This window comes from Apium graveolens, chromosome 1 (genome assembly GCF_009905375.1).
Source record: "Apium graveolens cultivar Ventura chromosome 1, ASM990537v1, whole genome shotgun sequence".
Lineage (NCBI taxonomy): Eukaryota > Viridiplantae > Streptophyta > Magnoliopsida > Apiales > Apiaceae > Apium > Apium graveolens.
In genome coordinates, this window is record NC_133647.1 from 177,553,608 (window position 1) to 177,625,696 (window position 72,089).

The 72,089-nt window shown below is 35.8% G+C and overlaps 5 protein-coding genes and 1 long non-coding RNA gene across 12 annotated transcripts; 2 read left to right on the top strand and 4 right to left on the bottom strand.

Moving 5' to 3' along the window:
* Positions 1 to 438: 438 nt before the first annotated feature.
* On the bottom strand, positions 439 to 9,849 carry LOC141671984 (uncharacterized). Of its 3 annotated transcripts, none has more exons than XR_012555320.1 (12): positions 9,458 to 9,849; positions 8,848 to 8,902; positions 6,643 to 7,038; positions 5,153 to 5,514; positions 4,884 to 5,063; positions 4,600 to 4,791; positions 4,187 to 4,261; positions 4,054 to 4,105; positions 2,896 to 3,916; positions 2,753 to 2,809; positions 950 to 2,014; positions 439 to 799 (listed from the first exon to the last, which is right to left on the bottom strand). XR_012555320.1 is itself a non-coding variant. In XM_074478460.1 (12 exons), the coding sequence occupies exons 1-12, from the start codon at positions 9,719 to 9,721 to the stop codon at positions 754 to 756; spliced, it is 2,775 nt and encodes a 924-aa protein (XP_074334561.1). In that variant the 5' UTR covers positions 9,722 to 9,849; the 3' UTR covers positions 439 to 753. The 3 variants fall into 3 exon arrangements, 2 of the variants coding, with proteins under 2 accessions (XP_074334561.1, XP_074334569.1); XM_074478460.1 differs by having other exon boundaries at positions 950 to 1,024; XM_074478468.1 differs by having other exon boundaries at positions 439 to 2,014.
* Positions 9,850 to 12,959: 3,110 nt separating this feature from the next.
* LOC141712011 (uncharacterized) lies at positions 12,960 to 13,793 on the top strand. The gene has a single exon (XM_074514770.1). It carries the CDS (start codon positions 12,960 to 12,962, stop codon positions 13,791 to 13,793), a length of 834 nt encoding a protein of 277 aa, XP_074370871.1.
* Positions 13,794 to 20,952: 7,159 nt separating this feature from the next.
* Positions 20,953 to 24,743, top strand: LOC141722307 (uncharacterized). Of its 4 annotated transcripts, none has more exons than XR_012575341.1 (6): positions 20,953 to 21,249; positions 21,372 to 21,487; positions 22,242 to 22,397; positions 22,477 to 22,616; positions 23,113 to 23,234; positions 23,327 to 24,109. It is a non-coding gene; the product is annotated as an uncharacterized LOC141722307 (long non-coding RNA). The 4 variants fall into 4 exon arrangements; XR_012575347.1 differs by having other exon boundaries at positions 22,559 to 22,616; XR_012575335.1 differs by lacking the exon at positions 23,327 to 24,109 and adding an exon at positions 24,559 to 24,743 and having other exon boundaries at positions 22,242 to 22,616.
* A 552-nt stretch (positions 24,744 to 25,295) lies between these two features.
* On the bottom strand, positions 25,296 to 33,296 carry LOC141672001 (ABC transporter B family member 26, chloroplastic). Its single transcript, XM_074478479.1, has 18 exons — positions 32,648 to 33,296; positions 31,997 to 32,124; positions 31,625 to 31,667; positions 31,207 to 31,251; positions 30,650 to 30,772; positions 30,463 to 30,566; positions 30,005 to 30,059; positions 29,849 to 29,919; positions 29,582 to 29,684; positions 28,192 to 28,402; positions 27,670 to 27,743; positions 27,295 to 27,351; positions 27,136 to 27,210; positions 26,576 to 26,650; positions 26,217 to 26,498; positions 26,073 to 26,137; positions 25,937 to 25,997; positions 25,296 to 25,715 (listed from the first exon to the last, which is right to left on the bottom strand). The coding sequence occupies exons 1-18, from the start codon at positions 33,074 to 33,076 to the stop codon at positions 25,635 to 25,637; spliced, it is 2,082 nt and encodes a 693-aa protein (XP_074334580.1). The 5' UTR covers positions 33,077 to 33,296; the 3' UTR covers positions 25,296 to 25,634.
* Positions 33,297 to 33,733: 437 nt separating this feature from the next.
* Positions 33,734 to 37,379, bottom strand: LOC141672008 (protein DETOXIFICATION 30-like). Of its 2 annotated transcripts, none has more exons than XM_074478498.1 (8): positions 36,994 to 37,292; positions 36,061 to 36,598; positions 35,822 to 35,908; positions 34,975 to 35,031; positions 34,546 to 34,784; positions 34,323 to 34,441; positions 34,154 to 34,240; positions 33,734 to 34,050 (listed from the first exon to the last, which is right to left on the bottom strand). In XM_074478498.1, the coding sequence occupies exons 1-8, from the start codon at positions 37,145 to 37,147 to the stop codon at positions 33,976 to 33,978; spliced, it is 1,356 nt and encodes a 451-aa protein (XP_074334599.1). In that variant the 5' UTR covers positions 37,148 to 37,292; the 3' UTR covers positions 33,734 to 33,975. The 2 variants fall into 2 exon arrangements, with proteins under 2 accessions (XP_074334599.1, XP_074334591.1); XM_074478490.1 differs by having other exon boundaries at positions 33,735 to 34,050; positions 36,061 to 36,602; positions 36,994 to 37,379.
* Positions 37,380 to 50,022: 12,643 nt separating this feature from the next.
* LOC141672020 (protein DETOXIFICATION 30-like) lies at positions 50,023 to 55,044 on the bottom strand. The gene is made up of 8 exons (XM_074478508.1): positions 54,666 to 55,044; positions 53,254 to 53,795; positions 52,952 to 53,038; positions 51,146 to 51,202; positions 50,730 to 50,968; positions 50,498 to 50,616; positions 50,329 to 50,415; positions 50,023 to 50,225 (listed from the first exon to the last, which is right to left on the bottom strand). Exons 1-8 carry the CDS (start codon positions 54,993 to 54,995, stop codon positions 50,151 to 50,153), a joined length of 1,536 nt encoding a protein of 511 aa, XP_074334609.1. The 5' UTR covers positions 54,996 to 55,044; the 3' UTR covers positions 50,023 to 50,150.
* Between the last annotated feature and the right edge of the window lie 17,045 nt (positions 55,045 to 72,089).

The window sequence follows — 72,089 nt, forward strand, 5'->3', positions numbered from 1 at the left end:
CCAATTAGGTTTTCAAATATGACATTAAAATAATTTGTCACATACATAATTTCAATATATAGTACACCTATAATTTATTTCAATAACCTTTTGCTATAGTTGCCTACCAAAAATCACCAAAATATTTTTTCATTTAATATTTAAATTTTAATATATTATTTTTCAATTTTTAGATCAATTATTTTAAAGTTATTCATTTTGATAACTTCAGTTATTACGTTCTTTCATAAGTAAAGGAATTATAATTCCAATTTTACAATCCCGCTAAAAGAGTATTGAGACACCCGAGAATTTAAAATACCAAAGACCTTAGAATCTTCCTCACTCCCTTTCCCGGATGTTACTAAATGTGGATGGTTCAAATCTTGTAAAAATAAATTAGGGTTGTGGGTGCATTTAACTATCAGAAGATAAAAGAGAGTATTTAAATTCACATGATAAAAAAAACGATAACTACATTTTAAAACTCATTCAGAGATTAGTCTCTTATAGGCCAACTACCAATTTTGGGGGAAAGGGATGGTACGGGTAACATCACACTTGGATACTTTACAATAAATGTGTGAGCCAGTTCCACCAAGCACCATACATTGGACTACAAAAATTACACACTACAGAATTGGCATATATTATCCTAAACCTGCGAACAGATGCAATAAAATAGGCATCATCAGATACTCACATCTGAAATCTACGAGCACCATTAGGATCCCAAGGACTGCAATCTGTACCAGCTCCAATTCTCCTTCTAAATCATCTTTTACGACGAGCAGGTGACTTGGATCTTGATCTTTTCCTTCTGCAATATGAGTACAACAGTTAGTGGTCGAGAAAACTGATATTCCGGAATGTAACCCTGACGACATCACCTGATTCGAGTATTATTACAATGATGGACGTGTCAAAAGCATTAACACAAGCTAATTAAACCACACACACTACAACATACCTGGTTGTCACAAGAGAAGAGTAGGGGGAATGCCTGCGCTGAGAATGCTTGCTATGTGGAGACCTCGAAACTTGTCTAGAAACGAAAACATCCCATGCTAAGCCAGTGAGTCAATAAATATTAGGGAGGCCTATGCCAGTTTTCTATAGTCAGACTCAGACTTTATAAGACCAGGTCTCTGAAAACTACTGTGCTTTTAATGAGATATCTCACATCTATATAATTCAATTCCACACATATTAATGGTAACTCGTAGCTAGTGCTTCCTCCGCTAAAATAACAAAATTACACACTAATCCTAGCATTCTAGTAACATCAGATCTTTCTTTTATCAGACAAATTAAAGAAAAATGTTCATAGTTAATAAGAAAGTTGTCCGTATCAATGATGCGAAGTTGTAACAACAATGTGTATAGCTTTGCATTGAATACCCCCCTAAAGATTTAGCTTGAATTGGCTTTACAGCGACAACTCAAACTCACCTTTAATAACTGTTGTCCCTCTGTATACATAATAGTAAAACAATTACAATAACTCAAAGTGATCAACTTATGAATTAGATAAAGGTAACACCACCCCCACTTTAAACAGGTTCACAGTGAAAACAATGCAACAAAATTGTTCTCTACCCCAACATGAACATGTATAGTTTGGTGTGACTGCAAGATATTGCATAATTTGTGACATGGATGGTGTTATTGCCATGTTCATTATACAAGTTCAAGTGACTGAAGTGTTGGCAGACCAAACTAAAAGACATTTTAATATATTCTTACAGTAGAAAAGAAATAAAGTAAAAAGCTGCAGAGAAAACTATACCATGCAGATTTTTTAAGCCCTTGAAATCTTTGGATAACCTTATTCACCCAAAGGCATCATACAAATTTTTATCACTCAATACGCAAGAAAGTAAAGTCATCTAACGCTGCTTAGTCCAATACTGATAATACATGGAAACGGAAAAGATAAAGTGCGCAAGAATAAGTATTTCTGATACAATAATGTTAAATGAAAGATATCCAGGATGCATTCATAGACATGGCAAGGCACCTGAAAGGCTGACACCTGATCATAACATATTGACAACTGATATTATAAGGATATAGATCAAGTGAAAGGTTAGAGCTAACTATCTGCACAACGGGATTAGTTGACAACAAGACAAATGGTAGAGAAAGCTCAAATTATACGGAGAGTAATACTTTGCCGCATTTTTTAAGTCATAAAATTACATAAACTAGAATAAATAAACACATTTCCCGCATACAGAGAACGGTTACTACCCTGCATATTGAGAATATTCGCAGAACAAGCACAACTCTTATATGCACAGCCTATCGGAAGCATGTACTAGCAATATTTTAGAAATTTCAATTATCAACTTGATACATATCTAAATTAATTAATCCAATAAGATAAACGCGCATAATCTTAAAATCTATTATACACTGAAAGTACTTCGGGAAACCAAAACAAAGGAAAAAGGGCACACCAGAAGAGTATATAAAAGGTACAATTATCTTAGATTTTCCGTTGGGACTTGTCACTGGTAAAGCCTGGTACAAACTTTTCAAGTCCTCATTCCGTGAAGGAAATACTAATTATGTTTATTCTGGGGTTTCAGCGGTTACATTGATGATTCTAGAGAAACCCTGAAGTTGCATATTATTCAAGCCATACTTTTCCTTTTATAATTAAAATAAATTAATGCTAGTCGGTGGGACTTCCATGTGTAGGGATATGGCACAAAATCAAGTAAAGAATGGAAGGTGAAATACGATGAGCTGTGCAAGAATATAGTACCTTCGGTGAGATCTGTCAGGTGATGGGGATAACTTATGTTTTCTTGATCGTGACTTCCTACAAAAATAATTAATCAGAAAATTAACAAATTAGCAATAACAGGTTAACCAACAGAGGATAATATGATAATTCACACAACAAACCTTCTGGATTCCTCTGAAGATTCGTCATCACTAGAATTATTAGTACGACCAACTTCTATGTGGTTCTTTTTATCTCTACCCCTACTATCAACTGAAGGAGAACGGTATCTCTTGTGTCTGCTCAAGTCACTCGTAGGCTTATCTCTTGTTCTTTCACCCTTCTCATCCCTGGTTTCATGTATTTTCCTTTCATTACCTTCTTTACCTTTACTTCTTCTGTCATTCTCTATCTGCTTTTCCTTGTCATCACGATGACCAGATCTTCTCTTGGAGTCTGGATCCATAGACTCTTCAGCGGACTTAATACCTTGTTCCTTCAGTTTCTCTTTTAACTCATCATAGTCATCTGTCTTTTCCTTTTTCACCTTCCTCTCATCCTGCCTCCTACGACTCTCATCTCCCCTTGCAATATATTTTCCCTCAGAACTCCGTACCTTATCGTCTGTCTTTTTTCTGTCTTCCCTAACTTCAGTATCACCTGATGTTACCTTCTTGGAACCAGCTGACAACTCAGTTATCAGGCCCTTGATATTTTCTTTTGACAAGGATATATCAGCTTTATTTACAATTTCTACACCACGCGAAGATTCTCTGCCCGACCCATTATTGTTAAGTTCATTATTGGGTCTATGATTACCCGAGCTCCCATTAGGATACATCCTACCATCACTTTCCGAGACAAAATTGTTAATCAGGTTTTCTTCTTTTACTGCTGAAAGGTCATTTCCATCAACAAATAAATCCTCTGAAAGCATCTTGGTGGTTGAAGATTGTTGCATCGTGTTTCTCTTGGAATTTGGCACAACGGTATTCTGGATTTCATCATCCTCATCATCATCAGAAGCATAACTAGCAAGTCCCAACAAATCTCCAGGAACACTCAGTTTCGATATTCTACTAACTTCTGATTCAGTTGCGCTGGGCTGTGCTGTAATCAAAACCTTTGCAGATGCCTTAGGAGTTGGAACTTCGGGTGCAGATGGTGATGCTTCATGATATGAGGAAGCATCATTGTTTTCAACTAACCACAAAAGAGGAACATATAATTTCACGGACGCGCATTTGTGAAAGTTGATAAAAACATTTCAAGCTTATGCCAAATTTTGAGAAAACTATGTAATTTATAAACAGAACTATTTGTGCATGAAATTGAAGTACCTTCTTCATCGAGAACCTTAGTCGCAATTTCATTAAAAAGCTCATCAGTTACCTGTGTACTTAATCATGTTAAAAGACCAACAAACAACCAAGTTAATCAGGTGACAATTACACATATAACCAGGCTTTCTACCTTCAATAGAATTTCAGTTAACACACGTTTTATTTCCTGGTTTATTGCTGCAGTTCTAGCAATTTCGCCATCGTCCTGCAAAGATGCAGAAAATATAAAATTAACTTAACTTGAGGAAGCCAAATCTATGGACCACTAAAAGAAAGAGGGAGGGGGGGGGGGAATGATGATATGATATATGAGACGTAAAACATAGTCAATAGCAATGCCTAAGATAAACATAGTCGATCGATATCATTTGCTCACAAACAGAGCCAATAGCTATGCCTTAGACATGTTCATTCAGTTTCAAGGTAAGTCAAGGAAAATCTAGCCCTAGATGAATTAAGCCCAATCTGACATGGTCATTATGTAAGAACAACAAATAAAATTAAGGTGGAAACAGAGTGAAAGAATAAAGGCAAAAAAAAGACCTCTTCGTCATCCTCTTCTTCTGTGGACCTAGATGAATCAATACTTTTGCTATCTGGATCTCCTTTTATATATGATTTATCAATCACTTCTTCTGCCGTAGAATTAGGGTGATCAGAAAACTCTGGAGCAGAAGTCGCTATAACAGCTTTCTTTTTTATGATTTCTTCTCTTAGCCAGTTAGGAACCGAGGGCTGAAATATCACAAAACAAAACTTGGTATCACAAAGTAATTTCTTAAGAGTATACGATGACTTTTTAAAAATGCTGAAGGATCCACAGGTACCTTTTTCACGCGATCGGAAATGCCAGAAGCCCCAAATCCGTCACCAGAAAAAGATCCTGCGCCACCAAACGGCACACTGACTGAGGGACCCATTGGCTGGAAGTTTTGTCCTGAAACCCTTCCAAACAGTGCCCCAAAGTTTCCCGAAACAGGTGAAGAGATAGCTAAAGAAGGATCTACCTGAGAACATTGTTATAAATTTCGAGTTTAGAGCAGCCACATAATGATCCAAAGCTGTATAAATAATGAATGAGAACCAAAACCAGAACCTTAGGGCCAGGTGGGTGCACTGGGGGATAAACTGCACCAGGCCCAGCAGAGGCACTCCAAGCATGGATAGATGCTATTTCTGAAGGACTCTCTATGCCATGTACGGGTACCCCAGAATTGAAGGAGTACTTCGATTGCACATGTTGGTCATGGTCGCGATTATATCTAGGGGCAAAATCTAACGGTTGATCACTAAGATCACTTGGGGGCCCAGCTGACTGATGGCTGAATGCATATTGAGGCTGCTCCATGGGAAGTGCTCTGCCATCTGCAGCAGGTTGCGATTGTTGCTGAGAGCTTGAGGTAGAGGTCCAAGGTGACTTATAGAATTGCTCACTCTGATTTGCAATGTTTTCTTTACCTGCCATTTAGAAAATTAAAAATCCAAATATAATGCAGTAAAAAGTAGTCTACCATAGTTACATCCTTGCATCAAATTGCATAACATAGCCAACTCTTTGCAATGATTTCGTTCAAAGAAGTGCATACATTCCCATTTCCCACGCTCATATTATTTTGCAACTGTACTTATGACACTAGAGCTATATGTGCTGGTTTCAATTGCATAAATTATTTTTCTTCAATATGCGCTACCCACTAAGTTTGCAAATTGTTGCTCTAAATCTTGACGACATAATGCCCTTAACTTTAACTGACAGCCAGCCTAGTAAAAGCCAATGACCTAAAAAAAGTAGCAAGTTTCCTCTTTTGAATTGTTACAGAAACAAACATCCCTCTCCCGAAACCCTACTCTTAGTCATCACACTTTCTTTTCTCCTCCACAAACTAGTTTTTAAACCTTCAAGTCTTAAGCAAATAATGATCAATCCCCTAAGTAGCGCTTGGTTTTCTCCTATATAGCATATATCTTCTTTCCCTTTGTAGTGGTTTCATATTTACTGATGATATAATGATGGGACTGGGCAAAAAAAGAAGATGATATAATGATGGTTATATTAGGCACAGACACAGATGTTCCTGCTTTTAAATTACTGGGATACTTATCAATTGTTCCTCAGAATTGTGCTCTTTTTAGGCATTAGAGATTAAAAGGATCTGTCAGCTTTGACGTTGATTATTATATTTCTCAAATGATGATTACTTCAATTTTTGCTTTAAGACTAATACTATACTATAATGATTTTAGAAATGTTCACTCTGCAAAGAACCCTTTAAATAAAGAAATTCCCATTCTTAAGTTTTAAAGCAATCAGCATTTTACTAAGCAAAAACAAGTAAGTTGACAGTAAAATTCGTTTTTTCTTATTTATTTTCTAAATGATTGTGTGTGTGTGTGTGTGTGTGAGTGCGCGCACTGGGGGAGGGGAGGGGCTGAAGCTCAACCTTCTCAAGATAGATATAACTTGAAAAACAAATAAACATTAACCATTAGTCAATCCAAGGAAAAAACGAACAAACAAATCCATATCCTATTATTTCTTATCGTGTGCACACGATTCGCACTCAAGATCTACCAATTAATTATTACCTGTGACAGAAGAATAACTAGAAGGTACCTCCTGCTGGTGAATTGATACACTCGAAGGAGAACTTCCTTGATGAGGCATGGAGCAATTTGATTCGCCTACTAAGCTTCCATTTCTATGATTAAAAGGCAAATGACCATCTGGAACATATCCCGAGCTGAAGGATGACTCTGATGACTCGTAAGGTGGTGCAACAGAAGCTGGATACTGTTGATAGCTTGAAGCAGCAACCGGAAAATGTTGCCCACCAGAATACTGTGGGTTAGCCATTGAATACTGATTTTCTTCTTTTCTACCAATTGATGTATATTGGGACTGGGGATATTGATTGTCTGAAGAAGTCTGGGCAGTTGCCCATGCTCTAGCCTTTGCAGCCCAATCATCACCATTATTGTGTGCTAGAGTTGCAGAAAAAATTGCAAGATATAACAGAGCAATTAGAGACTAGAATGAGAAAAGAGCAAGCTTCAAAAATCTTCTAGCTTCGCTCTTCAACATAAGAAGAAAAGGGCACAACAAAAACATAGACAAGATGAAACACGGTCCAAGGAGGATGTACAGATTTCTAGAGCAACGACAGGTCAGAAACCTTCACCTTTCACTGTTATAGGATACACCACATAAAAAAAACAGCATTCATTTTAACATATCACCACTCATAAATTTTAGTAATATAATCATGTGCTTGCCCAATTACTACTTTACTTCAGGTAAACATTCTGCTAGTCTCACAGCATTTCCAGCAATATTTTATTTGCTTCAAACGTTACAGTTAGTTTTCTCAGCATGCGAATTTGTGAAAGGCTGAAGTAGGAGGAATAGACGTGTCGATTTATATTCAACTCATATAGTCATGATTCATAAGCATGATGGTAACGTCTAGAGTTGTTAAGTAAACAGAGCTGTTCGTGAACCAGCTTAAGCTTAATGAGTTAGGCTCAGCTCAAGTTTGAATGATAATGAATCCGAGCTCGAACAGCAATTCTGTGTGTTTAGGTTTCTAGTCCAGCATTATTAGAGGCCAAGGACGCACAGAAGATGTGCAAGACCTTGGTGGAGCCTAGGTGCAAGGAACGCTCCTTACACAAGCAAGGCGAACTAGTTGTAAGAATATATATATGTACCAAAGTTACACAAATATAAATGATAGATTGAACTCCATTGTTTAAATGCAACTTGAAGGGAAATTTGTATATGATTTTAAATCTGAAGTTTTAATATTTTAAGATGAAGAATAGAAGAACATACCTGTTACACAGTCTATATATGATTATATATAATCATATACTCCTATAGTCTTATGTTGGTAACATGTTCACGAAGACTAAGATCAGGTATTTCGTATAAACACAAAACCCAAAAGTAAACTTATTTAAAATCAAATCAACTTTTACACCTCGTTTATGAAAGGCGTGCGTCTCCACGCATTCATGAACTGAGGCGCACACTGAAGCCGCTACTGGAAAATCAAGGCGGGCGATATAGGCCTTGCCTCTGTATTAGGCTACTCTAGCAAAAGCTCGAGTTGAAACTTGTTGGAGCTCATTTAATGAAAACTCAGTTTGTTTGTTTAGAAATGGCTAGCCCGCAAAAAAATCTTGAAAGAGTGTGCAAGACACAAACTCGAACTCAAGCAAAAAAATATGTCATTTAAAACTAAATTTATAAATACTCAGCCCAATTCGTTTACAGTGCAGTGCAATACAATGTTTACAGTTCTTTGCTGTTTATATTCCATCATAGACCCAAATCCAAAAAATGATATCTGGTAATAGGCATCTGTACCTCAGATTATATATGGAATGGTGAGAATTTAAGCAATATAAACGTAACTAACAAGTACTTCATATTAAGCCAACTCATTAAGAAACTAACTGGTCAATCTCAATGTTATAATTTAGCTCAATAATATATGAACCCTGCTACATTCTAATACTTGTTAAAAAAAACTCGAATCGATCAACCAAATGACATGAAAGAGCTCAATCTTGGTTCAAACACAAATACCCTTGAGTCGCTATTTACGGATTCAACCTCTAATAAGAAAAAAAATTATACATTTACCTAGTTGGATTGAATTAAATAGCAAAAATTCTATCACATAAATCCATTTAAACAAGCTTATAAAGAAATATAAGAGAGAAATATGAATAGCAATGTTATATAGAAGAACAGTTAAATTCTACAACCAGATTTATGATATAAACCTGGGTATTGCAATTGCTGATTCTGATTTTGATTCCAACCCGAGTTATGCCATTCCTGAAAGCAATTACACACGTCATCAGTTCATCTATGCAACTATTATGCACAAAATAGAACTTGTGCAACTCCATATTACATAGAAAAATAATTACAGTTCAGCACAAAAGATGATTACTTTCAAAAATCCTGTCAAAACAAAAAAATAATACTTTCAAAAAAAAAAAACTGATAAACGTTACAATCTATAACACCGCACAGTAATACAAGAGTACTTGCTCAAGTGCAGTTAGCAACTTAATCCGAAACCACAATAAATTTACAGAATAGTAAGAGCATAACTAAAATACAGCAACTGTAACAAACTTAGTCATAATGCACTTCATCACACAACTAACATTTATCGAAAAAATCACATTGCTAAACGACAATAGCACTAGCTCAAGTAAAGTTCGCAGTAAATCACTCCGCAACACAATAAATTTACGGAATAATTACCTAACAGTAAAAACAGCACAGCTTGTAACAAACATAGTTGCAATGCAGTAATGGATTAACTAACTTTTTACGAAGCAACATTAACATAAAAAAATCGAGTAATCTAAATATAATGACCTGATTGAGCTGAGGAGGATAAGATTGCGGCCGTGGCGGAGGCGGGGGATGATACTGGTGTGCAGGATAAGGCGGAGGCGGAGGCGCAGGATAAGAGGTGTGCGATTGCGGGGCCCACTGCGTGTATTGAAATTGAGAGGAGAAAAAGGTGGGGGGCGGAGGTGGTGGGGCCAAAGAAGGTGGTTGGTGGGGGTGATGATTAGGGTCCGACGGTGGTGGAGGTGGTGGGCGCATGTAAGGTTGTTGTGATTGGTGGTATTCCATAGGTGATAGTGGTTGTATGTATAGGTCTGTGTGAATTTTTAGGGTTTGGTTTGTGTGTCTGGGGAGGAGATGGGAGAAGGTGGTTATTTTTACCGGGATTAAGATCCAGAGGTCGTTATTAGTGTGAAATATGAGTAGAGTAATTTAATAATTTTAATAAGTAGCAAAAATAAAATACTATCAACCTAGCAGAGTAATTTAATAAGTAGCAAAAATAAAATACTATCAACCCAAATCGGCCCATTCCCATAAAGTGGTCAAAAAATTTGACCGATTTTTAAAATTACTGATAAATTATTTAATTTAAAAAAAATATTTAATAAAGTGTAAATCGATGTTTTAATTGATCATTATCCATTTGCGAAATCTGTAATAATATATTTTTACTCTATTTGAATCTTTTGTATTTTCCTGATAAAAAAATAAATAAATCTTCGTTGTTTTTGCGGTGTATCTTGTTTGTTGATTTTTGCATTATTGTATATGAAAATGTAAATCTTGTGTTTGTTCCTAATTTGGTTTCACTTGTCTCTTGTATATATGCATTTTTTAAAAGAATATGAAATTTTGAATACAAGTAGCTATTTTTGTTTAATTAGTTAAAGATATACATTTTTTTGGGTGAATTTGCTCAAAATATCTTTTCAAATCATATTACTGAAAATACTTTTTTGGTTACGCATTTTTTTAATTGGATAAGTGTAATACACATTTCTGAATTGGATATGTCGGAAAAGCAGTAGAGACAAGCATTTTCACTTTGGCTTTTAACTTTGGATCCGCTAAATAATTAAATACACATTTGACAAATGTGTATCTAGTACGAATTAGGATACTAATAGCCTATATTAGCACATACCCAATAACAGAAGCCCGGGGCTGAATAAGAAAAACCCAGAAAACGCTCAGCTTTAACCCTGGAGAGCCCAGGACGCGTGGCAACATCACCACCGTCCAGGTACCCCGGATCCAGAACATTCCTACGATCTGGATCCTATAGTACACCGGTTCATTCTGAGCGTCCACACGTCCTACAGTCCAAAAGACACACTTATGGTCTAGATCAAAAGGTACAAACCCCTAAACCCTAGTAGGAGGCCTATAAAAGGGAGGACAAAAGGAAGGTTACAGTTTACACACTTTCTCTCATATACACACATATACACACACCACGATAAACTCGTATAATTCCCGTTTTGCCCCTTTCTCCTCCAAAACCCTTTATCATTCTCACGTCGGAGGTGCCGCGGGGACGCCACACCCCTCTGGTTATGTTTTGTAGGTTCCCACCCTACAGCTACACTGTACGTCGCCGTTATTCATGTCCAATCGGAGTGAGAACCCGGGCCCAGCAAGGAGAAGACCCCTGGGTGAATTGGGAGTATCATTGGCGCTAGAAGGAGGGGTCGAACCTCCGTTCAGTGGTGCTCATACTTGCTACTCCTACTCCATCCAGTAACTCAGAATACCACTCCTCAGTAAGAACTTCACTCCCAATCTCCCAGATCTACTTTTACCCTGAGCTCGTTTTCTTTGGAATAACTGTTAATAGATCTTGTCTAGTCCCGCTATTTGTAACGTTGTATTACAGTGTATCTTGGACCTAAAAAATCTGTTTTAGTACTCGAAATTACGAGTTATATTACTATAAATTTGTGGTATTCTTAAACAACCATGACGTCAAGAAAGAGCAAGGCGGCTGTTTCCGCTTCTTTCCTTCCACCTCCGCCCCAACCCAGGGACGGAGAGATGGAAGATGTGGATGAAGGGCTCCCCATAACCCAGACTCCATCTCAAAATCTCCAACCAGGGGATCGGAGACTAGTCATCGAGAAAGCTACCCATAAGCATGTTGGAACTTCAGCCAACCCCTTGGGGGACATGACCCCGGATCAGATACGAGCTGCGATGGACCTGTGGAAGGAAAAGCATAATGCCGAACCTGAGACCCGCCCAGGGGATCAGGAAGAGCGGTCCGGAGAATCCTGGGGATTCGTCTTTGATCGGATTGCAAAGAATTTGAAGAAGCCTTCAGAGGATACCTGGGATGAAATCAAAAGAGCTGCCCTTCGGGAGAAAATCTGGAAGGAAGAAGAAGCCAAAGCCAAAGAAATTATTGAAAAGCGAATCCGGGAAGAAGAGGCGAAGTTAAAAAGGAAGGCGCACTGAATTCATGTTTCTTCGGATTCGGAGCCCGAAAAGGAGTCCAAGCAAGAACAAATGGCCCGGGCTCTTCGAGATCTTAAGAGAAAGGTGGAAGGCGATATGGAAGTGGGTGCAGCGTCCACCCCGTTCACCAAAAGGTTGGAATCCACCCCCAGAGAATCAGGGCTCAAGCACTTCAATTTTGACTCCTTTGATGGATTAGCGGACCCCGAAGAGCATCTGAACTACTTCGAACAAATCTCCAATATTTATGATTACAGCGACCTCACCAGATGCCGCTTCTTTGCATCGACACTCAAAGGGGGGCGCAGAAATGGTTCATCCAGATTCCATCCCGGAGTGTTGATTCCTGGAAAGACTTCCGGGAGATATTCCTAAAAAGGTTCAGGGCTAACCGGATGAACGAGCTACAAATGTTTCATTTGGAGATAATCCAACAAAGAAGCAATGAGTCCCTTCCTGAATTTATTAAAAGATTCCAGGAAGCAGTCAATCAACTCTCCAACTTAGAAGAAAAAGAAGAAGTAAACATCTTTCGGAGAAACTTACATCCAACATCCTGTGAAGGATACGTCAAAGATTTGATTCACAGAGAACCCCAGAGCCTGGCGTCTGCCTATGCCTTGGCATCAAAGTTCATAAAGGAAAATGATTTTCTCAAGTCGATGAAAATGAATCGGAGAATACATGATGATGATGAGTCCCCGGAGTGTCGCTCGTCGTCCCGGAAGGACAAAAGATACAAGCTGGATAGACAGGCCAATTATATTCAACAATCTCAGGGAACCCCACCCCGGGAGGGTTACGCCGAATAAAGGAAAAATGATAGAAAGCCCAAGGTCAAAAGAGAACCCAAACCGGAACCAGAGTAGACACCCCTCAATTGGCCCCGGGCCGACATTTTACGTGAAGTTAAAGGTAAGCCGTTCTATTATCCGCCGAAACCTTTACTTGCACCTCCTGAGAACAGGGCCCGGGACAGACATTGTGGTTATCACGAAGATCATGCCATACCACGGAAAACTATTTCTCTCTCAAAATGTTCATAGAAGATCAGATAAAAAAGGGGAACATGAACCAATATCTTCAAAGGAGGTCAAACGACAAAGATAGGGTCCCGGAAAGCGGCAAAAATGTGGTAAATGTTGTCTTTGGAGGCACGACTTCTCCGCCCCGGAGCCCGGACCTGGATAATAATGTGATGATGATCCAGCCTTTGGATGATGAACCAATTTACTTCTCCTACTCTGATTATGAGGGACTCAATCCGGATCACAATTTGGCCTTGGTGGTCACCCTGGATGTCGCAAACAATGAGGTAAAAAGAATTTTAATTGACAATGGTTCCTCTGCTAATATTGTATTCGAGCACACACTCAACAGGATGGAGCTCGGACACTTCCGAATGGACCCCTTGTACGGATTTGGAAACACAATGATCCGGGGTGTCATTTATTTGCCGATTACCTTTGGGACTGCACCCCAGCAGGTCTCTCATGTAATGAAGTTCTATGTGATAAGCGCAACCTCATCGTACAACATGATCCTTGGAAGACCTACAATAACCAAGCTCAGAGCAATCCCCTCTATAATTCACTTAAAGCTCAAATTCCCGACCCCGGGAGGTACTGGGGAGCTAAGAGGAGATAGAGAAATGGCTGGGAAGTGTTATGGCCAAACGTTGGTCATGGTAGAAACAGAACCTGAGAACAGAAAAAGGTTAATGACCTTACCCAAGGTACAAAGCAGAAAGAAACATCGCGAGCACCTCAGTATAAGGGCCAGACTCGATGTGAATATGATCGAGGACTTTGGGTACAACGTAATCAACGCCGACGCCCGGATTCAGAAATTTATGGAAAGCAAGGAGAAGACAAAGATCGAGCCTGCCCAGCAGTCGAAGTAGATCTGGAGCCCGGGAACCCCACCCGGAAGCTTAAAGTCGGTAAAGGCTTGGAAACCGCATTCCAGAAAGAACTCATTGACCTATTGAAGGAATATGCTGATGTGTTCGCCTGGACTCCGGAAGACATGCCGGGGATTGATGAATCGGTGGCGATGCACAGTTTGGACATAGATCCAAGGCAAAGACCAATCAAACAAAAACGAAGAAACTTTGCCCCGGAAAGCAACAGGCGATCGATCAAGAGGTTGAAAAGTTGTTGAAGGCAGACATCATATGTGAAATTAAGTATCTGGATTGGCTAGCAAATGTTGTGCTAGTCAAGAAACCCAATGGAAAGTGGCAAATGTACGTTGATTACACAAGTCTCAATTCGGCATGCCCTAAAGATTCCTACCCCCTACCCAACATTGACCAGCTGGTAGACGCAACCTCAGGTCATGTTATGTTAAGTTTCATGGACGCTTTTTCAGGATATAACCAAGTCAAGATGAATCCGGCAGACATCGCAAAGACTGCATTCATCATGCACCGGGCTGTCTACGCCTTTGTTATGATGTCGTTCGGATTAATCAACGCCGGGGCAACGTATCAGAAAATGATGAACACCATCTTTAAAAGTCAACTGGGCAGGAATATGGAATCTTACGTCGATGATATGATCTTCAAGTCAGTCATGATCCCGGACCACATCAAAGACCTCAAGGAATATTTTGACAATTTGAGGAAGTATAACATGAAACTAAACCCGGAAAAGTGTGATTTCGGGGTCCCCTCCGGAAAATTTCTTGGTTTTCTGGTTAGTGAACGGGGAATAGAGGCCAACCCGGAGAAAATCAAAGCTATAATGGAAATGACAGTCCCCCAGACTCAAAAGGATATTCAGAAGCTCACAGGATGCTTGGCAGCCCTTCGCAGATTTATCCCAAAGTTGGCAGAAAGGTGCTTGCCTTTCTTTGAGCTGTTAAAAGGAGCCCGGAACAAAAAGCTAGTCGATTGGACTCCGGAATTCCAAACAGCATTTGAAGAAGTCAAACAACACCTGATGAACCCGCCTATTCTTTCAAAAGCCAAACCCGTGGAGCCTCTTTATCTCTATATTGCAGCAGGAGAAAGAGCGGTATCCTCTACACTCATCCAGGAAGAAAATGGTACACAAAGCCCGATATACTATGTGAATCAAGTCCTCAAGAAAGCTAAAACCCGGTACCCAAACTTGGAGAAATTCACCTTGGCTCTTGTACACTCGAGCAGGAAGTTGAGGCAGTATTTTCAAGGCCGGAAAATCAAGGTAATTACTAACCAACCACTTCGGAAAATCATTCACAAGCCAGATGCCTCCGGAAGATTGGTCAATTGGGCAATCGAATTGAGCCAATTCAATATCAAATTTGTTTTGAGGACGACTATAAAAGCCCAAGCATTGACCGAATTCGTAATGGAATGCACCTTCCCCGAAGTCCCAGAGACACCAGCAATTCAATCCGGAGAAGAAAAGGAGATTAGCAACAGAAGTTCTTGGACATTGTATGTTGATGGCTCGGCAACAGCCGAGAGGTCCGGGGCTGGCCTGATCCTTTCCAGCCCGGACGGATTCATAATCCAGCAAGCCATAACCTTCGCTTTCAAAGCAACAAACAACCAAGCTGAATATGAAGCTCTCCTCTCCGGACTCAGGCTAGCCAAATCCCTTGGGTAAGACGTTTAATCATTTATAGTGATTCTCAAATTGTGGTAAGATATACCAACGGTGAATATATTGCGAAAGATCCCAAGCTGGCTCAGTATTAGGAAATGGTGAGGGTTATCCTGGAAACCATCCCGGACTCAACCATCTTGCAAATAAACAGAGAAGAAAACGCCAAGGCAGATGAGCTGTCCAAGCTCGTCCAGAATACTTCGGATTTAAGCAGTTCAGTTTACTTCGAGGAGCTCGGGGCACCCAGCACCGACCGGCCCGAAGTCTTATGCATCGGCAGCCCGGACAACTGGATGACTCCTTACATAGCTTATCTGAGAGATGGGACCCTACCAGAAGATCAGAACAAGGCACGCTACCTCAAGTATAAGGCTGCCCGGTTCTTTCTAGAAGATAATCAGCGATACAGGCGAACCTTCTTTGCGCCGACTCTAAAATGTGTTGATCCGGATGAGGCGGATTACTGTCTGCATATGGGATGAGCTTCAGAATGCCTGAGAATGAAACAGAAAAATGTCAGCCCCAGATACAAACAAATAATAAAATTAAAGCACGAAAATAAAGCTAAGGCAAAAGACTTACAGTCGGCAGCATGCATATTTTCATTGTTATTAAATGTATCCCGGGTCCACTGCGTCCCGAGTGCCTCACAGAAGGCATAAACCATCGCGAGAGCTGCTTGCCCGAGCCGCTGGACCGGAAATTTATCTGTTTTAATTTCAAGCTTATGGAGCGGCATGAACTCCAGATCCCCACCCCGGACAAAAATAAACTCCCGGTGCCACCCCTTAAGCGACGTCAGCATGCTAACCGGGAGTACCATCTTGTCGTATGGATACCCACAATCCTCAATCCTAAACAAAAACTCATATATTGGTCGGGTTGTGGATCTCTTATTTTGAATATGTGGTGAAAGGGTTTATAGGTGGGAAGGTAGTTTTCGGCATGGCAACAGGCTAGGAACCAACTGATCCACTTCACCAAATTCGGGGCTAATTGGGTGAAAGGAATCTCGTACACGTCCCGGCATAGAGATTTGGTAAATTGGTGTAGTCCGAGGCGCATGCTACGGAGGTGTTCTAAGGGAATCCCGACATATCCCCCTCCGGTCTGTGGTACACCCTCTCATGAATCTCGGGCCATCTCCATTCATATTTGTCCTCAAGGTTAAAGGCAAGCCTAAGGGCACTATCCACCTCGGCATCTGTGTACCTATCTTGGATCTCTTTGTGAACCGCCCCACACTCGTACCTGGTTCCCGGGGCGGTAAAAAACTTCATATTCATGTCATCCTCGTCATAGGGCTCCCTACCATCTAACCCATTCGTGCCCCCATACGCTTTGTATAAATCTCTGTAATAAAAGCCCAAGGGCTTAGGGTTTACTCAGCATTGGACGAAATATTGGTCTACATCATCCCAGGACCCATCCGGATTGGACAAGGTACCCCCGGGGCCTAAGACTAAAGTCTGAGCTAAAACTTGCTGAGGCTGGTCAACTCGAGGAGGCATTTCTACAAAGCTACTACTGGAAGAGGAGGAAGAAGGGTAGGCTGCAATTAGTTCACCTAAGCCGCTAGGCCGCTCGGGGTACCGATTTCTAAGGGTAGCAGTACGCTTAAAGTGGCTACCTGGCATATACTATATATATCTACATATAAACGAACCCCGGAGTCAATGCCAAACCCGAACCCAACAACAAAAACAAAACAACAACAGAAGAGTTTTAGAAACAGTTCGTGTACAAATCTAAACCCAAAAACAAGATCTGCGACACATACATACATATACAACCAAAATCACATATCAAGAATATACCCCGGGCTCAACAATTTTTTACACTGCCAAAAACCCACATTTTCGCGTGTTAAACTAGCAAAATCTATGTTATTTACACAAATCAAACACAAAACCACTGCAAAAACCATACAAAACCCACACAACTACACAGACTCAAGGTCAAAACAACAAAGCAGTTACAAAAATAATGAAGAATGGCGAAGCAAGAACTCACACGGAATGGTAGTATGCATGGCACGATACAAAATAAAAAAATGGAAGAAAACAAGAAAGAGGATCGAAGAATGAACAACTTACAAGTGAGCAGGAGAAAAATGGGGGCTTCAATCTCGCAGAAATGTTTCTTCAAAGGCTTCGATTTCTCAGTCTCTCTCTCAAAGTTCTTTATCGCGTAAAAGAAAAAAGAAAGAGAGGAAGTTGATATTTATAGAAGAAAGAAGAAAAGATGAAGGGTTTTGCAATTAAAGGAAACCGTCAGGGCCACGTGGCAACCCCTGATTGGCATCGATTTAGTAACCGCCACAGTTATTACCACTGCTGCAATCATGACATGGCACGACTTTTCAGGAGAAAAAGGGGGAGAATTAAAAATTTGTACACTCAAAAGATACATATATATACGCACGTATCTTTGACCCCGGCTGGAATCCCAACAGTCTTCTGACACTCCGGATTTTCAGCATCAGCTTTTCAGAGTCCGGTCAAATCAAATGTCAGCCCTTCCTTATCCACGAAATCCTATCCAAAATTTAAATTTTAAATCAAATGTCTAACCAAGTCAACCCCGGAGTCTTATTCCCCTTAGACCTCGGGGTTAGGGGGCAATAAAGTAAATAAACCCCCAAATTCTTCTAAGTATTTCAAGGAATCCCACCTTGAACTCAAATCAAATGACTAACCAAGTCAACCACGGAGTCTTATTCCCCTTAGACCCCGGGGTTAGGGGAAACAAATCAAATAAACCCCCAAATTCTTCTAAGTATTTAAAGGAATCCCACCTTGAACTCAAATCAAATGACTAACCAAGTCAACCCCGGATCTTATTCCCCTTAGACCCCGTGGTTAGGGGGCAACAAATCAAATAAACCCCCAAATTTTTCTAAGTATCTCAAGAAATCCCACCCTGAACTAAAATCAAATGACTAACCAAGTCAACCCCGGAGTCTTATTCCCCTTAGATCCCGGGGTTAGGGGGCAACAAATTAAATAAACCCCCAAATTCTTCTAAGTATTTCCCGGCGTCTTACTCCCATTAGACCCCAGGGTTAGGGGGCAACAAATCAAATAAAATCCCCAAATTTTTTTCTAAGACGCCGCAACACGATAATAACTAATCTACTCCCCCATCCGGGTAAACCCGCATAAGGGAGTGGGGGCAAATGATAGCCTATATTAGCACATGCCCAATAACAGAAGCCCGAGGCCCAATAAGAAAAGCTCAGAAAGCACTCAGCTTTAACCCTGGAGAGCCCAGGACGCGTGGCAACATCACCACCGTCCAGGTACCCCGGATCCAGAACATTTCTACGATCCGGTACTTATGGTACACCGGTTCATCATGAGCGTCCACACGTCCTACAGTCCAAAAGACACACCTACGGTCCAGATCAAAAGGTACAAACCCCTAAACCCTAGTAGGAGGCCTATAAAAGGGAGGACAAATGGAAGGATACAGTTTACACACACTCTCTCATATACACACATATACACACACCACAATAAATTCGTATAATTCCCGTTTTGCCCCTTTCTCCTCCAAAACCCTTTCTCATTCTCACACCGGAGGTGCCGCGGGGACGCCACCCCCTCCGGTTTTGTTTTGTAGGTTCCCATCTTACAGTCACACCGCACGCCGCCGTTATTCCTGTCCAATCGGAATGAGAACCCGAGCCCGGCAAGGAGAAAACCCCGGGGTGATTTGGGATTATCAAATATCTAATTGCCAAATACATATCTCCAATGATATTTTCACCATTACACCACCAAAATAAATATTTTCAACTATTTACACCAATAAATTGTTATTTGTAACATTCTTTCCACAAATGTCTATCTTGTGTTTGTTACTGAATTGACTTCTACAGTTCTACTTCCATTTGTCTCTTGTTTTCTTTTTAGAAACTAACTTTGTTTTCTTTTGTTTGAAATTTATTTTCCCTCTTTCTTCTTCATGCAATTTGGTAGAAGATGGATAATGTGAATTGTTTATTAGTACCCTTTTTCCCCTCTCTTCTTCGAGGAGAAAACACTTAACTAAAAAGATATAGATGGCGTATAGGTGTTATTATGTGACACTTTTACGACATTTGTAAAAAAAAATTAACACTTCAACTTTCAATACCATTCACAAAAAATATATATATATTTATATTTAGTTCACTATATTATCTAACCAATAAAACTTATAAGTATAATTCTATACAATTATAATTATAATTAATCTCACTAGAATATGTGTCCAATCTCTTAGCTTAAATTTTGGGTAAACCCTAAATCACAGGCTTGACTTATGACCCAGTTGTTATAATTATAAATTTTTCTCCTGTGCGATTCGAACATGTGATCAAGAGATATTATATCCTCTTTGACCAACTGAGCTGACCAACTGAGCTAACTCTTGCGGACCGATTGACAATTTCAATTGACCTTTTTAAAGCATTTTTTTATTCAGAACTAGTTTATAGCCCGTGCTTTGCACACGGGTATTTTAAAAATTATAAAATAAATAAATAAATTTATAATTAAAATTGAATAATATAATTATGAAAGATTAAGTTATCTATATAATAAGTGTATTACATCTACATATTATGATAAATTTATTTAAGAACTACTTTCGTTACATAAGTTATTTTTATGTTATATATTTTATGAGATTATTTCTATAAATAGATCTGTCAAAATTTAAAGTTTACTTCAAATTTATATTAAAAACTTACCATAAATAACATAATTCATATTAGTGTATTGTAAAGTTTCTATAATTAAAATGGGTCATAATAAATATATGGATCTTTTATAAACCTAATATGGATACCAAACTAAAAATGGATAGTCCACTCGGTCAAATTAAAGTTAAAAATTATATCCGAGCCAAAATATGAATACCAAACCTTAGGAAAGGGTTATCCAACAATTTATAATATATAGATTTTTATTCATAACTAGTTTATAACCCGTGCTTTGCACACGGGTATTTTAAAAATTATTTAATAAAATAAATAAATAAATTTATAATTAAAATTGAATAATATAATCCTGAAAGATTAAGTTATCTATATAATAAGTGTATTACATCTACATATTATGATAAATTTATTTAAGAACTACTTTCGTTATATAAGTTATTTTTATGTTATATATTTTATGAGATTATTTCTATAAATAGATTTGTCAAAATTTAAAGTTTACTTCAAATTTGTATTAAAAACTTACCATAAATAACACAATTAATATTTATAATTGTATTGTAAAGTTTCTATAATTAAAATGGGTCATAATAAATATATTGATCTTTTATAAACCTAATATGGATATCAAACCTAAAAATGAATAGTCCACTTGGTCAAATTAAAGTTAAAAATTATATCTCAATACCAAAACTTAGGAAATGTTATCTAGCAATCTTATATCTATATACAGGAGAATTATAGGTTGTCTATGTGGCGGCCTTAAAATATCCTCAAACTTTTTTATGATTTTTTCAAGCCCTTTCTAATTTTTTCAAACCCTTTCTATTTTAATCTCATTCTCAATTCTTTCTTATAGAGTCAAATGATTATCAATTATCAGAGAAATACCTAGAGGCAATCTATCATCCATCAAATTGAATTTAATTTAATCATCAATTATGGTCTTCTTGGCTTCCCATCATATTACATCCCCAACAATCAATATGAATATGAAATGATGGGTATATATCTACTACACGCTTTTCGTGTGGGACGCAAATCAGAATGAGGTATTTTAAAAGTTTATGCTCATATCATGCTGGTATATATTTACACTTTCTCTTGCAGTAAATTTTAATTATTTTTATCACCGGGTTTAAGAATGTTTCCGTGGTTTGTGATTGTTGTTTAGGTATTGTCGTGTTAGAGTTCCAGGAAGAATGATGATATACAGTGTATGAGGAGGATGGATGGTGTTGAAGGTACTGCTTTGCGATTGTTGTTTAAGGATTGATGGATGCTCATAAGGTGCAGATTCTCTACATTACAAACTTCTGAATTAATCAACTACATTAATTATTAGAAAAATGCCCAGCATCAACATGTAAGGTTTCATCTCTATACAGATTCTTGACACTTGAGCATGTTTCTATCTTAAATTATTGTCTCCTCCTACTCTGGTGTCAAAATTAGAACAAGAGGAGTTCCTTTTTATGTATTGCAGCATTAATAAATTTGAGTTGAAATGTATGTATATATGTTGGAGCCTATAATATTGCATCTTTTATTTGAGAGGAGTTTGATTCATTTTTACTTGGATTTTTTTTTCTCAATGTGTGCATAAATATACCGAGTTGCGTCGTGTCGCCCATGTATTACATCGGCCTCCAAATCACACCTTTCTCTTCCCCTAAATGCCATTTTCACTCTGCTTAGGACAAGCAGGTGTGTGGTTACACTGTTACAGCCAATATTTACTATTAATGGTCCCAAATTGATAACAATTTTTCTCGCTTCATATTAGCCTCCTACCTTTAATTCAAATGAGTTTTTGTTTTAGATTAGCTTCATATTATCCGGGTACGTTATTTTAATTTCTTTGAAATTTTCGGATATGGTAAGTGTATTGTAACATTTTACTAACTGTAGATGTTCAATTTGTTGATATACTTTATATATCATAATCAACTACTTGGCTAGAATCTTTTCAAGCAAGTTCCTATTAGTGCTTTCTTCAGCTTCACAAGTATAATTGATATCAACATTGTTTGTTCGATCGCAGTTCAGGAGCCAGATCCTCACAAACGCTTTCTCTGCAATTTCTTTGTTCTGTATGGATGGCATGCATGGAACGCGCTCTCAATGAGCCCGTGACCACAGTACCTACTGAATCCTAAAACATAGACACAGAAGATATAATTTTATGCATATACTAATTGTAAGTATAAAATCCTATATATTGCATTACAGTTATCCGTCTATTATCACAGTTTTCCTTTCGTGAAATATGTATACAGAAAATGCATAGTACAAGAAAATAAATGACATAAACAATTCCATGTCAAAACTCTGAGAGCAACTTGGGTCACTGTTCATCAGAATCTGCGGAACCTTTGTACAGCCTTTTGAGAAGAGCTCATTAAATTTATCATAGAAGGTGAGTGATGTATTTTCCCTATCCACTCTAGAACTAGCAGGAAGTGCATAATTGTCTTGAGGCAACAATTTGCATAGACCAGACTAAAATCTGTATCTTCTCCTAATTTGTATATATACTTTAATGACTGGTTTAATTCAAGGAACCAACACTCTTTTGATTTATGTGTATTTTTGTGTTTACTTTGCTAAAAAAATATTTAATAATATATTTATATACATATATGTCCATGCCATAACTAAAAAAAAATTATCTCACATATATTAAAATTAGTATCATATGAACTGGATTTCATCAGGTAGGCCTCCTTTAATAATTTTGTTGTTGTTTGATTTTGTTTTTGATGTTTACACGTAAAAAGACAAAATAGAATTGTAAACAAACATGCTTTGCATGTGTGAATCTGGTCGGGTAAGTAAGCACTATTTTTCACACAAGAACCTTAATTTGTCTTCAGAAGTGCCTGCAATAGCTTAGTTTAGTTGGTTATATGCAGAGCATCTGAGCATGTGATTAAGGTCAGATAAAGACATCAACTCTGATGTTATGGAGACTTGTATTACATTTGTAAGCCGTGTTGTTGAAACTGTACTAGCACTGTACAAGTGCTTAAAACAGGTAACTATGTTCTTTTTTACCTTTTCTTCATTTCTTTGTGCCTTATTTATTTTTATAGATTTATGTTAATACTAATACTCCTCGAGCTCCAGGAAACCATTTTAAGATGAGACAGCCTATTCAAAAACTACATAACTTGAAAAGAACCAACACACCCCTCAGCAATCCAGAATCTGCACAAGGTTTGTCCGTCCGGGTACCATATTTAGGTTGCCCATCCATACAAATCCAGTGCTCCATAGTCTTTACCTTTTCACAGTCCCCATGCAAAACTCTAATGATTCAAATCAGCGTCCAAAACCTGAAATTGATCCGCTGAGCATGACTTTCAACAATTTAAGTTTACACATAAGTTTTTTTCCTTAATTCAGCATCGCAGTCTCTTGTCTTATCATCTAATAGTATAAACTGACATATGCTCATGCATGCATTATTTTATCGATTTCATTATTATATTATGAAAAGTAGTCACTATTTTTAGAATATAATTCTAATTTGAATATGTAACAACCCCGAGTATGGTAAATTTGGTTTTGTTGTAAATTATCTTATGTACAAAAACTTGCACTGAAGTCATTCTTTGGCGACCTTTTATAATAAACAGTACTCATTTTGAGCAAAGCTTTCTCATGCCAAGCTGAAAATTTAGGAACAAATGTATGAAGCCATATAAAAGGTGGTGTTAGATTATATTAACAGATTAACACTAGTGTTAATATAGGATCTGTCTGTTGGAGGCTAAGCTAAGTACGCATGAAAAATTGACTGAGTTTTGTGAGCACTACTAGGCACTAGAAATAAAAACAAGTTTAAAATTTTGTGTAGGTGGTTTCCCTAAATCATTTGAAAATAAAGAGTAAAATACATGGACATAACCAAGAAGGTAAATAAAAAGTAAAATACAACATAAATGTTAGTAAGAGCGTTATCTATGTATATTTATAATTAATAACGACAATAAATTTGTATAGGAGAACAATTGCTGCAAGTTGGAGAAAATGAGCAATAAAATAAGACTCTACATAAATTAAGAGAACAAGATGTACTAAAGTACTAAAGAGAAACAAACTATTTTCATTTTTTGGTATTCCATGTTATAGATCAAATGAGAGAATTTGGAACCCGAAAAGGTAAAAGCTCATGGCATCTTCTTTATATTACCTATGCAGTTTGAGCTCACATAATAATGAGTGTTCACCTATGTTTATACTACCTATGTTTCGTCTTATTCTCCGTGATGTTAGATATTTGAAAATTTTCAATTTTTTTCTAAATAAGCTTTGCACCGTGAATTTATATTGAGGTTTAAAACAAATATTTTTAGGTATTTTCTTAGAAACGTTTGCTGCTGGTGCTGGTGGTTTGCCAGGGGTTCAGACGTGACAAAACTAGACAACACTTGACTTCTGTTTTTTTTCGAAATTTCCAATGTGGAAGTAGAATAAAGGTTTTTTTTGTTCAGAAATTTGCGACATTTTGCTAACTGCTATAAAAGACCATTACATTATACATTTTATTTTCCCTGTGAGTACACATGTCCACACCATCATTTTTCAGAAAGATTTTTCATATTATTATAACTTCATCATTCAAATAATTTGCGAACAATATTTTTCTCAACCGCGCGAATTGCTGTTTGTTCAACTAGTTTATAATATATAGATATATAGGTTGGTGATTTCGGTTGACCTTTCCAGTTTCCAAATTAAATAATTAGTTGCAATTTTGGTTGACCACGCTGCTATTACGAATTCAATTAAAATGACACAATTCATATTTATAATTATATTATAAAGTTTCTATAATTAAAATGGGTCATAATAAATATATGGATCTTTTATAAACCTAATATAGATACCAAACCTAAAAATGGATAGTCCACTGAGTCAAATTAAAGTTAAAAATTATATCTGAGACAAAATATAAATACCAAATCTTATAAAAGGGTTATTCAGCAAATTATAATATATATATATATAGGTTGGTGATTTCGGTTGACCTTTCCAGTTCCCAAATTAAATAATTAGTTGCAATTTTGGTTGACCACGCTGCTACTACGAATTCAATTAAAAAAAAGAGCAGTTGTTATTTGGCAAGTCTGGGAAGAAAAGTATAATACATCAGAGCTAACATAAACTGCAGCTCGTTTACATTTTAAGTTCCTAGGGCCCGTGGCCCGTCGGACCATATATTAATCAAGATGTAAATATAATGCTATAGCTCTTTTTTAAAAAATTATAAGAGCCTTCTCCATTTCTTCCTCTATATGTTCACAAATAATCTAGATTTGCAAAGGAAGCCATATGGAATTAGCCTAACAGTCCAGCTTTATAGTGCATCTAATGGTATACGTATAAAATGGGAGGTATTGTTCGATTTTATGCTTATTTTGCTTCAAGCTCATGCTATAGCATCAGTCTGTCTACCGGTCAGCTGTGAATACATACCGTCTTTCTTGAGTAGCTCCATGTGACTGCCCGTCTGGATATAAAGCAGAGTAGAAGAAAGAAAACGAATGCATGTGTTATTTCAGTTATTTGAATTTAACTATGAGATATGTAGTTAGCACTTTTATGATGGAAAAGGATGTCATTTGGCTTGCCCGTCACAAATGAAAATTTTAAATTTTACCAACGTGGAGAATATAATTGTCTGAACATTGTAATAAATAGATTTGGAATAGGAGGGACCATATTACATACCTCAACTATTCGACCACCATTCATAACCACTATTCTATCAGCAGCTTGTATAGTTGAAAGCCTGCACAACGTAATATAGTAGTGGTTATGAATCTTATACCAGTAAACTTCACGGGAAAAAGAAATCAGGACTCACCTGTGTGCAATTACTACAACAGTTCTCTTCGTCTTCAAGTCATTTCTGACTGCACGGATAACACCCTGTACAAAGAAGAATATGCAATGAGCAGGAATAACAAAGCTTAATGTCTTACTGGTTAGCTAATGCATAATTAGCTACCTTGACATTGTATTCACTCTCTGCATCTAAAGCACTAGTTGCTTCATCAAGGATCAGTATGCTAGGATCCCTAATAATGGCCCGTGCAATTGCAATTCGTTGCTTCTGTCCTCCACTAAGTAAATCATCATCAACAATAGTTTTATACCCATTAGGCAGATCTGAGATAAAACCGTGGGCATAGGCTTGCTTTGCAGCCCATTCCACATCCTCTTGTGTTATATTTCTGGTACAACCATATCTGATGTTTGAACTTATGTCCATGTGGAAAAGTCGGGGCTCCTACCAAAATAACTCAATAAGTACAAAGCATTGGTTTCAACTGAAATCGTAATGATTGTTTGTTGACAAGGAAACACCTGCCCAACATATCCTATCCTCCCCCTCATCCACTTCGTGTCCAAATCATTAAGAGGATAACCATCAATTAATATCTGCAAGGGTAAAAACAATTACTAGTAAAATCATATTAGGAACCAGAAAAGCATCGTTGATATCGAGTACAAGTTTTAGCTAATATGCATCCGTAAAACATCACACCAGTTTCCCTCGAAGAAAACATTACACCATTTACAAAACTATCCGAAAGTAAAGTTTAAAGAAAAGTGAGAAACAGCATCCAGAAACTTAACAATAAGATACATGTCATGTTTCATCCTATTCTAGGGTGACTTTCTGTATAGAACATCCATAACATTTCATGAAGATATCAGTAAGACCAGTTTCCTTCTCACTAATGGACGCAATCATTTCTAGTAGGAAGTAGAAAAACTAGGAAACTATTAAGTGTACATTTTATTTTGATAAATTGCTGTCATGGTTGTATAAACACAAGATTAAAATTTACATGTTCTTTCTACGCATCAGATAAAGTAAAACTAAAACATGTCAAGTACAATATATGAATGAAGGAGGGTACCTGACCACTTGTTGGCTCATATAGCCGAAGCAAAAGATTCACAAGAGTGCTTTTCCCACTACCACTTAGACCGACCTAAACAGTATAGAAAAAAGGTTTGGTGATGTGTTCGGTGGTTCCTTGGTAATGAAAATATGGCATGACTTTATGTGTGCTTACAATTGCAACAACTTCGCTAGGATGCACCACGAGATTTATATGTTGGAGTACAGAAACCTGTTCAAATGTCAATACAACAGTTTACATTGTTGCACCTAGACTTGAAGCTAATATAACCTGCACGAGGACATCTCCTATGGTCTGCTCCAGAATAGCAAGAACCGTAGATTGCAATATAGTATTTTTATGCTTTTTCAAATATAAACATGTCAATAGAAAGACATACATACTGACAGAGGTAAACTGCAATCATTCAGCTAGATTTTACGAGAATCAAGTAAAAAATGAAATTAGTGTCAAAATATTTTCATTCTTTCCTCTACCCCTATGAAGGGTGATCTAAAGAGATACATTCAATGAAATAATAAAACATACCGTTTCTCTCGAAGAATAGTAAAAACAAATATCCTTAAACTCAATGCGACCATTGAGTTTCTCCAACTTCAATCCTGCAATTTATCAAAATTTAAGCATTCATTTATGTAGAGGTCAACATGAATACAAAACTATTGTTGGACAGCTGAACAACAAAACAAATTTAAGCATCAAATATTCCAGAGTACTGGACATCCGATGTCATCTGATAGCTATGGGCCTTAACTTTACTGTAACTGGACCTCCAAGTTCTAGGAAGTCAACGAACGCTAGATAATAGGTGTCCCCACTAGCACAGAACTAGACAAGCAATGGGATATTAACTCACATTAAAGTGTAATTCTAATGTCATTCATCTGTGTACAGTAACATAAAATAAGGTAAACTGCACAAAGGTTTAACTATAATTCCAAAAGACGCAAAAGGGTCATGTCAGTCCAGTATGTAATGGTGAAACACAACATCATCATTGCTAAATTGATTAAGTTCATAGAAAAATAGATCATATTCAGAACGGCTTGCCTTGATGCGTGAACTGGTCACTTGGAGAAAGGTCCATCAACTGAAACACTTTTTCACTAGCCCCAACAGATTGCATCAATGATGACACATTGTCTCCCACCCACCAAGTTGAATAAATTAACCATTCACTGTACAATATGAATTTTGTAAGTTGCTCAGCCGTCAAACTGCCAGCTAGAATAGACATTCCTCCGATCAGCACGGCTGTAACCTATTAGATAAAATATGCACCATGAAGTAAATTTAGTTTCCAGGTATGATGTTGAAGTCACTTGACATTGGCAGCGTCCTTGAAAGTATGTACGCTTACTTATATTATTTTAAAGCATAACGACGCAGTACTATGACATTACGGATATTAGGAATCCCTTCTATATGCTAAGATGGAACATTTTACCATTGGACCAAGGTTTTCTAAACAAAAATCAAAATCTCTGTTGCATGATACAGCATATTGTATCAACATCTTTTATTTGTTCAAAATACAGTAATGATCAAAACAAAGAAAACGAAATAAAATAGGAAATCGTCATGCTAAATGATATAAATCCAGCAAAACCCTATTGATTTCTGAGCATGTAGATGGGTACAAACCAGATAACAGAGTACTGAGAATACATGAAAACTGATCCGCAAATGCTAGAATAAAGATTTCTTACAGTTTTTACACATCAGTAATGTCTAATTTCACTACTAAAGGAATATGAAATGCTAATATGAAGTTCCTCGTCCTCAAAATGTTCTTGGTTAATTCAAACTTGATAAAAAAACAATAGGAATGACATATATCCCCAGATTTGGGAGGGAGGGGTGCAACCGAGGTTTTTGGTGATAGCTAAGAAAACTGCAACCTACTTGAAGTTGCAGTCAGTCCGCTGTAATTTAAAATTTGACTTGATTTCTCTCTTTTTAAAAAATTTCATATTTTGTACATACTTGTGTCTTTCATGTGCTCTGCACATTATTGTTTCACTTGAATGTAAATAGATTGATATTAAAATATTTATAAAATCATTTCTTCTTGTCCATGTTGACACTTGACAAGGATTTTAAGCAGACTGATATTAGGTTGTTCAAATATTGTAACATAATACTCTATTACAATATTTATGTACATATTCCTGCTTAACATAATACTGGAATCCCAATTAATACGTACAAATAGAAAAGAGTTTATGTACATTTAAGTATTTATGTATTTAACTGAAGTTGTACAATCTGTGTGAGCATGTGCAAGTCACGGGTCTATATTTTAGAAATTGCATTATGTGATCATTAATATATACATGTTGCCGAAAGATAGTACAAAGGGTAGAAATTTTCAGACAAACTAGTTTCATTAAAATACAAGTGACTTTTAGGATCATGACAAGCATCAATAAGACTTGACCTGCACTGAGTGATAAAGAGTATTAAAGCTGAGGTTCCAAACTCCATAAGCCGCACTCTGTCGCAAACTTATATCAGCTAATCTATCAAGCCACTTATTATACCTGTTTACAAAGGTAGAGCAGATAATGTGTGTCAAATAAAAGGTATACGTTTCCAAACTTTTCCCGAATGCTTGTTTATTTCAGAAGCTCGTGACATTTATCATCCGAGTAGTGGAACTAAAAAATTACTGCTTGCACAAAACTATAACTAGCAGCACAATTACCTTTGAGTTTCATGGTCCTCCGTTCCATAAACCCGAACAGTTCTCATCAGAGAGAGTGTCTCTTGTGCAACCTATGAAGCGCATGGAAAATTTTATGACAAGGACTTAAGCAGCAATAACATTCCATCAAAACTAACAAAATGTTATCGGTATTACTTCGTTGGAAGAAGCAGTGAACTCTTGTGTTAGCTTTGCTGCTTTCTTCTGGTACCTTAATTAAGTACGTAGAAATCTTGATAAGCAAACATAAACATCAACATACGAGAAAAAACATAATCAATGTACAGAAGTACATTACAAAGGAATTGATTTTTGTAAGCAACTCCATGAAGTTACACTTGGCAAAAAATAATAATATTAAGTATTGGCTTCTGAAGCGGTCTCGCTTTAAGTTTGACTTTTGTTTGTATGGTCCCTAGAGTCTACTACAACTTTCGCTTCTTATTAGATCTATTCATTAATTCTATAGTACACCATTCACTATCTAATTCCAATGTTCATGTCCTAAAAAACTAACAGCTACACAACATATAGTTCATCTGTAAGGAAAACTTGATATTAGGAGCACAATCAACTTCCTATAATTTATCTAATATGTGAATCATATATCTTACTTGCCATAGAAGAGCATAATGGTAAACAGAGCACAGCATATCGCCAGGGTTATCAAACCAAGAGGCCACGACAAAACCAACAAGTAGATTAAAGCACCAGTGGCCTGAAAACATAATATTATTTATTATAATCTTTCAGTTTACAGAGAAAGCCAGAAACCGTCAGTTTTTCGCTCAGGGAAGGAACCTGAAGAACATTGCGGAAAATCAGATTCAGATCATTCCCAATGACACGTGATACTTGCTGACAATCTGCCCCAAGCCTACTAGTCAAATCACCAACAGTCTCTGCATCAAAGAATGATATGTCCTACATAGAGGTAAACAAAGTAAAAAATATAAAATAGAGCCCAGAGGATCGAAAAAAGAAAACTAAGATTTTTAAGACAATAGACCTATGCTTCATTTGGTCGGACAGAATGTGATTGGGAGGGAATGGTATGAAATTTATGCTTCTTCGTGGTTTAACAATTCTAGTTTTTATTCCTTCCTTCATCTCATTCTTACTAATTCAAAGATGAGATCAAACACAGGTCGAAATATGGCTTTCAGAAAAATACTACATTCTCCTTTCTACTATTTCCTTCACAAAACTCATCGTAAAATTTGCACTTTTCCTTCCTTATCTACCCTTTAAATTTCGCTCGCAGTTATTTGTTCCATTACTACCAATTCCTCCCAAGTCCCAATCAAACAGAGAATTTGGAATAGATAAGTGATTTAATAGAATATATACTTCAGAACCTGAAGAAGAAGAGTGGAATATAATGTTTCCCTCATTCGCTTAACCTGCAAAAGTATTGGATCGGACCACATCAGGCGTAAATGCAGCTAAGGCAGTTCAGTAATGTAATTTTGGATTGCAAAAGTAGCGAAGATATACAAATTTAGATCTGGCATCCAAATGTATACTCTGTAGTACATGCGACACATTATTTTGAAATACTTTTTCAATGGAAAAAATATACAAGTTCTCTTAGCATAAGAAACAAGTTCGCATACAAATCAAAATATACGGCTTAATCTAGTAGTAGTAGTAGCAAATGAAGGAATGATATTTAATTCACTCATTCTAAGATGTGGCAACTTTCATTGTATGCTTCCTTGCATTCAACCAATTTTACTAGAAGAAAATGAAAAGACAAACTAAATATAAACTCACAAGGATCATATTTGCTATGCCAAAAAAGCAACCTCGCAGACCACTGTAAATCAAAAAAGTAGAAATGGAATTAGATCATCAAAATTGAATTACAGTGCCAAACACATGCATACACATACATGTCAGAGTAGCGTCAAGACAAGTCTCCACTTCTAGAAAGTTATTCATTAATATTCCCTTAAGCACATGGACTGCCATTCTAATTCTTTCTTGAAAAAAAATCTAATTAACTTCACTGTGAACTACTGAATTTAACAATTCCAGTTAACTTCATATTCTAATTCTTTCTTGAAATAAAATCCAATTAAATTCCGGATCACAATCACAAATGATGCTAGCTCACTCTGAAAATATAATTGGGTAGAATTTAACCTGCATATTCCTGAAGTGACACATAGCAAAACTAGAAGGCGCACATTCCTGTGAAAAACCGCAACTTGACCACTTTGAGCAGTAAATATAGAGGCTGTCAAGAAATGTGGAATGGAGATCTCAGAAAGCTGCACAACGAGAACAAATTTCAAAATAGGAAGCAAAAAACCAAGCATCCATACACAGCAACCATTATAATCAAAATGCAACAAGCTGAAACTACTAAAAAGTAAAAACCCCAAAATAGCTAAACTTTCAAACTTTATCTTAATCAACACTCAAATAATCTTTTAAAAACTGCCAATAACTCATATTGGTTCTAATCATATAATTACATGCATGTTTATGAAAATGCAACAAACATGAACAGGTGCAACACCAACATTGTTTAAAGTTCCAAACTTTCTATTAAGAAGTACTCAAATTATGAGTTAAAAGTAACAACCAGTAACTCATATTGGTTTTAATCATATATACATAAAAACCGACTACATAATCAAAATGCAGAAACCTTAAAATCCTAAATCCCGAAAATCGTTTAAAGTTCCAAAATTTACTGCAACTACTGCTCAAATTCTCTTCTAAAAGTAACTACAACTCATATTACTACAATCACATATAAGCACACAAAGTATGAGCTAAGTAGCATACAGCAGTAACAATGAGGGCAGCAAAAGCAGCAAAAATAAGCAATCTATCTTCACTTATAAGCTCCCACATTCTCGAAAGCGCCTTCCAAACAGTTACAGGTTTAGCCATCATATCAATCTGCACATCATCATCAAACTTCCACCACCTTCCTCCAGGCAAAACAGCCCGAAAATTTTCGATAAAGTTTCGAACTTTTTCCCCAAATTCCACATGGGTTTCATCTGAATTGCTCCCCTGCACAGCTGAATACCCATTAACAGTAGCAGAAATAGTGACCCGTTTTCTCCGGGTAGGGTACAAAACTCGGATCCTAGCTTTACTAGGTCTAAAATTCAGTGAATTGGGTCTTAAATTAATCAAATTATGTGATTGATGAAGTGAAGAAATCAAAGTACAAGAATGAAGATGATTGCATAGTGTTAAAGACATGGTTGTAATTAGTTTCACAATTCGTGAACATTACTTGTATGTAATAACATAGTACATGTGTAATAAAATAGTTATGTAAGAATAATTATTTTTGTATGTGTATAATTGTGATTGTTTTATATATTGTCACGCCATTGAAGTTGAGAAGTGTGGAGTTGTAGAAAAAGTTTAGAAACTTAGCGGTTTCAGCTAAGCTAGTTATCCAAATAACTGGTTCATGTAATGGAAAATATTGCGGACCAGAATTGTTATTACACATGCACATTTTAGACACGTGTGGCAAGTACAACAAGGAAAACAAAAATGTGAACTACATGGGTTATTTTTCTCTTCATTATTTGGACTGCTTAAATTCTGTAGTTAAATACTGTAATGATCAGAGCCCATTTTGAATTTTAAAATTATTTTCGAGAGATTCACAATTTAAATTATTTGGACCAGTCCAATAATTTGATCATACATAATATTTCCGTGAGAACATGTCCAATTGTAGATTCCTCTCAATTATATTTCATATTCTCTTAATTACATGTTTAACAAATTTTAATATTTTTTGTTCCCCCAGAACCAACAAACATTTGTGTATCTGGTTTAACTCATGCAAAGTGCTTTCATAGTCTAGTACTTCACTTTGTGCAGTTTTTGACAATTGAAAATCGATGGAGTAGTTGGTTATCACTTTACTGCCTTCTTCTTCTAGACTTTTAGTAACAAGATTAAAGAGCTTGTTCAAAAACAAGCTCGCACAAAAACTTCCATGGTTCTGGCCCTTCAAATTTGCATAACTAACTACTTTTTTCAAAATTTCTATGAGGCATCATGTTGTACTTGAATGTACAATGATTATGCAAGAAACAAAAAGAAAAATTAACTTCAAATACTTCTACAATGTTGTTAGATCAGTTCTCTAAACTCTTTGATCCGTAATCTGGTTCTCCTCCCCATTGCCTGATTCTCTGTTCAGCGATAGAAGCCTGCAGTATAAACCAAATTAAGATTCGTGTATTGCTCAAAATATGCAGTATAGTAGATAAAAGATCTCCCTTTCCTTTCCTTTTCAAACAATGCCATGTTTACCTCTTTATTCCAGTTGGTCCTGTATACTATCCAGAACAGAACAAGTGTTTGTACCACCGTCCCAGACAACATGCCTATCCATATACCCTGCAATAATTAAAATGCGTTCATCACAAATTAATGTCACAGGCACATGCTCCGGAGTGATTGAATGAGATTGAGTACATACTTTCACCCCCATGTCAAGTTTGTAACCCATAAGAAGGCCAATAGGAATTCCAAGTACATAATAGCACACAATGTTTACATAAGCAACAATAGCTTGCCATCCAGCTCCGATGGCCACGCCTGTAATTCAAGAATAACAAAAACATTACTGAAAATACTAGGCAAAAGCTCCAAAATCAAATAATAGGAGATACCTAACAATCTTTTTGATGGAATCCAATTACCTGAGAGAGCAGGTTGAATAGTGTTAATGACTAGACAAGTTGCTAGCAATGGTGTTAAAACATTGACCACTCTCTCGACTTCTTCACTGTCAGTGAACAACGAAGGATATTGTTTCCGAAAGATGATGAGAGTCAGGGATAGGATGAGTCCAATTACGAATGAAGACAGCACGACCACCACAACTGAAAATTTTGCTGTTTTTGGATGTGCTGCTCCCAACTCATTTGACACCCTTACACTGCACAAATGTTCGATTTGCATGCATACAATACATAAATCATTTGCAAATTAACTCGGACCAAACATACCACAAGCATGTGCAACTCAGAGATCCAGATTTGTAAATAATAAATCCATTTGAATATTGATGTTGATCTATGATTCTGGAATGCAATTGACTATTTTCCACTTAGCTGTATGACACGTACCTTATAGCAGCATTGCATCCAACAGCTACCATGACTGCCCAGCCCACAATGTTCATGCTGCAAACAGAATCGGTGCATTGTGATTATGCAGGGCCTTTAATCTCTTGGAAATAAAAATCTTATGTTTACTTGATTAATAGCAAATATTGCATGCTCTACACAAGTCTGTGCAATTTATTTGCTGCAATCTACTCTTTGCAATTTCTGTACATTCTTAATTTGACAACAAAGCATGCCATGTATATTTTGCTTATAGATTGTTGAAGTGTCATCATGTTCTGCTACTAGGAATTTTCGTATAAACAATTTTTGGATCACCATAACTTTACAATTCGTTACATTGAATGTGATATAGAATGAGAGACTATCTTACATCACTAATGACTTGTGCCAAGCGGCCAATAATGTATATGCAACCAAATTCAAATGTAAGATCTGTGTCTCTCCTAAGTCCTGATTCAATGTCATGTAGTTATCAAATCAATCACGCCTAGTTTATGTTCCTCACACACGTTTATACGCATACATGATGTTTTCACATTAATTTATGCAAGAACAGGGTATTACATATCCGCATACCGTAGCATCAACGTCAAATAATAAATAATATATTCAGGAAAGTTTCGAAAAACTATTTTCCCTTTAAATTGTTTATTTATCTTCTGTAGTTTTTGCCAGACATGATGGTAGAAAAAATATAACTCCGGGTTTCAATTTCAAAGCTACTACGTTAAAAAAAATGGACCCAACTCCAACATCTACTTTGACTAGTAGATAGCATTGCAGACAACACACTTAACCAACCAGTCAAGAGTCTGAAAGAAAGAGGTAGATGTTGGTTACTTACCAGATGGAAAGTGCATCTACTGCTATTTCAGCATTCTTAAGGTATCCAGCAAACAGTATCAATGCCGTAAAATACCACATCTCTAAGCTGCATTAACGCACATTGGAAGATTGGTTGATTTTAGGCATTCTCGTATACGAATAAGCAATACTCGAACTAAACCAAACATAAAACGTAGTACACCTGATCTAAGTGATTTCAAATAGAGATGTAGAGGTAATAAAATTGATTATACTCACCAAAGCATAACAGCTGATGCAAGTGATAGCTTTACAAAACCCCACAAATTCTGAAACGCCTTCCAAGAAAACCCGGACCAGGCTTCTCCACATGTTCCACTAAAAATGTACACTAGCTGTGCCAACACTATGAACCACCACGAAAAGTTTAAGACCACAGCGCCTCCTGCTAGTCCCCACCCCAACTTTAACATGAACAACCAGCTAAAATATGTGTGCACCACCAATGCCAAGGCCGATATCCAAGCCATGGCCATAATCTTACTCTGTGACTGCAAGAACTTGGCTATAGGAAAATTCAAGGCATAAGCAAACAGCTGCGGAATCATCCAAATCGCTAGTTTTCCAGCTTCTCTTGATATGTCTTCGGTTTGGCCAATTAATCTCAAAATTTGAGCACCAAATATGTATAAAAACATTAAGATTATACCAGTACAATTCAATATGACCCATGATCTTTGCATATATACTCCAAGCATATCAATCTGTCCTGCTCCAAATGCTTGTCCACATAATGTTTCAAGTGCACTTCCCATCCCTAACTACACATTAAAATCAACACAAATATAATTATCTGATTAATTACAAAATTAGCATGATTATATGATGTTAACTAGCACTTCATATAAGTTTTTGTTTTATCGCGGACTACAATTCTGATTTACCAAATATACAACAATATCATTCTTAATATATGACCATAAGCATATGCTTAGGAATCCTTAAAATAGTGTCCAAATTATTAACAACCAGATCACTTATCAGGTTGATCAAATTAAATTATATAGTTAGAAAATTTTCACTATTCACGATAAATTACTTCCAAGAAACGATCCAATATATTGTCAGTGAAAATCATAATCGAAAAAATCATGAGGATCAAATGTCACGTGAAGCAAAATTATTAAGAACAAAGTCAGTTTTAGTGATTACCATGACACCGTAAGAGAGGCCAGAAATAACAGAATTTTCGATAGAGAAGGCCGCGAGCTGAAGAGTGCCAACATGACCAGCAAAAGTCTGTGTGATGGCGCCAAGAGAGTACTGACATATAGAAGTAAAAATAGCAGGACCAGCTAGGTACCATAGTTTTCGAGATTCGATAATAAATTCTCTGTAAAAATCTTTAATTCCTGTGATCGGGGCGATGTCATCTGCATCAGCAACGAAAGAATGGTTGGACGGGCGCCGGAGAAGTTGAGGAGGTGCTTGGTCGGTGTTGAGGCCGCTGGCCGGGGAGAGAAGCGGGAGTTTAATATTGCTGTCACTTTCCATTTTGTAAGAAATGTAAATGTGTGTTATTACACGAGCTGTAAGTTTGTAACTGCATGATGTGATATATACTACTAATTAAATAACATAGTATTATTTTTACTTTAATTTAATAAATTATCTCATGAATTTATTTACATTTAAAGTGTGTTATTACATTGAATTAAAGGATGATAGTATACTTTAACATAGTATTATTTATATTAATTTAATGGATTATCCGTCTATACTTGTTATGGATAAAAAACTAGAGGTATATTAATTGCTGTAGTTATTACTAAGGTTCGGGAGCTCAAGGCCTTTAATGGCTGCTCTCGTGTTTCGTAACTTAATTCTGCTTTTACGAGATGTCTACGTATATCTGTGAATTAGAGAATCAAGCCAAAAAACGTAGTTCTGATTGATGGGGTGAGTCTCTTTATATACATGTTGAGAGTCCTTGAATTGTACTAGGGTTAGGAGACTTGTTTGAACAAGTTCTCAGACTTTGGATAGACTTTGAAGTCCTAGAATAGAGGAATCAGATTCCTAGTTGGTGTAGGTGCCTTTTGAGGCTATCTTTTATAGAATTACATCATCGTTAGGACTCATTTAATGAACTGGTAATCCCCCTATTTATTAATTATGAAATTAATAAATAATCAGGGCTTTGGGCCTCATTAATTGGGCTTCGTTATTAAACTGTATCAGGTCTAATTAATTCAACATTAATTATATTTCTAGGCTAATTTTAGGCCCATATCATTTGCCCCACAACTTCTGGGAAACCGTAAAAAAAATTCGCAGAAGTTAAGTTTATTTATACCCTTACAGGGTATCGTTTTTACGTAAAGTGTGGAGCGACCTACACATTTACAATGATTCGCCTTGCACATGGCTTCAGGGTTGTTTTAGAACCTCCCTATTACTATCCTTACCTTATTCCTTCTTTTTAGGAATTTTCTGTTATTTTTCAGTAATTTTCTCTTAATTTCTGAGATTTTTCCCTAATTTAAACGAATTTTTCCTTAATTTCCGGGATTTTTTCCTAATTTACAGGAATTTTCCCTTAATTTATGGAATTTTTTCCTAATTTACAGGAATTTTTCCTTAATTTCTGAATTTTTTTCCTAATTTACACGAATTTTCCCTTAATTTATGGGATTTTTTTCCTAATTTACAGGAATTATTTTATACCAACGGGTATTTTTTCCTAAAAGTTTAGAAATTATTTTATACCAACGGTTATTCTTTCCAAAAAATTTAGGAATTAATTTGTACCAACAGGTATTTTTTCCAAAAATTTTAGGAATTAATTTATACCAACGGGTAATTTTTCCTAAAAGTTTAGAAATTATTTTATACCAACGGGTATTTTTCCAAAAATTTTAGGAATTAATTTATACCAGTGGGTATTTTTTCCAAAAATTTTTAGGAATTAATTTATACCAACGGGTACTTTTTCCTGGAATTTTAGGAATTATTTTATACCAACACGTATTTTTTTCAAAAATTTTAGGAATTAATTTATACCAACGGGTATTTTTTCCTAAAAGTTTAGAAATTATTTTATACCAATGGGTATTTTTCCAAAAAATTTAGGAATTAATTTATACCAACGGGTACTTTTTCCTGGAATTTTAGGAATTATTTTATACCAACAGGTATTTTTTCCTAAAAGTTTAGAAATTATTTTATACCAACGGGTATTCTTTCCAAAAAATTTAGGAATTAATTTATACCAACAGGTATTTTTTCCAAAAATTTTAGGAATTAATTTATACCAACGAGTATTTTTTCCTAAAAGTTTAGAAATTATTTTATACCAACGGGTATTTTTCCAAAAATGTTAGGAATTAATTTATACCAACGGGTATTTTTTTCAAAAAATTTAAGAAATTAATTTATACCAACGGGTACTTTTCCAAAAAAATTAGGAATAAATTTATACCAACGGGTATTTTTTCCAAAATTTTTTAGAAATTAATTTATACCAACGGGTACTTTTTCCTGGAATTTTAAGAATTATTTTATAGCAACAGGTATTTTTTCCTAAAAGTTTAGAAATTATTTTATACCAAGGGGTATTTTTTTTCAAAAATTTTAGGAATTAATTTATACCAACGGGTATTTTTTCCAAAAATTTTTAGGAATTAATTTATAACAACGGGTATTTTTTCCTAAATTTTAGAAATTAATTTATACCAACAGATATTTTTTTTCCTAATATTCAGAATTTTTTTAATCATATTTTCATTTTTGCCCATTTTTTAATTAATAAAATAATCAGAAAATGAGCTTGAGGGACACTACCATCCTAGGCGGGGTAACCCACGCCTAGGAGGTGATATATCAAGCACGGCCAGGAGGTTTGCTTTCCGGGCGTTGACTCCATTTTTCTTTCTCTTTTTCTTTTTGTTGCCTTTTGCTTTTTTTTGTCCTTTTTTTCATCAATTTTTTTGTCTTTTTATTCATCAATTTTTTTTTGCCGTTTTTTTTCTTCATCAAATTTTTATCACCTCTTTTTTTCTGTTTTTTTAATATAAAATTATGAACTCTTGTCATAATTTATTGTGTTAGCGGACATACTTAATTTTGTGCAATCGTGCATAATATAACTAATTGGATAGAAAATAATATTAAAAATTATTTTCTATTGTTTCCAATTAATTCTAATTTTAAATTCCTTAATTTTTAAGGAATTTATATATCAAATTACGAATTTACTCGTAATTTTTTTGTTGTCATCAGACATTAATTTATGTAATCGTGCATTAAATAATATTCTCTATTTTGAGAATTTTGTCTTCCCCTTTTTTTCTATTTTCTGAATAAAATATTCATAAAATAATTTGATTGTGCATCTCCATCCTAGGCGTGGGTTATCCCCGCCTAGGAAACAACTTCCTTTCCACGCCTATAAATAATATCTCCTAGGCGTGGGTTATCCCCGCCTAGGAAACAACTTCCTTTCCACGCCTATAAATAATATCTCCTAGGCGTGGTTGGAGTCTGGATCTATCAATCCTAGACGCGGGTTACCCCCGCCTACGAGGCAAGTTGACAAATACGCCCAAATTTTTTGTTTCCCAAGCGTTGAAAGAAGACCTTCGTGGCTGAATCCTTCCTAGGCGTGGGTTACCCCCGCCTAGGAGGTATGTTGAAAACACGTATAGAAACCTTACTTCCTAAGCGTTAATCAAATGTTCTCTTGGCTAAAGCCTTCCTAGGCGTGGGTTACCCCCGCCTAGGAGGCATACTGTTGAACACGGAGAAAAATTCCACCTCTTGGGTATTGGTTGAGATTTAACTTACTTCATTTTATTTCTCCTTTTTTCTTTTAATAAGAAAAGGGTATCTTCATTCGATCATGAATCCTAGCGGGGTTACCCCCGCCTAGGAGACGGTATTGTAACGACGGTTAGGAATGGCGCTACCTGGACGCTGTGGGTTTCAAACCTAATTGTATTTTACCCATATCTATGTTATCAACTCATAATTTGAGTTTGTACATGTCGAGGCAATAAGGTCTTCTGATGAGTGACCATCGCGGCCTTGCATGGCTTCATATGCCTGCTATGCCTCTTTATTTTGCTTTTATCTGCTTTCGGTCCTTTATGGACTTTGAACATTTTCAGTGTGCATCCTAGTTGTCCTTCGGGACTCCACTTGTGATCTTTCAGGATCTTCTATCTTTATACAGATATCTTTTATTTTCGACGATTGGTCTTTCAGGACTTGCATTCGTTAGATGCTCGCTCATAAATAAATTGATAGATAAGATGATAAACTTGCATAAGTAGATAATATCCTGAAATATGGTTTCAACCCTTACATTGAATAGAAATTGGTTTCATCGACCTTATTTCTACTTGTTAGATGCCTTCACGCTATGGGGCTTTGTATATTGCAAGCCCAAAAAAGTCGAGGCATACTTGGGGCTACAAGCCTTCTTTTTGACGTATCAAACATTCACTTATGTCACTTGAACTCTTCAGGTACACGATATTCTGGTATATAATCGTTACCCGAGTTTAATTTGGACAAAACTTGGGCTCTTCGGGCCTTTATCAATTTTTATTTTCATTTCCTTGCGTACTATTTCAGTATTTGGCACATTTTTTGTGCTTGCCACATATTTGCTTTTCTATCATACACAATAAACCTTAAAGTTTATGATAAAGCAAGGCTTTAGCATTTTCTCACCATTCATGGTTTCCAACTCAAAATTGCCCTCTCCGATTATGGGCTAGTCTTTTCTTTACGTCCAACTCCGGATGCCTCAACCTTCCTTAAGACTAAGTCTCCTTCCTGAAAGAAACTTTCTTTAACCCTTCTACTGTAGTAGAGGGAGGCTCTTCACTGAGGGGCTTTAGCTTTATCCATGACCTCATAAATTAGGTCAAGGGCTAGGCTCATGTCTTCTTTGTTAGTCTCTGGCTTGCAAGCTTCAACTTTTGGTTATGCATATGTAATTTCCAGCAACATCACTACCTCAGCTCCATAACCCAACATGACTGAGGTTGTTTCGGTTGTGAACTTGAAGGTAGTTCGGTAAGCCCATAGTATTGGGAGTATTTCATCCACCCAGTTATTCCTCGACTTCTCGATCCTCTTCTTTAGTCCATCTAGGATTATTCGACTTGCCACTTCCATTTTCCCATTGGCTTGCGGGTGAGCTACGGAGGTGAATTGCAACTCAATCTCATTCTCCCCTCACTACTTCTTGAATTCCTCATTGTTAAATTGTGTTCCATTGTCAGTAACTAGGATGCGGGGAATTCCATACCGGCACATGATATTTTCCCACAGGAATTGTGCAACTTGCTTAGTTGTGATTTTGGCCTAAGGCTTGGCTTCAATCCACTTAGAAAAATAATCAATGGCTACAATCAGGAACTTCCTTTGTGTCGTGACCATGGGAAAAGACCCGAGTATATCCATTCCCCACATAGCAAAGGGGATGGGTGAGTTGATGGAGGTCAGCATCTCGGGGGGTTGTCTAACGACAGGTGCATGCTTCTGACATCGGTCACACTTCTTCACATAACCTTTGGCATCAGCCATCATTTCTGGCCAATAGAAGCCCAAACGGGTTATCTTTTGAGCTAGTGTTCTGCCCCCCAAGTGTTGTCCATAGATACCTTCATGCACTTTTTCAAGAGCCAAGCGTGCCTCATCGGGCCTGAGATATCTTAAGTAAGGAACTACATAAGATCTTTTATATAAAATCCCATCTATCAAGGAGTATCTTAATGCTCGAACAGCCAATCTTCGGGCTTCAGTAGCATCATTTGGCAACCCACCAGTTTGAATATGGGCCTTTATGGGATCTATCCATGACGTCCCCAGACCTATAGGAGCTACAAGCTTAACATCAATGCTTTGTGTCTTCAGAACGCGGAAGTATACACTTCCTGAACTTTCCTCTATCTCAGATGAAGCAAATTTTGATAATGCATCTGCCTTAGCATTTTCCTCCCTTGGAACGTGCTCAACATGGCATTCATCGAATTGGGTCATCACAGCCCTTACTAGGCGGACATACTTAGCCATCGTATCATCCTTTGCCTCAAACTCTCCCTTTACCTGGGATATGACCAGCTTCGAGTCTCCACAGACCTTTAAGTTCTTGACTCTAAGTGTCCCTTCTAAGCCAAGGCCAGCTATCAAAGCTTCATATTCTACCTCATTGTTTGTGGTCTAGAAATCTAACTTCATAGCATATTCAATCAAGAACCCATCAGGGCTTTGTAAAACTAACCCTGCTCTACTTGAATTTATTTTTGATGCTCCATCAAAATAAAGAACCCAATATTCCTTCTCCTTATCATCCTTTTCTTTGTCCCCCTTATCAACTTCCTTGTCTTTAGGTATGGTATCTTCCTGCCCCCCGACTTCTTGGTTGGGTATGGTACATTCCACCACGAAGTCATCCAATGTCTGGGCTTTTATTGCCGTCTGTGGCTTATACTTGATATCAAATTCTCCCAACTCTATTGCCCACTTAATCAGCCTCCCACTAGCCTTGGGACTATGAATAATATTTCTCAAGGGCTGATTTGTTAGCACTTCAATCTTATGAGCCTGAAAGTAAGGACACAACTTTCTCGAAGCTATTACCAAGGCTAAGGCAAACTTCTCAATAGTTGAATAATTCAACTCAGCTCTATGCAGAATTTTACTGACATAGTATACGGGTTTCTGGATTTTCATTTCCTCCTTAACCAATACAGCGCTCAAGGCATTCTCTGAAACAGCCAAGTACAAGTATAAAACTTCATTCAAAGCTGGCTTGGCCAACAACGGGGCCTGAGCCATATATTTCCTCAGTTCATACAAAATCTTTAACCTTCTTCAAGGATTTAAGGAAAGACAAGCACTTGTCTCTGGATTTAGATATGAATCGTCCCAGAGGTGCAACCCTTCTGGTGAGTTTCTGAACGTCCTTCATGGAACGTGGTGGTTCCATATCTAGGATAGCCTTTATTTTATCAGGATTAGCCTTGATTCCCCTCGTGGAGACCATCAGTCCTAAAAACTTTCCGGATCCCACTCCGAAAGCACACTTTGCAGGATTTAACATCATTTTGTGATATCTCAAGACCTCAAAAGCTTCCCTCAAATGGGTTATGTGGTCAGTCCTCACTAGACTCTTGACTAACATGTCATCAATATAAACTTCCATAGTCTTACCAATAAGATCCTTGAAAATTTTATTTACCAACCTTTGATAGGTGGTTCCTGCATTCTTGAGACCAAACACTATAACAAGATAACAAAAAATACCAAAGTCAGTAATGAATGATACCTTTGGGATGTCATCCTTATGCAACTTGATCTGATTATATCCACTGAATCCATCCATGAAGCTTAGCATCTCATGACCAGCAGTAACTTCTATCAATGTGTCCGGTCCTTTGGGAATGCGTTATTCATATCGGTGAAATCCACGCACATTCTCCATTTCCCGTCAGCCTTCTTTACCATCACAGGGTTTGCTAACCATTCCGGGAACTGTATCTCCTTAATGAAACCAGCCTCTAAGAGCTTCTCTACTTCCTGTTTTATAGCTTCTTGCCTCTCTGGAGAAAAACTTCTTTTCTTTTGCTTCACTGTCTTCCGATTTGGATCCACATTCAGCTTGTGAGTAATCAGTTCCAAGTCTATGCCTGGCATATCAGCTGTTGACCAAGCAAACACATCACTATTTTCTTGCAAAAATTTCACCAACTTCCCTCTAAGGGGCTCCTCTAGTGTGGCTCCAATGAAAGTCACCTTCTCAGGATCCTCGGGAGCTAAAGGAATCGAAACCAAGTCTTCTGCTGACTTCCCTCTTTTCTCATCATTCTCTCGAATATCCAGATCTTCAATAGGCAGAACCTACCCCCCCGACTCCATCTGCCCTCAGAGAGGCTACATAATAACTTCTAGCCATTTTTTGATCTCCTCTCTCTTCTCCAATCCCATTCCGGGCGGGAAACTTCATAACTGAATGATAAGAAGAAGGGACTGCCTTGAAGGCATGTATCCCTGTTCTTCCCATGATAGCATTGTAAGTTGAACTAGCCTTTACCACCACAAAGTCCAACATCTGTGTTACTTGCCTTGGTTCCTGTCCTATGGTTGTTGGCAACTTGATTATCCCTTCCACGGGGCACTCCACACCCGCAAATCCATATATCGGCATGTCGGTTGGGGTCAATTGGGAGTCATTATAACCCATCCTTAAAAAGGTGTCATGGAGCAAGATATCCACTGAAGCATCATTATCCACAAGGACCCTCTTAACCAGACTGTTTCCTATTATATGTGTTATGACCAACGGGTCGTCATGAGGAAATTTCACACCCATTAGGTCAGAATCATCAAAAGTCATTGTTACTCCTGTCTAGGCCCTCTTCGAGGCTTCTCCAACAATATGCATAACCTCCCTGACATATGCTTTCCTGGAGTTCTTGAATAATCCTGCAACAGTTGGTCCTCCAAAAATTATGTTTATCACAGGCTCTCGAGGTCGCGGCCCTCCAAAAATTGTATTTATCACCGGTCCTCTAGGCTGGGGATTCCGTCCCTGATCGTCTTGGTCTCTGCTACGATCTTCAAATTTCTTTCTTCCATTGTTATTCCTATCCCCTCATTCTCCAGTGTATTTGTTCAATCTTCCTTTTCGAATGAGGAACTTAATTTCATTTTTCAGTTGTCTACACTCATCGGTGTCATGACCAACATCTTTGTGAAATCTACAATACTTGCTCTTATCTAGCTTGGAAGGATCGGCCTTCAAGGGTTTAGGCCAACGAATATCTCGATCTTTCTCGATTTTCATCAAGATCTGGCTTCTTGGAGCATTCAGCTTAGCGTATTCAGTGAACTTTTGCCCAGTTCCTCCCTTCTTGGGGGTTGAATCAGGGTTTTGATCAGTTCTAGGATACTTGTCCTTAGTAATATATTTCAGGTCATTTTTCTGCTTCTTGCCTCCAGCGGGTTCATTACTTACTACGGTCTTCCTCATGCTCTCTTCCACCTTGATGTACTTCCCGGCCCTATCTTGGAGCTGCAACATGCTTTCAGGGGGGCGTTTGGCCAAGGACATCTTGAAGAATTCATCCCTAGTTCCCTGTTGCAGTGCTATCATGGCTACCTTGTCATCAAGGTCCAGGACTTTTAAAGCCTCCTTTGTGAAACGATTCAGGTATTCTCTCAAGGATTCCTTCGCTCCTTGTACAATGCTCATGAGGGATGCTAAACTTTTCTCATGCACTCTCCCGCTGATAAACTGCTTAATAAAAGCCTGACTTAATTCTCTGAAGGACCCAATAGAGTTCGGGGGCAAAGACTATACCATCTTTGAGCCATACCCGACAGGGTTTGAGGAAAGGCCCGACACTTAATAGCGTCATTCACGGGATGCAACAACAGTGCATTAGAGAATGTCCTGACATGATTAACGGGATCTCCCGTGCCATCATAAGTTTTGATAGTGGGCATCTTGAACTTCCTTGAGATATGGGCATTCATTATCTCTTCAGTGAATGGCGGAGTAGGATCATCAGGATCTCCAAGGGGAAGAAGATTGCTTGGATCATCCCTTGGGACAACAGCCCTTCTCTGTATTGGTCCATCCAGGTCTATGATAGGAGGAGGATTTCTCCCCCTAGGAGGTAGTGGGGGTCCGGTGGTCTGGTGCGCCTCCAAGTCACGCTTCAGCCTTTGAATCTCAGCCTCGTGTGCCCTGATCTTTTCCTGCACTTCTTGGGGATTCATCCCTTGGGTGCTCCTAGGACGTTGGCTACCATCAGCCATCGGCTCTTTGCCATCACGTCTCCTCCTTGGGGCCACTTCATCATCCGAAGATTCAGAGTCTCTCTCAGTATAAGGACTAGAAAATTCCTGATCCTCCGGGATAGGAGCCAAACCTTGTATGTAGGAGGTGTTCGCCCTCGTACTTCATTCCGTCCAGCATGTCCACTCCCTCCAACCTCGGGGTAAAGGGGCATCCCATAAAGGGGGGTTAGTCACAACAGTTGAATACTCATACCCAATGGGTCGAGAATTCACAGGTGTATGTAGTTGTTGAAGTTAGGTATTCGTACCTTGAGGAGCCGGGGGAATCGTCCCTTGAGGTTGAGGTTCAGTTGCCCCTACCTGGGCTCCTCCTTGGGTGACAGCATAGGTTGAATGCGGAGGTACCTCCACAGTTGACGAAATCGTTTGGGTTATCCCCGCGGGTGTTCCTCCTTCAAGGGCGCTGCTTGTTCTCTGTGTTCTCGCCATGATTGTTGTTGTGCTTTCCCACAGACGGCGCCAAATGTTATGGATAAAAAACTAGAGGTATATTAATTGCTGTAGTTATTACTAAGGTTCGGGAGCTCAAGGCCTTTAATGGCTGCTATCGTGTTTCGTAGCTTAATTCTTCCTTTACGAGATGCCTACGTATCTCTGTGAATTAGAGAATCAAGTCAAAAAACGTAGTTCTGATTGATGGAGTGAGTCCCTTTATATAGATGTTGAGAGTCCTTGAATTGGATTAGGGTTAGGAGACTTGTTTGAACAAGTTCTCAGACTTTGGATAGACTTTGAAGTCCTAGAATAGATGAATCAGATTCCTAGTTGGTGTAGGTGCCTTTTGAGGCTATCTTTTATAGAATTACATCATCGTTATGACTCATTTAATGAGTTGATAATCCCCCTATTTATTAATTACAAAATTAATAAATAATCAGGGTTTTGGGCCTCATTATTTGGGCTTCGTTATTGAACCGTATCAGGTCTAATTAATTCAACATTAATTATATTTCTAGGCTAATTTTAGGCTCATATCAATACTATATTATAATAGACGAAACATTAAAAGTTTGGTAGTCGGTCGGTCGGTATTTGCTAGAAATTATTTAATTACCCCTGATTAATTATTCTAATTCTAATTATTGGGTCGGTCATTTCTATTTCTAATTGATATTAAAGTCAGTTTCCTTTCTCGCTTTACTAATTTCAATTCTATTTTATATCGAACTCTATATCATTATAATTTATATTAAATTCAACTTCTTCTATCAATTAATATTTTAGTTCATATTGAGTTCAATATTATTCTAATTTGATACTGTGGGCTAAATTAAATTTAAGCAAATTAAATATAATTATTAATATTGAGTTGATATATGGGTAAAAAACCAAAATACCCACCATTTCGGGATCTGGTGCCCAAAATACCCACATGCAGGAAAACTGCCCATAATACCCACTGAATACGCATTCATATAATGCGTACCCGTTTTTAAAAAAAATTACAAAGGATATGCATGTCAGACATGTGTATCCACTGCTACAGTAAACAGTGGCTACGCATGTATGACATGCATATTTTTTGTAAATTTTCAAAAAAATAGAATACGCATGATACAAATGCGCATTCAGTCGGTAAAAATGGCAGCTTTCCTGCATGTGGGTATTTTGGACACTTGAACCTAGAAAGTAGTATATTTTGGGCATTCTTTCTTGATATATCATCTGAATCGGGTTAAGATAAAATAATAATACTATCCATCCTTCTAAAAAAATTATACTACTGAACTTGCATAAACAAAATAATATATTTATTTATCCAGGATAAAAAATACATTATATAATTAATTCAGAGTAACACAAAACTAAAATAAAAATACAATTTGACCAACAAAAATAAAATCATATATACTAATTATTCAATCTAAAACAAAATTATCTTATTGATACAGACTTTAAAAAAAACGAAAAATAATTAGTTTTATTTGGTCGGTGTATTGGGTATCGAGCTAAAATAAAATAATGTAAACCACTGATCCGAGATAAATCTAATTAATATTAGACTAAGTATAATTCGTATCCCATTGATGCGAACTAACAAAATTAAATTTTAACTAAAACATAAATATTATTTTTTAAAATACACATTGAATTATCAATAAAACTATATCGTTCAATCAGTAATATTGTCTTTTTCAAATATCTTTTACAAAATTATAGTTAATCAATTAAATAATCACCATGCTAAAATAATATTTTTAAGCTCCGAGCAAAATGGAGACATTATATTTTTACCCTCAATAAAATATAATTTCGTTATAATAACATTTTCCCCCTTACCAATACTATCACTTTAAATAAGTTTAAATGTTATAAAAAGTTATGAACATATAAGTCTACTAATATAATTATTATGAAATTTTATCATTTAAAGTTTTAAATGAATAAAATTAAGAATTGAATTCAATTTTTTTTTAAAAATTATACTTCATCTGTCCCATTAAATTCTATACATTACTTTTTGGCACGCTTTTCAATGCTCCTTTAAAGTATAACTCTACAATATTTTTTAATTTTTTTTTCTGAGTTAAACTTTTATTCAATTTTTTTTAAAAAAAATATTATAAAACTATATTTTATACAAATCTCGAAATACATGTAAATAGTAAATCTATAGAACCCCATGGAACGGAGTAATAAATATTATTTTTAATATGTAAGTGTAAAATACAACGATGCTAACATTTTAATGTACTCTGTCTGTTTTGATTTGGTAACTTCAGATGTACAAATTACAAAGTCGGGGATATCAATTTTAGGTAACAAAAGGGTAAAAGTGGGTTATTACAGGTACAAAATATGCAGTTTACTCTTCTTTAGTTATGTATGAGTACTACTCTCAAAATAGTGGGTTATTACAGGTACAAATTTTATTGAATAGTGTTAGAATTATCAAAATAATTTTTAAAATAGTTCAAAAAAATACATAACATATTATAATTAGTTGACTCATACTAATACACATGATTCCTTTATATTTATGTGAAAATAATCCGTCAGAGACAGACACCTCATATTTTGAAAATTTTTGGGGGAAAATTTTTGGGAGTCGTAGAAATACTCATTATCTATTTTAATCTTAGACTTACTATTTTACAACAAATTTAATTAAAGATATATAACAAAAAAATATTAAAAGCAACATATGCAGATTATAAGTTAATATATTTAGGTATATAATATTGAAAAGAAAAAGGGTGATATGTGATTTCTTTTTATTTTGAAAATGAGGTTGAAAAAGTAATAATTAGAATTTTTTTTATGTACCTAAAATAGTATAGCGGTGCATTTGCTCTTATCATAAGTTGATGACTTTCACTAAAAAGATTAAAGAACTAGTTCCATTGGCCGCCTGGCCCTTCAAAATTGAATAGCCAACGACTGTTTTCAAAATTTCTATGAGGCACAATGTTGTACTCCTTGAATGTAGAATGATTATGCAAGGAACAAACAGAACAAAAAACTTCAAATACTTCTGCAATGTTTTAATATCAGTTCTCTAAACCCTTTGCTCCCTGATCTGGTTCTCCTCCCCATTGCCTGATTCTCTGTTCAGCGATAGAAGCCTGCAGTATAAACCGAACTAAGATTCGTGTATTGCTCAAAATATGCAGTATAGTAGATAAAAGATCTCCCTTTCCTTTCCTTTTCAAACAATGCCATGTTTACCTCTTTGTTCCAGTTGGTCCTGTATACTATCCAGAACAGAACAAGTGTTTGTACCACCGTCCCAGACAACATGCCTATCCATATACCCTGCAATAATTAAAATGCGTTCATCACAAATTAATGTCACAAGCACATGCTCCGGAGTGATTGCATGAGATTGAGCACTTACTTTCACCCCCATGTCAAGTTTGTAACCCATAAGAAGGCCAATAGGAATTCCAAATACGTAATAGCACACAATGTTTACATAGGCAACAATAGCTTGCCATCCAGCTCCGATGGCCACGCCTGCAATTCAAGAATAACAAACGCATTACTGAAAATACTAGGCAAAAGCTCCAAAATCAAATTAATCGTTGATTTTAAAGTATTTAACAATCCTTTTAATAGAATCCAATTACCTGAGAGAGCAGGTTGAATATTGTTAATGACTAGACAAGTAGCTAGCAATGGTGTTAAGCCATAAACTACTCTCTTGACTTCTTCACTATTGGTGAACAACGAAGGATATTCTTTCCGGAAGATGATGAGAGTCAGGGATAGGATGAGTCCAATTACAAAAGAAGACAGCACGACCACCACAACTGAAAATTTTGCTGTTCTTGGATGTGCTGCTCCCAACTCATTTGACACCCTTACACTGCACAAATGTTCGATTTGCATGCATACAATACATAAATCATTTGCAAACTAAATCAGATCAAACAAGTCCAACTCAGAGATCAAAATTGGTAAATAATAAATTCGTTTGAAAAATGATGTTGATCTATAATTTTGGAATGCAATTAAGTATTTTCCTCAGCTTTATTACACGTACCTTATAGCAGCATTGCATCCAATAGCTACCATGACTGCCCAGCCCACAATGTTCGTGCTGCAAACAGAATTAGTGCATTGAGATTATGCAGGGAATTTAATATCTAGGAAACAAAAATCTAATGTATGAGTACTTGATTAATAACAACTATTGCATACTCTAAACAAATCTGTGTTTCTGGCCAAAAAAAAAACAAATCTGTGCAATTTATGCGTATGCTCTCTGTCTCTATGTGTTTTCCGATATGAGTTTTTTATCGTTATCGGACAAGATTAAGGGGTTATTTATTGCAAATTTAGTCACTTGATACATTGCAAAAGAGCCGTTTTATATAGTTTTGATTGCAAACAGACCATCTCCTGAGCCAGGTAAATTCTTTGCTTTCCGGTCAAACTTTCAGATTTCTGATGCTTCATTAATCACTGGAGCCTGGGGACACATTATCGGCTGCACAAATTTAGTATAAATGGCGCATGGAGATGAACGTGAAAGCCTAAACAAATCTAGTTTGTTCAAGCAAAGCTAAAACTATATAGAAAACCATAAGAATATTCCTAGATACAATGGTCGGTGGTCCATTGGTCCCTTGATGACTGATTTGATGCTGCTAGTGAGTAGTTTCTTTCAATAAAAAAATGGTAAAGCGATTTTTATGTATGCTAAATTTGACAACAAACCGTTCAATATGTATGTACATCACTCTGTTCTATTAGAGTATAAGACAAATATTTTTATTTACTTGTGCAGATATTTCATCAGAAAACTTTAATCTCGCACTTATATTTTTACTAAAATTTTGACCACCAAATGTTCATGATAAGCAGGTGTCATCATAATCTGCTATTACGAATTTTCATATAAATTGTTGACGACTTCAGGCCAAAATAGAAATCTAAAGTTATCCAAATTTCTACTCTGGTCTTGACTCATGAGTCATCAGTCTCATGACCAAAACCTGAAATTTGAAAGGACAAAAATGATTACATAATCCTTAACAGATAAATACACCCTCGGACCTACATTATAACTTAAGATAAACAAGTTTGCACCATTTTCCACTTTCTGGGTTCTTAAAGAAAATTCAATGTGCCTGAGAATTGTACACATATCACCCCCTCGTCATCCCGTTTTCCCAATTATGAATCTGCATTCATATCGGCCATTCTATACTTGTTGGTGTGTGAACACTCATGCTTTTTTGTACCAAAATTTAAACAGCATCCCCCATCATAAGGATCAAGCAAGATTGAATTACAATTGTTACAGAGTATGTGATTGAACGAGAGACTATCATTCTTACATCACATGACTTGTGCCAAGCGGCCAATAATTTCAATGCAACCAAATTCATATGTAAGATCTCTGTCTCTCCCAATTTAATGTCACGGAGTTATCAATCCAGTTTACTATCTTCCACAGACGTATCATTTCATGACAGATTAAAGTGAGTATATGATGCACGCATTAATAATTAGAGGAATATGGTATTAAATATTCGCATTAACATAGAATCAGCGTCAAATAATAAATAATATATATTCAGAAAAGTTTCAAGAAACTATTTTCCCTTGAAATTATCAGATGTGGAGTACATGATGGTGGATAAAATACAACTTTTGGTCTCAAAGCTACCAAGTGAATAAAGAAATGGACCCAACTCCTACATCTACTTACTTGACAAGTAGAGAGCATTGCACACTTTACCAACCACTTAGATAAATGCCAAACAATAACATTACTAATCTACAATATAGCAACCAGTCAGACTGTCAGAGTCAGAAAGAGGTAGATATTAGTTAAACTTACCAGATGGAAAGTGCATCTACTGCTATTTCAGCATCCTTCAAGTATCCAGCGAACAGGACCAATGCCATAAAATACCATACCTCTAAGCTGCATTAATGCACATTGGAAATTTTGTTGATTTTAGGCAATTTTACACATTCTCGTATAAGAATAACATACCAAAACCAAACTAAACATATCTATATCCGAAACGTATAATATTTCCATATATATTATGGTTATGATAATAGTAAGACGTAGTTATACCTTATTTACGTAATTTTAGATAGAGTTATGTAGGTAATAAAATTGATTAAACTTACCAAAGCATAACAGCTGATTCAAGTGAGAGCCTTACAAAACCCCACAAATTCTGAAACGCCTTCCAAGAAAACCCGGACCAGGCTTCTCCACATGTTCCACTAAAAATGTACACTAGCTGTGCCAACACTATGAACCACCACGAAAAATTTAAGACCAAAGCGCCTCCCGCAAGTCCCCACCCCAACTTCAACATGAACAACCAGCTTAAAAAAGTGTGCACAACTAAAGCCACGGCCGATATCCATGCCATGGCCATAATCTTACTCTGTGACTGCAAGAACTTGGCTATAGGAAAATTCATGGCATATGCAAACAGCTGCGGAATCATCCAAATAGCTAATTTTCCAGCTTCTCTAGATATGTCTTCTGTTTGGCCAATTAATCTCAAAAATTGAGCACCAAATATATATAAGAGCATTAGGATTATACCAGTGCAATTCAATATGACCCATGATCTTTGCATATATACTCCAAGCATGTTAATCTGTCCTGCCCCAAATGCTTGTCCACATAATGTCTCAAGTGCACTTCCCATCCCCAACTGCACATTAAAATCACAACAAATATAATTATTTAATTAATTAAAATTTGAGCATAAATTTGAATATAAAAGGTAGTCATTGGGTGGGTGTGTTTGGTATTGCTGTTGCAGACGGCAACAACAGCTTTTTGAAAAGTGTTTTTGGCCTAAAAGGTGCTGTTAGAGAAAGTAAGTTCCCCATGCTTTTAGAAAAAACTATTTTTCACTGTTGCGGGAAGCAGATGCTGATTTTACTATCAAAACTTACGAAAAGCATTATTATTTTTAATTTTTTGCATTAACACATATACTTATCAAAAAAATTACCAAACAATCTTCTGAATTTTACAACAGCACTTTTTTTAGCCGCACACAGCACATCAATTTTTACCAGCAATCCCAAACAAAGCAATTATTACGGATTTTCGAAAACTGAATTATTTGGAACATGCAATTTAAAAATATTTGTATAAACAAAAAATTTAGAAACAATGGGTCCTGTGAAAACCCCCTTTCTATATTAAAATTTATAAGATATCCCATCATTAATTTTCTTATTACAATAGTAGCATAATTATATCATGTTATTACCACTTTATATATTTGATTTTATTGCAGACTATAATCATTTTCCAACTATACAACAACTATCATTCTTAATGTTTATGCTTAGCAAAATAAAGTAGTGTACAGATGTCTTCACAACAACCGAGTTACTTGTCGTGTTGATCAAATAAATTTACATGGTTAGTATGTTTCCACTATTCACGAGAAATTTACTTTCAAGAAACAATCCAATATTATCGTAGCATATCAAAATCGAATAATCTTGAAAACCAAATGTCAGGCCAAACAAAATTATTAATGAACAAATAAAATTTTATTCATTACCATAACACCGAAAGAGAGGCCAGCAATAACAGAATTTTCGACAGAGAAGGCCGCGAGCTGAAGAGTCCCAACATGACCAGCAAAAGTTTGTGTGATAGCGCCGAGAGAGTACTGACATATAGAAGTAAAAATAGCAGGACCAGCGAGATACCATAGTTTTCGAGATTCGATAATAAATTCTCTGTAAAAATCTCGAATTCCAGTGATCGGGGCGATGTCATCTGCATCAGCAACGAAAGAGGAAGCAAAAGAATGGCTGGACGGGCGGCGAAGAAGTTGGTCGGCGTTGAGGCCGTTGGCAGGGGAGAGAAGCGGGGTGTTGCTTTCCATTGTGTAAGAAATGAAAATGTTATTACACAAGCTGCACTTGTGCTTTGTGGTAGTAATAATAACAATATATAGCCCGAGTACAGACAGGATATCAAATTTTATTGGTTTTATTTTACATCAATTTTTTGACAGATAACAATCATTTTCTTTACTTTAAAAGTATTTTTTTATTTCTTTTTGATTATTTTATTAAATTTGTAAAATCTTTTCACAGCCTGTCCTACATGAATTATATTATGTTTGTTTTCCAGTATTTCTGGTTTCTACAATATCAATTAAAGTAGTACATTTTATTCTTTTATGTGATTATTATTATTAGTAAAACATATCTATCAATATCTAAATAATACTAATAAAGAAGTATCATGAATAAGAATAAGAATGTTATTACAGCTAGACATATAGGATTCGCAGGATTCACACTAATTACATATAACAAAAAGAATTTTCTAAACATTAAATATTGGCAAAAACAACCACTGGATATGCAAGTTCTTGAAATATAATTTGTTGACGGTTGAATTTCGTTATGATTTTTCGTTATCTACAACTTTCGTGTTTTGAATTTTCTAAGAAAATATCGTTTAGTAAAGGCAAAATAAGAATCTGATCAAAATTGGATCGGGGAGAGTATTGAGATTTTGGATGTGCTTGTGCTGCTTTTGATGGGTTACTATTGTTCAAATACGTGTTCATATGTGAAATAATTGTTTGCGTAATCAAGATAAGTAAATATTCATTACACTGTATTATTACGTAATGTATATGTTGTCCACTTACATGTTCTTAATTGTTTAGTAAATAACTTGTTACTCTGTATTATTTGTTTGCCTACGTGTTATGTAAGTGTTTATCTACGTGTTCTATAAGTGATAATTCGTTGTTCTCTATTATTATATGACGTTTGTTTGATTATATGTTTTTAATTACGTAAAGGACTATTCATTACTCTGTATTATTGTGTATCGTATATGTTGTCTGCTTTTATGTTCTTAATTATTTTGTAATTATATAATTTTTCGTTACTCCGTATTCTCGTGTAACATATCTTATATTGTTTAATTCATGTGCTCTTATATTTGTTTTGATTATTGTAAATATGATATCGATATGTGATTAATAAGATAACAAATTTTATCATAATCCCCAGTCTCAATCATGTGTAAATAATAAGATTCCGATCACTGAAGAATGTAATACATAGAACTAGTTTGTACACGTTCCGGAACACATCGATATATTGTCAAGATTTAGTTTCACTTGACGAGGGACGTAAGCTAACCCCCCATCGAATAAGAATAAGAACTCGATCACTTGAGAAAGTGTGGCATAGAATATAAGATACCGGCCATTTGGGAAAATGTCGCATAAGGTGTGATTTAGGACTGTGAGACATAAGAAAAAGAATTTGAATTTAAGATTTATTGATTGATTTATAATTTTGATTTTGTGAATTATAGTATATGATGATTGTATCTCTTTGATAAATTGTGTGCAAAAGAATATAATAATGTGTTGTACAAAAAAAATTCTAGAAAATGACCCGTGTCTCACACGGTTATTATGCTAGTTTTCTTTTAAGTGACAAACTAGCATAATAACCCGTGCGATGCACTGGTCATTTCTAAATATTTTTTATGTATCATGCAATTATAATGTTCTCAGTTGTTTTCTTATTTGTAAATGTTATACAATGTCTAACGTGTATCAAATATAAGTTGATTGTTTATCAATGTGTATTATTTTCATACAAGACATTACCAAATTACACAACGTTTCTAATATAGCTCATTAAGTAAAAAATATATATATATATTTTTATTCGTGTTGTAGAATTTGTATTTAATGAATGAATATAAACAGGGTAGTCAGTGTACGTTTAAAACGAAACGATTAAACTTAATCTGTAGAATGCCGTTAGTATGTTTACAAAGAAAAAGCTAAAAATTAACATATATGTTGAATACAGAGTTGACAAATTTTTTTGAATTTTATTTAAATAAACTATATGTACTGATCTATATTATTACCGAGTTCACTACTAACTAACAATTAACTTATTAAATTTAAAAAGACAAAAATGCATAACTGAAGTCAGATTGACTTGCAATCATAATATACAATAATGTAAAATGAACACCACTCTTAATATAAAAGTTAATTTTAATGAAGAATGCTAGTTTTTGAAATTCAAGGGATGTATTTATGGAAAAATATTAGTTTTTTATTTACAATATTGTTAACAAAGTAAGATTAAGTTATATGTGTGGGTGTTAGCATGTAAATTATCGTATGTTACATTTCTTAGTAAATTATGATGGTTTCAATTTTTTTTATGCTAAATATCTGATTTATGTACATATATAATCATTATTAACATCTAGTGAGACAATTAATTATTTAAATAACATGCATTTATAATTATTCAAAAATTAATATTATGTAACAAATAAATTACAATAATTTATAAATGGTATTCACATTATCACTGACAAGCAATCCATGTCTATTTTTTACGCAACCGAGTATCAATCACGGTTATAACATAAAAATACATTATATATTGTAAAGACTTATTATTGATATTCATGATTTTTTTTCAAGAATTCGGAGAAAAAAATTGTTAGATATATTTGTGATGTCATGTCTAATCTGATTTGTTTAGTTTCAGAACTTATTATCAGAATATCAGAACTTAACTGGAAATCCAAATTTACTGAAGACAGGAAGTTATCAGAACTTAAGGCGTCAGAACTTATATCAGAACTTAAGTGCGGATACACTTCAGGGATGAAAAAGGATTGATTTATAGGAAAGGATCTGGATTAAACAAGTAAAGATATGCATGAAGAATTGGACAGCTATAGGACTGCAATAGATAATCTCTGATTAATATATTCTAGTAAACAGAATCATTATCATATCAATTGGTAGTTATCTTGTAACTGTGTATTATATAAACACATATTAGGGTTTACACTATAAGTGTTATCATTCACGAAAATATTATTCATTGTAACCCTAGCAGCTCTTAGTGATATCTTACATCACCGAGAGAGTAGATTAAACCTACTGTAACAGAGTTTGATATTTTGAATAAACTAGCTTTCTGTGACATACTTGTGTTTATAATCGAATTGATTGTAGATACTATATTCAACCCCTTTTATAGTATCATTGAGGCCTAACAAGTGGTATCAGAGCCAATCTGTTAAGCTTACAAACAGTTAAGATCCAAGCAAATAATCAATCATGTCTGATCAAGCAAAAATACCAGACCCTCAAGAACCTGCAAAGGTTCAACCCATTCAAAATACCAGTAGATATGAAACCATCAGGGTTCCTTTGCTCAGGGTGTCTGAGTACCCTGTATGGAATGTGAAGATGGCCATGTTTCTGGAAGCTACAGATCTAGAATATTTAGACAGAATTTATGATGGTCCACACAAGCTCACAAAGCTTTCTGTTGCAGTTGGGAATGAGCCACAGAGGATGATTCCCAAAGAAAAGAGAGAATTCACCACTGAAGACATCTCTTCACTAGGCAAGGATGCAAAAGTAAGACACTTGCTTCATAGTGCACTTGACAATGTCATATCAAACAGGGTGATTGCATGCAAGACTGCAAAAGAAATATGGGATGCATTGGAAGTGAGATGTCAAAGAACCAATGCCATCAAAAAGAACAGGAAGACAATACTCATACAGGAGTATGAGCACTTTGACTCAAAATCTGATGAGTCACTAACTGATACATATGACAGATTCACAAAGCTATTGAATGATCTGTCACTAGTGGATAAGGAATATGATACAGAAGATTCAAATCTGAAATTCCTACTAGCTCTTCCTGAAAAGTGGGATTTGAAAGCTACTACAATAAGAGACAACTATGAACTTGCTGATATGTCTCTTGATGAAATCTATGGGATGCTCAAGACTCATGAACTTGAGATGGAGCAAAGAAAGAAGAGGCATGGGGGAAAGTCTAAGACAGTTGCTTTAAAGGCTGAAGAAAAGCCAATTGTCTCTAGGAAGGCAAAAGGAAAGGCTCTCATCATACAGTCTGATTCAGAGTCATCAGATTCTGATGATGATGATTCAGAACCTGAAAATTTATATGAAGTGGATGTTGATGCAGAGATGATGCAACTGTGTGCTCTTATGGTGAAGGGTATCACAAAGATAGCCTACAAGAAACTCAGAAAGGGTAAAAAGTTTTCCAGGAAATGTGGAAGTTCTGACAAGAAAGGGTTCAGAAAGTCTAAAAGCAAAGGAGAAAAGTCTGACAGATGAGACAACTCAAATGTCAAATGCTATAATTGTGGTGAAAGAGGCCACATCTCTCCTGATTGCAAGAAAGGAAAAGGTGATAAAGGCTAGACACTTATCACAAAGAAGAAAAATTGGGCAGACACTTCAGAATCTGAAGAAGAGGTGAACTATGCCTTAATGGCAAATGTTGATAGCAGTTCTGATGCTGCTGAACTAAAGGTACCTCTATCAACTCTTGCTTTTGATACATAAGATATTACTGAGTTAAGATTATTTCTGAAAAACATTTATATTAGCTATAGAGATCAGACTTTAGAGAATGAAAGATTAAAATCTGAAAATCTAAAGTACAAAAACAGAAATAGCTATCTTGAAGAAGAATTAGTCAAGTTGAACACTATTCAGACAGAGAGAGATAATGTTGTGTATGTTAAGAATGAATTGCTTAAACAGAATGATTATCTAAAAACTGAATTAGAAAAAGAAAGAGAAATCATCAGGACTTGGACTAACTCAGGCAAAGCAACTCAGAATATTCTAAGTAGTGGAAACTGGAAAGAGGGGTTAGGTTATAAAGATGGTAAAAGTGAGAAAGAGACTTTGCCAATTAAGCCAAAGGTAAATCCTGTAAAATTTGTTGCAAAAACTGTTGTGTCTGATTCTGAAGAGATAAAAGACTCTAAAACAGAAGTCAAAGAAAAGTCAACTTCTGACAAATTAAAATAGGATAAACAAACTTTTGTAAACATTGGCTTAATGACAAAGAAGTAGCTTAAGTATAAGTTAAAAGAGATTAAAAATATGAACAAGGTAAAGGAAGCTAGGAAAAATAGGAATGGAAAGGAAGGTGTGAATAAAAGTAATAATTATATGCCTGTTCCTAATGCTCCTAGAAATAAATGCTATAATTATGGTAACTCTAACCATCTTGCTTCTTTTTGCAGGAAAAATAAAGATATAAACTCTTTACCTCCTAGATCAGGAGTTAAGAGTCAGTCTGTTAGGTTTAAACCACAAAATCCTTGTTTTCATTGTGGTAGTTTATGACATTCTATTTATACTTGTAAGGAATAGCATAGTTTGTACTATGATTATTATGAAATAAAACCTTCTTTAAAGAAAGTTAGTGTAATTCCTTCTAGTGTAAATTCTGATGCAAAGTCTGATAAAAAGTCTGATAAAAAGCATGTTAGCATAAACTCTGAAACTAAATCCGCTGCAAATGCTAAAAAACTTAATAAGGCCAAAGGATCCAAGCAAGTCTGGGTCCTTAAAACTAATCAATAGTGGTCTTTATGATTGCAGGGCAACAGGAAAAATATCCTGGTTCTGGACAGTGGATGTTCAGGACATATGACTGGAAATAAAAACCCTGCTATCATACTTTGTGGAGAAAGCTGGCTCAGGAGTTTCTTATGGAGATGGCAACATGGGAAAGACTCTGGGATATAGCAATATCAATCTTGGGAATGTCATAATTGAATCAATAACTCTTGTCTCAGGACTTAAACAGAATCTGCTAAGTGTGAGTCAAATTTGTGACAGAGGTTATCACGTGGATTTCTTTGAAGAACACTGTGAAGTTGTAAATAATTCTACAGGAAAAGTGGTTCTGAAAGGTTACAGACATGGTAACATATATGAAGCCAGACTTTCAACAAATTCTGATGGTTCTGCAATCTGTCTGTTAAGCAGAGCATCAATTGAAGAAAGCTGGAATTGGCACAAGAGACTCTCTCATTTAAATTTCAACAATATAAATGAGCTAGTGAAGAAAGATCTTGTGAGAGGATTGCCAAAATCCATATTTGCTCCTGATGGTCTTTTTGACTCATGTCAAAAGGCAAAACAAAGAAAATCTTCATTCAAGAGGAAAACTGGATCCTCAATTCTTGAGCCTTATCACTTACTGCATGTTAATTTATTTGGTCCAATCAATGTCATGTCTATTGCAAAGAAGAAATATGCTATGGTTATAGTGGATGAGTTCACAAGATACACTTGGGTGTATTTTTGCACAAGAAGAATGAAACTGCATCTACTCTAACTGATCCTGTCAGACAGCTGGATAAGTTAGTCAAAGATTCTGTTAAAATAATAAGAAGTGATAAAAATACTGAGTTCAAGAATTCAATCATGGAAGAGTTCTGCAAAGAACAAGGAATAAAGCAGAAATTTTCTGCACCTGGAACTCCACAGCAGAATGGAGTTGTAGAAAGAAAGAACATGACTCTTATTGAAGCTGCACGAACTATGCTTGATGAAGCAAAACTACCAACCTATTTTTGGGCTGAAGCTGTGCAGACTGCTTGTTTTACACAAAATGCTACACTCATAAACAATCATGGAAAAACACCATATGAGATGGAGAAGAAAAAGAAGCCAAATCTGAAATACTTTCATGTATTTGGATGCAAATGTTTTGTTCTTAAGACTCATCCTGAACAGCTGCCAAAATTTGATCTAAAAGCCGATGAAGGAATTTTTGTTGGATATCCACTTTCCACAAAAGCCTTCAGAGTCTACAATTTAAGAACAAGGGTTGTCATGGAATCTATCAATGTATCTTTTTATGATAAAAAGATTACTGGACTTGAAGATTTCAATGATCATGATCAACTGAGATTTGAAAATGAAGATGTAAATTCTGATGAACTAAATGCTGATCCTGTAAGTTCTGACAGGTTAAATTCTGATGTCATTGAAACTGTGGTAACTGCTCCAAGGGAAAATGCACATATTCATGGGGAACAAGCTGATGATCATACCACATCTCAAGACTCTCAAGAAGCATCAGAACCAGTCACTGGCTCTTCAAGTTCTGATTCATCAAGTTCTGATGAGCCAAATTATGACAATTCTGGACACTCTAATTCTTCAATTCCTGAAGGATCCAACTCAAATTCTGGAATCTCAGAGAGCATAACTTTAGGGGGAGCATCAGAAAATGCTGATGGAGACAACATGGATCATGGGAAAGGATCCAGTTCTAGAGATCAACTTCCATCTACAAGGAAGTGGACTAAATCACACACACTTGACTTAATAATTGGAGATCCTGAAGCAGGTGTCAGAACTAGAACAACAACAACAAATGAATGTCTCTATCATTCCTTTCTATCTCAGACTGAACCAAAGAAAGTGGAAGAAGCTCTTCAACATGCTGATTGGGTGCAAGCAATGCAGGAAGAGTTAAATGAATTTGAAAGAAATAAAGTCTGGACCCTAGTACCAAGACCAAAGAATAGATCAATTGTTGGTACAAAATGGGTGTTCAGAAACAAAACTGACAGTGATGGCATAATTACAAGAAACAAAGCAAGGCTGGTTGCTAAAGGTTACTCTCAACAGGAGGGTATTGACTATGATGAAATATTTGCTCCAGTTGCTAGATTGGAAGCCATAAGAATCTTTTTGGATTATGCTGCTCACAAGAAGTTTAAAGTCTTTCAAATGGATGTGAAAAGTGATTTTCTTAATGAAGAATTGGAAGAAGAGGTATATGTTGAACAACCTCCAGGCTTTGTAGATCCAAAATTTCCAAATCATGTCTACATGCTTGATAAAGCACTTTATGGCCTTAAGCAAGCTCCTAGAGCATGGTATGAGACTCTGACTCAATTCCTTCTGGAAAGTGGATTTCACATAGGCACAATTGACAAAACTTTATTCTACCTCAACCATGGAAATGACTTACTTTTGGTACAGATATATGTTGATGATATCATCTTTGGCTCTACAAATACAAAACTGTGTGAAAGATTTTCCAAGTTAATGCAGTCAAAATATCAAATGAGTATGATGGGAGAGTTAAGTTATTTTCTGGGACTTCAAGTCAAACAAATTGAAGAAGGTACTTTTATCAGTCAATCCAAGTACACCAGAAATCTACTCAAGAAATTTGGAATGCAGGACATTTCTACTGCATCAACTCCCATGGCCACTGCCACCAAGTTAGATAAAGATACTGGAGCATCAGTGGATATTACTAACTATAAAGGTATGATTGTCTCTTTACTCTATTTAACTGTAAGTAGACCAGATATCATGTATGCTACCTGTCTTTGTGCAAGATTTCAGGCTGATCCAAGAGAACCTCTTCTAATAGCTGTGAAAAGAATTTTCAAGTACCTAAAGGGTACAGCTGATCTAGGATTGTGGTATTCTAGGGAATCAGATTTTAAGCTAATAGGTTACTCAGATGCAGATTTTGCAGGATGCAAAATAAACAGGAAAAACACTATTGGAAGCTGTCAATTTCTTGGAGGCAGATTGGTTTCTTGGTTTAGCAAGAAATAGAAATCAATTTTCACATTAACTGTAGAAGTTGAATATATTACTGCAGGAAGCTGTTGTGCACAGATTCTTTGGATGAAGAATCAGTTACTGGACTATGGGTTAGAATTTTCTAAAATACCTATTTACTGTGATAATCAAAGTGCTATTGCTATGACAGGAAATCCAGTTCAACACTCAATGACAAAGCACATCAGCATTAGGTACCATTTCATAAGGGAACATGTGATGGAAGGTACAGTGGAATTGCATTTTGTTCCAACAGATCAACAACTAGCAGATATCTTCACAAAACCATTATGTGAAGCTACTTTTACAAGACTGGTAAATGAACTTTGAATGGTTTCAGGTTCTTTCTCAAAATCTGTGTAGTTTTTGTTCCCATACATCAGACTTTATGATCAGTGTTTACAGATTTTCTTATCTCAATGTAATTTGTGCTTAAATTGTAACATACTAAACACTGCTTATTATCTGATGTGATTCTATAAACTCTGAATGTGTTTTGAATGTTCTGTGACTATTCAATCCAATGAGGATTATCTTGTTAGATGCTGACTTAGTAGTCTTTAACAAACTATGTATCCCATGTTTGAATTAGTTATTTATGTGGAAATCAATAACACAAGCAAATTCTGATTTTGATCTTAGTCAAATTTACTTCCTGTATCTTATTACTAAGTCACAAACTAGATTATTGCTTCTTATCCGTCAAATTCTGATGTCAGTAAATCTTAAGGATGAACTGCATGCTTGATAAGCCTCACTTATCTAAAGAAAATTAAAGAAAAAATTGAAATCAGGCACTCCTTTGAGATCTAGAGTAATTTATATGAAAGGGAAGATCCAAGTGCATTGCTGGTATTAAGTTATATGCATTAGAAAAGAAAATTCATTTTTCTTGGTGACTTTTCACATTCTCTGATTACTAGAGAAATATTCTGATAACATCATAAATTCTGATGACAGTTGTAACTCATTTACACTGAGAAGCCATTGTTAAAAGAATTTCAAAAGATGCATAAAATAAGCACAAATAGTTGAGGTGGATTCTTGCATAACTTTATTCTATAGTAGACTTCACAATTCAAGACAGATTTTAAGCATTTTTCTTAGTTATGCCTTATTTCTAAGATATACTGAAGTTTATCAGACTTTAATCTTTATCTGATCATTTGCACATACACACACTATCACTCCATAAGAATGATGAAAATTACTGTGGTGATTAAATTGTTTCTGATAAACAGTTAAGTATTATTTGCATAAATTCTGAGGACAAGTTCTGATTATGTTATGATGATTAAACTCTAAAGAAACCAGTCAGTATTTGTGTGAAGAAACACAGAAACAGTCATTCACTTTTTGAGTACAGAAACCATGGTCCGATGACCGTTAAATTCTGATAATAGTCAAGTTCTGATACAAACTCTGATGCTTACATGTCACATTTTAATTGGTTGATACATTATTAGTTTTTACTGTAACGGTCATTTTATCAAAAAATAATTAAGTGAGATAAAAACAGTGATAATCATTTGATTAATGGGCTGCGTGTTTGTTTTGGTAACCGCATGTGAGCAATAATTACTGCACGTTTACCGTGCCCACTAATAATGTTTTGACTGTTTACATGCTGCCAGGTGTCAAATGTCGGTTCTGCTTCAGAAATTAGCCGTTGTAATTAGTGGAGAGAATATATATACGTGAGATAAAAGATTTTACAATCTTTTACCTACTTTCTTACTCTTTTCTAATCTCTCTTATTTTCTCTCACTCTCTATTATTCTCTGAAGCTATTTTCTCACAGGCATTTTATCAAACACTCTATACACACACAACTTTTCACTTAATTTTCACAGAAATGGCACCTAAGGATCTTATCTATGATGGAGCCAAGTTTGTCCCCAACAACTATATGGCTATTCTCAACAAGGACGAGGCTCCTTCAGAACTTCACTTCATTCAAGATTTTCTCGCTCGAAGTGAAATTGGGTATGCTCTGACCCAACCACAGACTCTCTCAGGCAAGCAAATTCTGGAGTTTTGGAGTTCTGGAGTCTATGATAACGGTGGTGAAAGTGGGTCCTTAAGCATCATTTTTACAATAGGGGAAGATGAGCACTTGGTAACCTTGTCCACTGTTCGACAAACATTGCATCTTCCAGAAAACTGTACTTACAATTCACAAGTTGGGGAGTCAGTTCTTCAAAACATGATGGCAAATCTTGACTATGAGAAGTCTTTGTCCAAGCTGGGACAACTGAAGAGGCCCTACATCAGGAGGGAGTGGAGCTTCTTTTTCGATTATATTACGAAAGCCTTTGCCAACAAATGCTCAAATTTTGATGCTATTCCAATCATGAGTCAGCAAATAGGGTATGCACTTCTTAATCAAATTCATTTTGATTATGCTACTGCTATTTTGGGTTTTATAGGTGATAGGATGAAAGAAGATAGGAACATAGTATATTTTTCTAGATTCTGTCAGCTTATATATAGTTTCTATTGTTCTGATGCACCTCAAAACTTTAGTGAGTTAATTGAACCCTTTAAACTTCACAAAAGGGCTTTCACAGACTTATTATCTACTAACAATAAGAAGGATATACTAAGACCCCTCCAAATTCCCCAATTTGTCAAATAATTCTTAGTAAATTCTGATCCTCATACATACACAACCATATATCCTGATGTTGCACCTACACACCCTACTACTTCTCAACCTCCACCAACCCAGCCTTCCAATACTCAACCACAGCCTACTATCAGAACCTACTATCAACCAACACAACCCTCTCAACCACAACCATCAGCACCTACTATCAGAACCTCACCTCTCAAATCCAAAACCTAACCAACCTCTGGTACTTCTCAAAAGGTGCCAGTTGTAAAATCTGACACATCCTCTAGGCCCAAAACCAAAAGAACTATCTCTGTGCCTAAATCTCCACCAAGAAGAAGAAGAAGGATGATTCTGAGAGATGAATCTGATGAGGAAGAACAAGTCCAGGTTCCTGCATCAGAACCTGTGACATTGGAAGCTGAAGAGGTAACTCCTCAGAAACAGAATGAAGCTGAGGGTTTTGGGATTTTGAAAAGGAAAAGACCTTCAAATTCTGATACAGATCATATCACTCCACCATCTAGAAGATCAAGGAAGACTAGAGCAGGTGTGCATATTGCACAAATTCAATTTAAGGATGCTGAGGAAGGGGATCAGGAATCTTTGATCTCATCAGAACCTACAGTCATTGAAGCTTTGACAGCTCCACCTCAACCTGAAGACACTGTTCAAGACACAATGATCACACCTCCTATCTCTCCATTCAAAGAAACTTCCTCAGTTGGAGATTCAGGGTTAAGTCCTAATATTGATATTCACAGGTTGAATATTCCAACTGTTTTGTATCTGGAAGCACCACCAGCAAAAGAGGCAACTCCACCTGTTTCTCCAATACTAAATGCTGAAATTCCTACTACACCAATTCTGGATTTAGAACCTGAAGATCATAATTTGGAAACAGAAGCTCCAGAATCTCCTTCAGTTACACACACTCTGGTGTTATCAGAAGATGATGAGACTTTATCAAATTCTGGAGACAGTGCTCCAGCAAGTGCTCCAGTTAATGCTCTAATTCTTGGCAAGGAGGCACTGTTTAAATTTGATGAAGAAGATGCTCCAGTTCCATGGGAGGAGACCTTTAGAGGAGTTGAATGGACAAAGAAGTGGAATGAACCTGATTTCATTCCCAGCACAACTGTTCTGACAGATCATGTTGCAAAAGCTGATGAGTTGCTGATAAATTGTGACTTCAAAACACAACTTAAAGTCACTGCTCTCAGTACTAAAACTCTTCAAGGTCTACACTCCAAGACTCATGAAAAGGTTGATAAACTTCAGGAGACAACTGATAAACTAGACCTGATGCTCAAACTAGACAATAATAGGTTTATCAGACCAATTCAAGAAAAAGTGGAGGCTATTGAGCTTGTTTAAGAAAAGCAGCAGGCCCAACTGGATGAGGTCTTACAAAATCAAGCTGCTCAACGGACTCAGTTAAATGAGATCCAATCTTCAGTGGAACTCCTTCTTTCTCTACTCCTGACAGATGATGCCAAAAAGGGGGAGAAGGTAGTTAAGTCCAAATGCTCACCAAGCCAAATACTGAAGAAAAAGGATGATTCTGAAGATGACCAGGGAAACCCTAGCAAGGGCAAAGGTCAAAGTCAAGGAAAGCAAGTTAGCAGAATTCCTATTCAGAAAGTACCTGATAGTAAGATTTCTGATAAATCTACTATTCAGAGGAGTAATAAGAAAGGAAAGAAGACTTCAGCTACAGATCAAACTTTGCTACTCACAAATTCTGAAATTGAAGATCAAGTTCTGACAGCAAGTTCTGATAATCAAATTCTGATGACAAAGTCTGATGTTCTCATTCAAGGTGGAAGTCAAGACTCGAAGAAATTCATGCAAACCTTAAAGTTTAAGGGAAAGAAGGCAACCTTATTTTACAAGGATCCTAAGATTCAAGCCCTAGATGAGGAACTTGCAAAGAGACTGTTCCTTAAGGATAATCCAGGAGTGGATTTAGAGGAACTTAGAAAAGAAGAAGCAAGGTTTAATGCTGAAAAGTCAAAACTACAGCCTAAAGCTTCTAATGCAAAGAAGCCTCCCAAACCTAAGGAGAAATGTATAGTAATAAGAGAAAGATATGCCACAAAGATTCCTAGATCAAGTACTAGATCTCAAACTATTACTGATCCCAAAGACAAGGGAAAAGGAAAAGTTGGGGAGACAGTCAAGAAACAGAAGATGAAGATTCCTCAAATTCTGATTGATCGTGTGTGCAAGATGGTTCATGTCTTTGATGATACTGCTGCTGAAGATGAAAACAGTTGAAACTCTGAAGAGAAAAAGGATGACAGAAGAATCTAAGACAACCTTTGACATAGCTCAAGTTGTTTAGAGTGAAGATATTTCAGAACAGCAAGCTATAGATGAAACTGCAAATCCTGACAAATTCATCAAGACATCAACCTATGACACTGCTCAAGTTGACATAGACAGCTTAACACTTGATCAGAAAAAGAAGCTGCTATGGAACAAAGCTACTCCAGTGGAACCTAAGACCAATCTAATGTTGAATCAACTTGCAACATTTGGGTTAAAAGCCAAGCAAGCTAGAGACAAGTCTGGATTAGGTTCTGACAAAGAAAAGATACAAACAGGAGTAGAAGTCACTCTCAGAGATCCTTTCATTTAGACAGACAAACCATATAAAGAAATCAAACAAAAGCACCTTGACAAAGTGATGTCTGCTCAAATTATCATGGATACTCATGATGAATCAGAAGTTAAAGAAAAATTGATCCTGTTTCTCAATGATGGCAGAACTTGCAGATTGGCAGATTCTAATGTGCTAAAGAAGTCTGTCAAAGAGCTTCAACATATTCACTACCTTCTAGAAGTAAAATCCGATGTTACAAGAAGATGGTCAGATTATATTTTGAAGGCTATAAGATATCTTCTCAGAATTTCTGGGTCAAAAGCTTCTAAATACATTCCAAAAATCACTGAGGATGATGGAAGAGAAATTCCTATGAGGAAGAATTCTGCTAAGGTAGAAGTAATTCTTAAAGGAAGATGTTTATGCTACAATGAAGACTCTTCATATCCCAGAGTTATCAGACTTGGAGATGGATTTGAAAGAACATCAATTCCTGCGCTCAGAGCAACCATTTATTAGATTGGTGATAATGAAGATGAAGAACTGATGCAAGTCAAAACACAGTTAGTTAAAGTTTTGAGAAATGCTGAGGACAAGCTGGTAACAGACTTTACAAGGAATCACTTTGGATTCAGATTGATCCAGTGATATTGGTAAAGCTACATGTACTGTAAGTTGTATTTAGCTGTTTTAAATAATATCTCATTGCATTTGTACTTAAATGTTTTTGACATCATCAAATCTATTAACTTGCATATTTTTCATAATTTATAAGTTGGGGCAGATTGTTAGATATATTTGTGATATCATATCTAATCTGATTTGTTTAGTTTCACAACTTATTATCAGAATATCAGAACTTAATTGGAAATCCAAACTTACTAAAGACATGAAGTTATCAGAAATTAAGGCGTCAGAACTTATATCAGAACTTAAGTGCAGATACACTTCAGGGATGAAAAGCGGCTGATTTACAGGAGAGGATCTGGATTAAACAAGTAAATATATGCATGAAGAATTGGACAACTATAGGACTGCAGTAGATAATCTCTTATTAATATATTCTAGGAAACAGAATTATTATCATATTAATTGGTAGTTATCTTGTAATTGTGTATTATATAAACACATATTAGGGTTTACACTATAAGTGTTATCATTCACGAGAATATTATTCATTGTAACCCTAGCAGCTCTTAGTGATATCTTACATCACTGAGAGAGTAGATTAAACCTAATGTAACAGAGTTTAATATATTGAATAAACTAGCTTTCTGTTACATACTTGTGTTTATAATCGAATTGATTGTAGATACTATATTCAACCCCTTCTATAGTATTATTGAGACCTAACAAAATTGTAATTATATCATTATTTAAACCATTTTTAAGTTTCTTTTATTACGACTATAATATTTCTTCATATAAAAATTTGATCACATTTTATACTATTCTCCTAAAATTAAATATTTTTCAATTCGATAAAGTTTTATAAATATCAGTTGAACTGGTTAATTCCTTCAAGTTATTAAACTATATATATATATATATTCTTTAAATAGTATAAAATGCATTGAATCAAAAGTTACAACATAGTATAAATACAACTCTTATTTGAATAATTCAAAATATTAAAATAATTCAAAATATTTGTACAATATTATCTTAATTAATGAATATTACTTATCTAAAAGAATTCTTTTTAAAAAGTTAGTTTTTTTAAAGTGAAAAATGAAAAATAAATCAATTTAATATATCATCGTAGTTTTAACAAATCTCGTGAGATCTCATATCAAATTTTGAATATTTTTAAAATATGGACAAGTCCCAAAAATAATAATGCGCTAACAGTGAAGTTAGTAATTTTAATACAAATAATCAATTGACTTGATCTTATAAAAAACTTCAAACACATTAATTTTTATTAACATAAGATATTAAAAAAATTCAAATTATTGGTAAGATATTCTCGCCGAGGTTGTAATTTAAATCTACTGAACCCGTAGGGTTTACCCAGTGCGCACCCGAAGGGTAGCGGCTGCGGGTTACCTACGATAAAAAAATCTACTAAACGTAGAATGTGACGATGTTTTTCGACCGGGTCATGTAGTCAAATTTCGAGTATTTTTTGAACAATGGGCCAAGTTCTGATTTCAAATTCGAAATAAATTAAAATGCATTGACTCATTATAATTTAAAATTATCTAACTTTGTAATAATAATATAGATTATTTATATATAATCGTTTCTATTTTCAATATTTTCTTTAAAAATTATATATGTACATTTTAATTACTTTTATAATAAAAAATGTTAAAAATATATGAGATATATTTTCAAACTAAAAAATGATTAACAAATAAGATAATAATTCATTTATATACTATGCCTAACTTTAAATCTGGAATTCAATTCTTTAAAATTAACTGTACAAATATTCAAGTAACTATTTTTTTTATGGAATTCAAGTAACTATCTTTAAAGTTAAGATAAAATATTCATTTAGCATACTTACATATTATGTGTGTGATAAAAAATACATGTAACAATATGGTATAGTTGAAAGGAATATGTCCTAAGTTCAATCATGTATGATGATTTAGGAATAACTTTTATGTAATCTGTTTTGATTTCATTGATATTAATAAAAGACTTGTTTTGTTTTTATTACGGGCTTTATCTATTTAAGTGTTTAAATAAGATATACCATAGTTTAGAGTAAAGCTTTTTATGGATTATGATGAGATCATAATAGTGAGACCTAAAAAGATGATAACTCTAAACTTAAATAGTTCCTGGTCGTAGGATTACTAACTGGTAATTAATAATCTGCAAAGATCGGTACATACTATGCTTGCTTCATTATGAAGGATGTCTGTTCTCATAGACATTTGTGTGGTGACACTATAGCTAGTATGTAGGTGCTTATTATAGAATAAGTTCACTGAACATGACTCGCACAGCTGAACAACTGATGGAGTTCACTCACGTGTCAGCAGTTGTTCACATAGTGATAGTTGTACAAGTATCCTTAGACTTGAGGTCATCATAGTCATCTTGTGTACACTGAACTATGCTTTGGTTTAGTTCTTAGTCTCCAGGGACAATTATTAGGGCTCTTCTGGGTATAGGAATTTGTACACGAAGATAGTGTATGATCAATAAAGGATCTACCCCTTCCAGTGAAGGAAGCGAATGTTCAAGGCTGATCCACTTATGCTAGTTCAGGAATCTCTGGCCAGAGTGAATGAAATTAGAAAGGAGTTTCTAATTTGCATAGAACTACGCATAG

Coding starts and splice junctions, on each gene's coding strand:
- LOC141671984 (XM_074478460.1), bottom strand. CDS start 9,721: ATGGAATACCACCAATCACAACAACCTTACATGCGCCCACCACCTCCA. Junction 7,039..8,847: donor TCAGCAATTGCAATACCCAG/GTTTATATCATA, acceptor CTGCAACTCTAG/CACACAATAATGGTGATGAT. Junction 1,025..2,752: donor CCTGACAGATCTCACCGAAG/GTACTATATTCT, acceptor TTTCGTTTCTAG/ACAAGTTTCGAGGTCTCCAC.
- LOC141712011 (XM_074514770.1), top strand. CDS start 12,960: ATGAACCAATATCTTCAAAGGAGGTCAAACGACAAAGATAGGGTCCCG.
- LOC141672001 (XM_074478479.1), bottom strand. CDS start 33,076: ATGTCTTTAACACTATGCAATCATCTTCATTCTTGTACTTTGATTTCT. Junction 28,403..29,581: donor CTCTTTATCACTCAGTGCAG/GTCAAGTCTTAT, acceptor TTTATCTAATAG/GTTACAGCCGTGCTGATCGG. Junction 27,352..27,669: donor ACTATTCTTCGAGAGAAACG/GTATGTTTTATT, acceptor ACATTTGAACAG/GTTTCTGTACTCCAACATAT.
- LOC141672008 (XM_074478490.1), bottom strand. CDS start 37,335: ATGGAAAGTGACAGCAATATTAAACTCCCGCTTCTCTCCCCGGCCAGC. Junction 36,603..36,993: donor GCCTCTCTTACGGTGTCATG/GTAATCACTAAA, acceptor TTTAATGTGTAG/TTAGGGATGGGAAGTGCACT. Junction 34,442..34,545: donor TATTCAACCTGCTCTCTCAG/GTAATTGGATTC, acceptor CTTGAATTACAG/GCGTGGCCATCGGAGCTGGA.
- LOC141672020 (XM_074478508.1), bottom strand. CDS start 54,995: ATGGAAAGCAACACCCCGCTTCTCTCCCCTGCCAACGGCCTCAACGCC. Junction 51,203..52,951: donor GTAGATGCACTTTCCATCTG/GTAAGTTTAACT, acceptor TTCTGTTTGCAG/CACGAACATTGTGGGCTGGG. Junction 50,226..50,328: donor GGACCAACTGGAACAAAGAG/GTAAACATGGCA, acceptor TTTATACTGCAG/GCTTCTATCGCTGAACAGAG.